Below are 72,089 nucleotides of genomic sequence, written 5' to 3'. Positions count from 1 at the left end.
GCAACATTCGGGAATTTAAATAAATGTGTTGTGCTTCACTGAATATCCGCCTGATGGCGCATGGAAGGACTTTATTTAAACGCCGGACCAAGTACTGTAAAACGAAGAACTGTGTATAATTACTTAGTCTAAAGCAATATTGTTCCCAATGCTGAAGCAAACATGAATTTTATTTTGCTTTACAACAGATCTTTCATGATGAATGTGTGTATATGTGCTTCATATTATTTTCATAATGATGAAATGAGATGGCCAAATTCGTGCTTTAAAATTCTTAATAAGTTTCTTATATATTTTTTGTAATGTTTTAACAGGGACAAAACAGTAAAAGACATGGCAATGTCTCGGTTTACATGGTGTTGAAATTAATTTAATTTCCTGATAGTAGGCTATCTGATAGTCTTAACTATGCGAATGTCCTGATTCGTGAATATGCCAACATATCTTATTTAAAACGTAAACAATGTGTCGACATCATCAGAAGACATGAATGAACTATATATATTATATTATTAAGTAAATATTATCTTATGACCACAAACTTCTTCGGGATTTTTATAATAATCATCATATTTGCTGTTTGTGTCCAGCATTTAATAATTATTTCATACATTATTTAACCACGGCTGGAAATAATAGCTGGAATGTGATGTGATTGTGAATTCATGACTGAAATAAAGCAGTTTGTCTTTTGTAAAGTACTTTCACTTTACAAAAGGCAGCGTTTTTATAAAGCGTTTTTTAAAGGCAGTGTTTTTATGTAGGTTGATAAACGTGTGTTGTACAGTATATACACCGCGACAGCGCGCGCAGTTACTCACTTTTCACCTTTCATGTAGGTCTGCTCGGACTAATTCGTTTTAAACCCCTCAAAAATGTGTGTGTATACAGCCCCAAACCTCCATCAGTTATTAACAATAGCATCTATTTAGAAAAAATGCCCCAGTGATTTTAGAGCTTCAGGAAATCTCCCGGCGCTCTGCGCATAACACCGGGCCAACTCATGTCGAAAAGAATTTATAAACGGTTTCTAAACGTGGGCTATTGTTTTTTTACTTATAATATTTGTTAATTTAATTTAAATGAGGTTTGGGCTCAGGACTTTAATTCGGCATCGTGATTCTCCTCTTTAATTTACTCCATAGTTTTAATCAGCGCTCAGCCGCATGCATGGAGTTTTCCAGAGCGCACCGACAGAAGTAGACTAATGATTATGAACGCGTCGGGAAAACAGCAAGCAGACTGACTCTGACCATTTAAAAAAACGTTTGCGTTCATTTTCTGACGCGCTCAAGTTCACCAAAAACAATACAGAACAGCGCAGCTTATTTGCTTTCAAACATTTATAAAATCACGTTTTTTCGTTATTGTGAGTGCGCTTAAATAAAAGTTGAGTCTTATAAAGGCATGTAGTCTTATATAGTTTTATTATATAGTTTTTGCACATTAATCAGAGTCCTCATCTGTTACTTTTTTGAGGACAATAGTTTTTTTTTCGGTCTGTCACGGCGTGCGCCCAAATCAATATCGCTCCTCGCTCACTAGTTAGGCGGCCTCTCCTTCAGATATGCGAAGAAGCGGGGCTGCGGAATTAAGCACGAATAGTGAAGAAGAGCTCTCCTTGCTAATGATCCCGGGTTCATCCGCGCTATAAAATACTCAGGGTTTGCTGGTTTACAGTGGATTTTACTACGCGGTGTGAATGAGACGCGCGCACACAACGCGGAAGTGCGGCATGCAAACGGGGCAATTGGAACGCGCCCCAGAGACTTCAAAGAAGAGCAAGCGCAAGCGGACGGAGGCAGGAGCTGCTGTCCACGGATGTCATGTGGGCATTATGAGCTGCTGTCCGCATGTCATGTGGGCATTATAAGACTAAAAATAGACGCAGGTTAATTTTTTTATAGTCTAAATTAAAATCCTCCTCTTTAGTGCCTCCTATTCCTATTAATCCTATTGTTCTTTTAGTGTCACTGCGTGTGCTTACAATGCCAGACAACATTCAAATGCAAATTATTCACTCTCCCCAAGTGTGAATCAGCTGTTCTCACCTATACATATTAACCTATACGTTCTCACCCAAAGTGTTTAGGTAAAATTCGACCTATACAAGTGTGACAAATATGCAAAAAAAAAAAATAGGAAGGGGCAAATACTTTTTCATGGTACTTTACATTTAGTCAGATTGTTCCACTGGGCTGAAACTGTGGCAGGTGAAGTTATAGCACTTTTCAAATCACACTTACTATACACTGATATGAATAACTTTGAATGATGAATTCTACGTTAATATGATCTCGGGCTTGCTCCACATTATAAAAGCAAAGCGCGGAGTTTAGTCCGAGATCAGGGAAGTACGTGATGTGGTGGAAAATAGGCAGTGGCGGTTCTACACTGAATTGCTCCGCGGGCGAGACTCCTGATGCGCTGATGATGACCAACACGTCTCCCCTGATCTACCAGAGCCAAGTAAAAAGAATGGCAATCAAACAGAATAAAATTAGTAGCAGCATTAACTTGTGCTAGTTATTATGATGGTGGTCAATATCAATTGAAATAATGTTTCTCAGCATTATTTCGTGTTAATATTGACTACCATAATAATTAAAGAATAAAATAAAAAATATTGTCTTTATAGATTTATATGTTGTTTGTCTTGATGTTCTTTTTTTTGTTTGTTTCTTTGACCCAATATATGTTCAGTGATACTTCAAATAACATGTTTAAATAGTATTGATTTCTGTATTGTGTCATATTTTTATACTAGTAACTGGTGTTAAAAATGTATCTCTACATTAATAAGCCAATGTATTATGGTGTGGGCCAGGAAGTCCAGGGCCACTTTTTGGTCCCAGTCCGCCCCTGTAATAACGAATGGAGAAAGCGCAGTCAAAGCCCGGGGATTCTGTGTTCCGCGGGGGCCAGTCGTGAATAGCTGACACTCAGTGACAGCCAATGAAATTGAAGCATTTTTGTTGCTTTCCACGTGGTGTGGCGTTGCTTAAATAATATCTGTATAATATCCGTATATCCTATAAAATCGTCCAGACCCTGGTTCGAATCCCACTCTGAGTGAAAATGTAATAAATGTGAATCCTTTGTTTTACACTTTTTGCTTATGATAATCATTAAATTATAGCAACTGTGAGGTGAGTGCTAATGTGTTTCATAGCTTAAGCAAAAAAAACCTCTCAATTGCAAACATGCATTTAGTACTGAAGCATAACTTGCTAATGTAATGGCTATATCTATGCCATTTTAGCGAATAGCACCAGCATATTGAGCACTGGCTGGGAATCGAACCCAGGTCTCCCGCATGGCGGGCGAATCACCTACCACTGAGCCACCAGTACCCGTCTGTGTTTACAGCGCATAAATACTGTTATAGGCTAATTTGTATCTTTGTAGTCCTTTTGCACACGCGCGGGTGCGTTACAATAATAATAATAATAAATTCGTAGAACTACTACTACTAATAATAATAATTCTGAATGAAAATGAAGAATAAATACATATCAGTTTGAGCTTGACATGTTTATGAGCTCTGTCGCTTGCTGTCAATGGGTGCCCAAGAGACATAACATTTTTCGGCTTCAGTAGACACACAATACTTTAGACTGAAACACGACTGCCCCCTACAGGTATTGAAGGGCATTTTCACAGCTTGCCGCGCGCACGTGTCGTGGGATCCCTTTTCCGAAAACGTGCGTTTTTAAAGGCCAGATCTGTACTAGTTTTGGTACTGTGGGAAGGTGCTTAGTCCTGGTGGGATAGGAAATCATCATCTTCATAAAGCTTGTCAGCAGATGGAATCATAAAGTGCCCTAAAATCTCTAACTAGACGCTGTGCTGACTTTGGACCTGATAACACACAGTGGTAATACACCAGCATATAACATGGCTCCCCAAATCATCAAAGACTGTAAAAACCTTAAACTTGACTTCAAGCAGCTTGAACTCTGTGCCTTTAAATTTCCTCCAGACTCTGGGACCCTGAATTCTAAATCATTTTTACTTTTATCTGAAAAGAGGACTTCTAAGCATGACAACTAAGCAATGGTCCAGTTCTTTTTATCTTTAGCCCAGGTAAGACACTTCTGACCTTGTCTTTGGTTCAGGAGTGCCTTGACAATGCATCAGTTGTAGCCCATTTCTTGAAGACATCTGTGGGTGGTGGCTCTCGATGCACTGACTCCAACCTGAGTAGACTCCTTGTGAAGCTCTCCCAAGGTCTTGAATCAGTTTCACTTGATAATCTTTTTAAGGCTGCAGCCATCCCTGTTGTGTGTGCACCTTTATCTACCACACTTTTCCCTTCTAGTCAACTTCAGATTAGATTCCATTTGATATGAGTATTTCACTTAAGAATGCTGTTCATAAAGATAGATTGCAGCAAAGTAGTGATGGGTCGTTCATGAACGATTTATTCTTTTCGAACGAATCTTTACCGTGACTCAGACAAATGAGTAGTCTTGGAGAGTGATTCGTTCATTTTCTACTGGGCACGCATGCACAAATCATTGCAAAACCTCTGTAGGTTATGTGCAGTAAACATAATTGAGCGATTCTTTCTACATGACTCTTCTACTCCGAGTCTTTTGTTCTTTTGTCACGTGCCTCCATCTATGGACAATGCAGTACACAGGAAACAGAACTAAACGGTTCTTAATGAATCTTCAAACCCGAGTTGTTCGTTCATTTGTCATGTGACCCCCATAGTCACTATGCAGTGCCACTGATTCAAAGAACGAATGACTCAGACTAGAAGATATGAGGTGTAGTGATGGGAAGTTTGAATCATTTTAGCGACTCGGTTCTTTGAATCTCATTCATCAAAATGAACTAATGAGTCATTTAGTTCATTTCGTTCTTTTGATAAGAAATAAAATCAAATGTTGCATTTTTAATAAACAGACCCCCAACATGTCTACATACACACATTTTGGCTATAGTTTCAGTAATGAAAATCTTACAATGCAGCAAAGGACATATTATAATAAACAGAATAAGTAGATAAAAAACTATAAAAACAAAACAGAATGGAACTTGGAAAATGAACTAAGCAGTCAGTGTTTTCACTGCTGCTGCACCTGTATTACCCAGGTTTTTATTATTGTTGCTGCAGTACCAGCCGCAGTGTCCATGAAAATAGAATCCACCAAAATTATGTTGAAGTATTGCTAGTCAGATTATTTTAATTGGAAATATTAATACTATGTAATAATATAAACTGGTGACAATATTACACATTCCCATAAAATCCGTACAACTAAAATTCTAAAAATTTGTTTATTTATATAGCATTTGTATTATTATCAAATCTTGCATTGTGTATGTAGACGTGTTGGGGGCACATATAAAAGTGCATCACAAAAAATTAGCAAAATGGACCCCCGAGTGGCACAGCAGTTACATGCTCTTCCTAACATCTAGAGTTTGTGATTTTCAATTCCGGGTTATGCCAAATCCTCCCGCAGCTGATTGGTCGAAATGAGGGGAGGGCACTCTAGTGCTCTCCCATCAATCGCAACTCTAGCAAATCATGGGTGTCTGTGAAAAGTTTCTCTTTTTGAATGGAATTGTTTAAATATCCCTTTCCATGTTATTAAATTTTTTTTTTGTAAATGCACTAATAGATTCAAATTTATCTCAGGTGAAGAAAAACCTCCTGAGAGTAAGGCAGCTTAAGGCATGAGGAAGAAACCTTAACAGGATCCAGGATCGTCCTCATCTGGGTGACAACAGATGGTGTGATTATAAATCAGTAACCTTCTATAATTTTATAATATTGAGCATATTGGTAATTTTAACAGTATTATAGTTTAGGTCTGTAATATCTAAGTGAAATTACCTACAGTTATGAATTGGAACTTAAGAGAAATAAAAAGGAAAAAATAGTGATCTTACTCTTTCTCTTCCTCCTTCTCTCTTTCTTGTTCTTACCTACTCACACATACACAAAGTTATGAAAATAACAAATGGTTCAACAGCTGCTGTTGGCGATAACATACAAAATATACACACACGGCCGCACCAGCAAAAATAATAGTCCATAATGCTCATCTATTAGTGTTATATCGGTTAACTTATCTGTAGGGAAACCGAATGAGTTTCAATTTAAAACATCATTTAAAACATGGAGTTACTCCTGAGAATGACTCCTTTGAAAATATTAAACCCTTTTGAACATAAAATAATGCATAGCTTTAAAACATCATTAGAATTCCATAAATTACTGCTTTAGGAGTAATGTTTGGTCAGGTCTGTGCTCTAAACATTAAATTTTGTGTGTGACACATTGGTAAAAAAAAAAAAGTCCTCAGAAGTCAAATCTTTGTTAGTTTTCAAAAATAGTTATGATGTTGTAATGTAAAAGAATCATCTCGGGTTACTTGACTGTAACCCTGTTCCCTGAAAAAGCAGGAAAGAGATGCTGCTGAAAACGCTTTTAAGAATGCTCTTTGTTCGACAGGTTGTTGAAGCATGTGTGTCAAACACACCAAAGTTTGGCTTATATAACCTTGGTCAGGTGACGTCATTTGATTAGGTGCAGAAATACGTCCAGTCACGCCTACAGTGCGGCATTGGAGCGCAGCATCTCGTTCCCGCTTTTTCAAGCGACAGGATTACAGTCAAGTAACCCGAGAGGTGTTAGAGGTAAAGTCTGACTGTGAAAAGCATCCCTCACCTTCCCGGTTGCAGCCCCCATACACTGTAAAAAATGAAAAGCTGACTTAACTTAAAATTTCAAGGCAACTCGCTGCACAGCTTTTTTGAGTTTACTCAACTTTGGAGGAAGTCGTTCACTCAACTCAAGTCACTGAGTAAAGTCAACCGTTTAGCTACACGAATTAAACAGCCAACTAAAGGTTGCTTCCCCACAGAAATCCCATCAATCAGAACATGGGAAGCCAAAATCGTGGCCACATACGTTTTAAGAGTGCTAGGACATATGCCCGAGGACAGTTTTTCCTGCAAAAACTCCAGCACTGAAACAATCTGACAGTGGACTGGGTCTACATCGTTTGCCATACGCCAACTTTCAAAACCATTCCACCTGAGGGCATAAGATCTTCTAGTAGAGGGAGCCCTAGCACTTAGAATTGTTTCTATTACATTGGCTGGAAGACCAGCATCTCTTAGTTGGTCCCCCTCAGGGGCCAGACATGAGGGTTCTAAAGCTCAGGCCTGGGATGAAATATTGCCCCCTGCGCCTGAGACAGAAGATTCTTCCTGACTGGAATCACCTATGGTGGGCCATTGAGGTAAGATATAAGATCTGAAAACTACACTCTGGTTGGCCAACGGGGCGCTATCAATAAGAGGTGAAAGTCAGACAGCAAATCTGCTCCCACATTCATTTGCCCGAAATGTAAATCGCCCTGAGGAACAGGAACTTGTCCTGTGCCCAAAGCAGAATCTGCTGTGCTAACTTGTTCAAGCGGCGCGAATTCGTCCTGGCGATTTATGTAAGAGACTACCGTAGTGTTGTCCGCCCGCACTAGGACATAGTAGCCTATTAAGTGCTGGAGGAAGTATTTCAGTGCCTTAAATAAAGCCATCATTTTAAGGCAACTGATGTGCCATGCAAGAAGATGACCTCTCCAGATCCCTTGGGATGGACGGCCATCTAAGACTGCGCCCCAACGCATGAGGGAAGTGTCTGTCATTAGCATCTTGCAACGACAACATGGACCTAGAATGGGACCCAAAGTCAGAAACCGGGGTCTGGACCACATAGAAAGGGTATGAAGCACCTGGCGCGTAACCCCTATTTGCCTCAGGGCTCTGGCTCTCAGCCACAACTGGAAGGGTCTCATGTGCAGAAGGCCCAAGGGTATCACTGTGGATGCAGCTGCCATGAGACCTAGGACTCTCTGAAAGTAACGAAAAGTCACTTTCTGGCCTAGCTTGATCTTCTTTAGGGTACCTAAAATGAATTTGAGATGGGAAGAATGTGCAGCAGGTTAGAGTGATTAAAGATATAGATGGAAATGTCCTGACAGATACCAGGAGAGTAATGGGAAGATGAAAGGAGTATTTTAAAGAGTTGATGAATGAGGAAAACAAAAGAGAACAAAGAGTAGAAGAGGTGACTGTTGTGGAGCATGAAGTAGCAAATATTGGTAAAAATGAGTGAGAAGGGCGTTGAAGAGGATGAAGAGTGGAAAGGCTGTTGGTCCTGATTACATACCTGTGGAGGTATGGAAGTGCTTAGAAGAGGTGGCAGTAGAGTTTCTAACTAGTTTGTTTAACAAGATCTTGGAGAGTGAGAGGATTCCAGAAGAATGGAGGAGAAGTGTATTGGTGCCAATTTTTAAGAACAAGGGAGATGTGCAGAGCTGTGGCAATTACAGAGGCATTAAGCTAATGAGCCATACAATGAAGCTGTGAGAAAGAGTAGTGGAAGCTAGGTAAAGGGCAGGGGTGAGCATTTGTGAGCAGCAATATGGTTTCATGCCTAGAAAGAGTACATCAGATGCAGTATTTGCTTTGAGGATGCTGGTGGAGAAGTACAGAGAAGGTAATAAAGAGTTGCATTGTGTCTTTGTAGATTTAGAGAAGGCATATGACAGGGTGCTGAGAGAGGTGGAGGTATGCTCTGGAAAGCAGAAGAATAAAGGTTAGCCACAGTAAGGGTTACATACAGGGAGCAGAGGTAAAAAGGTGCAGACTTTAAGACTTGAAGTACTTAGGGTCAATGGTCCAGAGCAACGGAGAGTGTGGAAAGGAGGTGAAGAGGCGGGTACAGGCAGGTTGGAATGAGTGGAGAAAAGTTTCAGGTGTGTTGTGCGATAAAAGAGTATCAGCGAGAATAAAAGGAAAGGTGTACAGGACAGTGGTGAGACCAGCGATGCTCTACGGCTTAGAGACAGTGGCACTGAAGAAAAGACAGGAGGCAGAGTTAAAGGAAGCAGAGCTGAAGATGTTGAGGTTTTCCTTGGGAGTGACAAGGATGGATAGGAAATAGAATGAGTTCATCAGAGGGACAACCCATGTTAGATGTTTTGGAGATAAAGTCAGAGAGGCCAGATTGAGGTGGTTTGGACATGTTCAGAGGAGAAATGGTGAATGAAATGGTGAACATGAGGTGATGGTCGTGGATGAATGGCACAGCAATGGGCCTCAGGATCTCATCACGATGTCTCTGTGCATTCACAATGGCATCAATAAAATGCACAATGTGTTCGTTGTTGCTGTACTGTATCTCTGCCCAGAGAACCCCACCGCCACCATGGGCCACACGATCCACAACATTGACATCAGCAAACCGCTCACCCACACGACGCCACACACGCTGTCTGCCATCTGCCCTAAACTGAAAAACGGGACTCAACCGTGTTTAGGTTAAATTTTTTATAATTTTTTTTGTTCCATTAGATACTAAGCAACTCCAGGAGCTGAAGACTTTGAACAAACTTGGAGCCCTTTACATACAGCAAGCAATCAATTTTCCCTTTAAATTTTTTCATCACCTTTTTGACCGATTCTTTTCACTGGAAGATTGTCACAATGTTGTGGACTTTGTTTAACTCCTGTATAAAGCATACTTTGAGTTGAGCAGTGTGACACTTAATATCTTTGTCAGGTTGTGTGACACGTTATGTGTATCATTTAGTGTCTTAATTTGCCAGATTTTGCTTGTGTCTGTTATATTGTGTGAATTGTGAATTTATTACACAATAATCAAATAATAATCAAATAATAATTGTATATTGTAGTTTACACATTTAAGTTTATTCCACTTGTGTATTTATTTTTCACATATGGGCTTGATTTACAAATAAGTGGTACTAGTAAACTGTAAAATTTTTAATATTGTTACCCTGCTGGTTTTAATGTTGTGGTGGACAGAGGTCAGTATGGACACTGACTGGTCTCAGGTGGTGTTTGTTGTGGCTCATGACTGTATGATGTTAGTTGAATATTTTTGACATGTTTAATAAAACTATAATATTTCTTATTAGTGTTTCATGCATCTAATTTATATTATTTATATTTATATCTGGCTTTAATCTCATTATGGTCTTGTATATGGCCTTCAAATGCAGTTCTGTTTCTCATTTACATCTCAGATTTCTCAAATGTTTTTTATGCAAGTCTCGGGCTGTATCTCAGTTGTGTCTCTTTGTTAAAGACAGCTTTAGAAGACATGAAAAAGACAAAGTAAAGCTTGTAATGAGAAAGTTCAATTCAGTCTCATGAGACTAGAAAAAGATCATTCTGAGCAACAAGATTTTGCTATGGGCATGTCAGCATATTTTAAAGAAATATATATATTCAATCAAATTCAATATATTATAAAATATATTGTTAAATATAAAATTGCATACATTAGAATATACATTTAAATATTTTTCTCAATATATGAAAAGCGGCAATGCCTTATGTATTTTTCACTATATTGTAATATATTAATACATAGTATATTGTGAATATATTTTTAAATATGAATATCTTTATTTTTTTGTATTATTTATTAGTTAGTATCAGTTAGTGTAGCAACAAGGAATATTAACATTAAAAGAATTTTATAAGATCAGAACACTAAATCATTTAATATATTGACAGGTAATATATAGAGAAATATAAGAGATGTGGAAGGCAATGAGAACATTAAAGATTGTTATTGCTAGTTTTGAATATTCATATTTTAGGCAAATATATTTGCCAATAAAAGGAACCTAACCATGCATTTACCTAACACTTTTAGGCACACCTATACTCCCACTTATTCATGCTATAATCTAATTTTATATTGATTTATATAAAATAATATTATATTGATAAATTGATTTTAAAGAGCAGTAAAACATATCAGAATGCACTACATGTCAAAAAAGCCTTAGCTATTTGTTCTTGGAAGTTTAACAAAATTCTTGGGCTACAACAGCTGAAGATCACACCAGGTTATACTTTTGTCTTCCAAGAACAAAAAGCTAAGCCTGCAATGAGCACAGGCTGAACAAAATTAGTTGAAGACTGAAATTAATGTAGCCTGGTCTGATGAATCTTCTGATTTATGCTCAGGTGTACAGGTAGTACGGTCATAAGTTGGAACCAACCGGATGAACCCATGGACCAACTGGCCTTTTGTCAATAGTCCACAGTGGTCAAGGTGGTGTGATTATGTGGGAAATGTTTCCTTGGTACCACCTGGGCCTCTTTATACAATTTAATCATGGCTTGAAAGCCACAGCCTATTTGTGTATTGTTGCAAACCATCTAAAGTTAAATTCCAGCATAATAATGGACCATGACAATGAATTTAGCGTTCTTCAGTGGACACCATTGAGATGTGGTAGAACAAGAGGTTTGCAGCATGAAAACCGACCTGGGTCAATCACCAGCACCACCAAGCTGCCACTGTTATATATACTGTTATACATATAATAATTCCACTGCACTGTAAGATAAATGTAATAAATTAATTAAACTAAAATTAAATCTCATACAAAATAGTCCATTTACTACTAGACTCTGTGCCGGTGGCAGGACTCTGAGCTTCTGGTGGTTTTCTGATCCAGAAAAGACAACATTCTGCACATGGTGTACACAAAACCCCCTAGGTGATCACCTGGGAGAAAAGAACACCTAAGAAAATGTCAAAGATTGCTTTTACTGGCTAGGCATTGGAGGGAAATAAATAACTTCTGCCAGCATTCTGCCATGTAGCAGAACACCCTGCCCTGTAAGTCCATACATGCCATAATCTGCAGTTCATTCCATCATTATCCTGAGCACATAGACTTAGTACTTAAACTTAGCACTTACTGAATTACTTTTTTTACAATTCTTTTTTTTTACTTTTATGAGTTTTTTTGTTATTTTTTTATGTTGCAAATCAAGGTCAGTGAAATTGCCATATATGGTTCCTCAAACATCATGATTAATCATGTACTTCACATGAGTTACCAAATATAGTTCTTTGCCCGATTAAGGATTAGGCGGTTTCTTTATCGAAAGCAACATCCAAGAGCATGTCTGTGAGCTGGTCCTGTTGTGCAGTCTTGTGGTGACACCGAAGGACATCTTGACAGATCAGGTCACCCCTTTTGTGATCCCTGCTATAGTTGCTGCAGGTGAATAACCTTCAGATCTCTGAGTATCACCCAGACTGATGGGTCAGTGAAGGAGGTGCATATAATTTATCATTTACTGCATATCAAATATTTTTTGTAAATAATTTAATGTATTTTATCGACATTAATGTATTAAACATTGAGCAATTTCATTGTACAGATCATGAAAATCTCCAGTGATTATTTTCATATTTTCCAAAGTTCCCAATAGAATACTGTAGCTGACCAGAGGATTAGATGGACAGAAATCAGCAGACTAGGAGCCAGACAGAGGTTTACCAAAAAAAAAGAAGAAGAAGAAGAAGAAGGCAAAACAAGCAACATGGTGCACTCTAACTCTAACTAAATAATGAAAGTAAAGATAAGTAAAAAACAATGTGTTACAGTTAAATAGTAAAAATGTTCACAATGTAATAACATACATCAGGCCGAGTTTCCTCTTGCTGCAATCTGTCTTAACTCATGAAATGCAACTGCACCACTACGCTACCATGCTTGCTACACAATTGCTATCGTTGTTGGACTATTTCTTTTTTAATTGTGAATAACCACAGTGAATTCATTGAGCTATTCTGTGAAAGTATCATTTTATCACACTAGCTGGGAGCTAAAAGAGATAGAAGTTACATTGCTAAGCATTCAGATGTTACTGTTAAGAAACTATTAAAAATACTTTTATACTAATTGATGAATACAAACCTAAATCAAATGATTAAAACCCAACCAAATTTATCCAAGACTTGGACATCAGCATGGTCCCATGTATTTTATAATAAAGACAGCAAAACAATATTTAAATTCTCAACATCAAATATACAAGTGTCAGGGTGGACATTTTTAAGCGTTTTGGGCAGACAATCTAAGCATATCATTTTATAAAAGGACTTTAATTACAACTTTACACAAAATATTATTTTATCACACACTTGTTACAATAGTTTATGTCCTCTGTCCTGCATTGTGGCTTTTTAGTTCATACTGCACAGAGGTGTTAAATATGTTCATGTATTTTGTAAAGGGGGGGTAACAAGAAAAACGGACGAGGTCTTACGGAAAAGGGGTGATTTTACTTCGGGAAGGTAAAGGTTAAAAGAGGGAGGAAGGGAAAAAGGGAAGAAAAGGTGTGCACGTGCAGGTCTGGTAAATTTCTGTCAACCACAGCTGCCAGTTTTTACCGTAAAATTTACGGTTTATTTATAAACCGTAAAAAACTATTAAAATCCGTAAAATATACAGTATAATGAGCGCAATTTCGTACAATCAATAATGTTGCTACTGTATATTTTATGGTAAATTTCTGGCAATTTACGGTTTGTTTATTTTTTTTACAAAGCAGATATTTTTCTGATTTTTAAACTCTATCAACAAAGGTTTAGTAAAATATAAACTGATGCTTCATGATATTAGTAACAAATACCTTCCTTTTTATAAATAGATTATATTGAATTTTACTGCAATAAAGCAGATTATCATATGTTTTTAACTGTTAAATTAAAGTTCTTACTCTGTTAAACTAATTAAAAATTTTTTTTTTACTGTAAATTCTACAGTTATGCCAAGTTTTGTAAAAGACGGTTTGATTCTGTAGCATTTATACGGTATTTTACTGTTAAAATTAAGAAAATTTTTTACAGTGCACAATTATGAAAAAAACAACTTTTTTACTTATAAGAATACATCCAGTCTACCCAGGGCCCTCAGGTTGAGTCTTTTCTTCTTGGCATGATGCAGGCACACACCGTATCCTCCACAACAACAAACTGACAAAAGTGCTGCTTTTACAGATGTCTAAAAATGTAATAATATGTTAATCTTGTGCAATTATTTCACACCTGGCACAAACTTGTGTTTAGTTGTACTAGTGGTGGCGGTGAGGACTACACAATGGTTCTTTGGCCCCTGATAAATAAAAAGATAGAGATGAAGGAGGGGGAACTTGTTTTTCCCCATGGCTGTACAGTATATCGTGCCAGAACTCAGGGTTAATCCATTAATACAGTCACAAGTGGGCGTTGTGGGATGACAATCTGTCAGGTCACAGAAACAATTAGACAGTACAGAAAGCAGGTGAATGTACATTGGCAAAAAAATGTATAACTGGCCCACTGTAATGGGAAAAATATATTTTTAACGTATGTAACTGTATATAGCTGAGCATAACATAATAACAAGTAAGCTATTTACTGTTATTGTGTATCCTGTTTAAAATGTTTTAAACAATAAATGTTTAAACTTTGTGGGGTTCTATAAATAATAAATATAGAATAAAATAATGAGGGATTAAGCTTACCTGCTACGAAGCTGTGGGCTAAGCTACAGGAGTAAAATTTTCCAGTTCAGTTTGTGGCTGTGAGACCTGTGTTTAAGGCAAGAACATTATTTTTAGGAACTGTTCTGTGTATTAAATGTACAATGTAAAAACCTAAAAACTGTTAATGTCATTTAATAAAAAGTATGATATTTTGACCAAATTCTTCATTTTACTATTAAACTAACACAGTGAAATACTGTACTCACCCCCTGTTGCTGTTTACACCCACAAATCTGTCGCAGCCTGTTTATGTCTTGTATTAATCTGTAATGCAAAAATAATCATGTCAGAATTACTAATCAAACATTCTACATCTTAATACATCTTATTAACATTACACACTTACATGTTCCGATTCTTCTTCCCTGTGTGATGGAGAAGATGTAAGAGGCTTTTAGAACAGAACCCAGTCATATTTACAGTAATGCATGCACAATGCTAATCAGATCCGGCTATAAAGTGAGCATAATGTTTGAGAAGGGACATGTTCAGACTTAAGCCCAAAGAAAATAAAATGTTACTTATAAATGATGACTAAAGAGTTTTTTTTTAGACATTTATTTATTTTCCATCAGTTAAAAATGTGATGTTAATTAATACATTTTATATTGTAGTCACTAGTATATCCCTGAGGTCAAGCAAAATAACACATTCTCTCTGTGCTAGTACTTAGTGTCCCACAGTATTATTCATGCACATGGCATGATCATGGTGATGAAGTAGTAAGTTTAAACCCATACACAGGTCAAATAAAATCAGATCAATTTGGACAATCCATATTTTTCACTTCAAGTACAACATCTAGTGATAAATGATGTATAATACTGCAATAGAAAGTACAATATTTTAATAATGTAGGGGAGTTTAAGTAAAATCTAAAAATATAAAATACTTTAGTACAGTAACTAACTACATTTACTTCATTAATGCGTACCCCAACCATAAAAATATTTGCCCCACCCCCCTTTTTTATATTTGACATACTGAAAATTATTTATTCAATCGAAATGATTAAGATCATCAAACAAATTTTAAGTTTACACAAAAACTACACAAGTAAATACAAAATGCAGGTTATAAAAGATAATATAATGTATTAAGAGACAAAAGCTGTCAAGACCTGCCTGGTCCTCTGTGAAAAAATAGCCACCATGTGTGATGTTCTTTTATGAAACGCTGTGTTAGTTTTACATCAGACGTAATGGGACACACACCTTCCAAAAAGTTCCGCAGAATATTTACCCAAAAGTGTAAGGCAAGTGTAAGATGAGCCTTTGTGTTCTTTTGGTCAGCAGTGGCTTTCGCCTTGGAACTCTCCCATGGATGCCATTTTTGCCCCCTATCTCTTTCTTATTGTTAAAACATGAACAATGACCTTAACTAAGTCCTGCAGGTCTTTAGATGTTGTTCTGGGTTCTTGTATGAGCTCCTGGATGAGTCATCGTTGCACTCTTGAAGTCCAAAAAAGCCTTACAAATGTCTTAGTGACCCTTTCCAGACTGATACATGTCAATTACTTTGTTTATCGTCTGTTCTTAAATTTCTTTAGATTGTGGCCTGGCGTGTTGCTTTGTGAGGTCTTTTAGCATGCTTTACTTTGTTAGACAGGATCTATTTAAATGACTTCTTGATTTAACAGGTCTGGCAGTAATCAGGCCTGGGTGTGGCAAGTGACATTTAACTCAGATTTCTAAAAAATATTGTTAATCACAGTTTAATCATGATTTAGCAAGGACCAGGGCCTGGTAGGGTTGGGCAGATTTTTTTCTCTTAATAAATTTATTTAATCACTGCATTTTGTATTTATTTGTGTTATCTTTGTGTAATATTAAAATTTGTTTGATAATGAATGGATCATTTAAGTGTAAAAAATATGGGAACTATATGTTTATGAGAGATACCAACAAAAATTAGTCAGACGGTACTTCTGCTTTTTCAATTGTTCTCAGAAGTCAAAGGGGCAAAAAAGTATTCAAGCATTTTATGAATAATTTCATAGCAATTATAATTAGGTAGTAATGTAACATGTTTTCATGGCTCCCTGTATCAAATGTCATGACTCTTTATGAGGGATTTTGGATAGTAAAGCAAGGTGTAAAAAGGATCTCACTGAAAAGCTACTGTTGTACTTTTTTTTTAGTTTGCTAATTGTGCAGTGGGTTTACCACTTAGTTTTTTATGACCTATATGTATTTTTTTCTATTTAATAATTGACAAGGAACTTGTTATCTTGTAATCTCTGTTACTTATACAACAACTGAATGACAAAACATAGACAGAGCAGCTACACATCAGATCATACACTGAGTCGTGTTTGTAGATCGTACTTACAGAAAGCAGATATTTGTAAAGCGAGGCAGCACATGGCGAAGACACACTCAGTAGGAAGGAGAATAACTCTCAGATCCACGGTACGCTGGCCAGTTCCTATTTATAATTATTATCGTAGGATAAAAGGAAATTGTAGTTTCATATATGAAAAGAATAACATAAAATAACATAAAAAATATTTTTGATGATGTTTTTTACATCATTATTAATAAACCACAGACTATAGAGCTCACTCACTTGCTGTAAGGATCAGCTCTACTAATAAAGCAACAGCGTTCACAAACACAACCACCACTGCACCCAACATGAACACAACCATATGGGATGTAGCTGTAACACACACACACACACACACACTTTAATTATTAGAGAAATGATTCACCTGTTTTTGTGCAAATATGGACTAAAAGTCTTTTATGGCCTGATGTTAATTCAGATGTTCCTATATCTTTATTGAGACATGCCAGTGTATTTTATATTGCACTTACATCTCTTAGTCCCAGTGTTTCTGGAGTGAGATTCTGGAAAAGTGATAATTAAACCAAAATAAGTGATTTCACATCAGCAGTAAGTGAAAGCAAAAACAAAACCTGTTCCTTTCTGTGCAATCCAGTCTCCACATGCTTTTCAATTTCTATTCTGCTGCCTGTCATTTCCTTGGCTTAACAGTAGCAAAATTTTTATTTGAAGAGTTAATGTATCACTGCATACTGTACTTGGGCATAAAAGAAAAGCAAACTGCAGTAGAACCGTGGATTGCGAGCATAATTCGTCCGGGAAGCGTGCTAGTATTACAAAACACTCAAACAAATCAAAGCAAATTTCCCCGTAAGAAATAATAAAAACTTTAATTACTCATTCCACAACCTAAGAATATTCATATAAAATCATTAATACAAAATATAAAGTGAAAATAAAACAAATTAACATGCACTTTAGCTTTGAAAAAAGTAAAAACAAATCCTGACCAATAAGTTTTTCCATTAGTGTTTGTACGCGCAGGCGCTGTGTATGTGTAATTGTGTGTGTGTGTGTGTGTGTGTGTGTGTGTGTGTAAAGCTAAAGTAAGAGGAGAGGAGGAATGACTCCCTTCTTCCCTCCTCTCTTATTTTAGGGGGCTACTGTCTAGGGCGATTTTCACTCACACACACACACACAAATGGAAACACTGGTTTATCAGAAAAATTAACAAGGAACATATCCAATGACACTCGAGTAAGCGACACACAAACTGGTGGTATCACTGCTGTAAAGTAAACTATATACTAGTTATATAAATAAGTATGTGTGAAAGAGAGAGAAAGAGGGAGGAGGCACATACTCTCTAATGAGACTCATGAGTGCATGCACACATTAACGGAATCAGTGCAGTCTGACAGAGAGGGAGAGGAATCACATGCGTGTTATAATAAACAGTACACACGCATTAAAGGAAGTGTGTGAAAGGATGACACACAAACAAGCACGAAATAAAAGATGTTTTACGCGCACCCACGTGGTCACAGGGTTATAATAAACGGTAAAAGTGTAGGACTGTAGGAGTGATGCACACGCACTAAGACCCAGCAGGGGAGGCGATTACCCACAATTCTGCAGGGCACAAGAGAGAAAAACCGTTGGCTCAGTTATGATTACGTGACGCTCGGGGTCAAAACAAAAAGTGCATGCGTGATACTTGGTGCTCGTAAATCAAGACTCGTTCATTTAACAAGGCAAAATTGACTTAAAAATTGTGCTCGTCTTCCAGAACGCTCGCAAACCGGGTCACTTGCCATAACTTGCATGTAATAACAAATTATTCTTATTATTTTGATTGATGTTGTTGTACAAATGGTATTAAAACACTAAACCTTTGTATTAATACTTTTGGCTACCACTTATTTTAGCACTACTTTCTCCTTGATTTATTCTGGCACTGCCTTTTGACAATGGATTGGGAAACATATGAACATATTCTTATAATTCCTCTGCTTTTCTCTTTGTTTTATTGAGCTATCATAATAAACATCCATATGAAGCTCTCCACTGAGTGTCAAAACAGTGAAGTATTGTCTTCTCCAGCTACTGCAGATGAAAACAGCAGAGAAGGTGATACCACAAAAACTGTAGAAAATGAAGAAAATCTTCAAAGCTAACTATCTAGCAATGCCACTGACTAATAAAGTCTTATGTTGATAATAATATCCTAAATTATTGATAAAACACAAATTCTGTCTAAAAGTTCACAGCTGTAGGTCGTTTATGTATTTGACAATGTAGTGGTGCATCCTGGTGCCCACTTCAGGATGGGTTGAATTAAAGAGGCTGTAAAGGAACCATCACAGTATACACACTACAAAAAAAAAGACTAGTATAGACTGGAAAAAGTAGACTTTGAATTTTGTACTTACGTTGAAGTGTTCTAGAGTTTCTGGAGGCAAATTCTGGAAAAGTGATAAACCAGAATTTGTGAATTTTTATCAACAGTTTATAACACAATTATTTGGTCTCCTTCTGTGTAATTTACAAAACCAGGCACTCTGTAGCACCATGTTCTTTCATATTAAACTGTACTACGGGGAAACAATACTATTTGTCAGTTACAGAGAGCAGAAGCCCTGTGGGGATTTACTATTACATGTAATTGCAAAGATCTAGATTATATTCTTCTGCGCTTGTTGATAAAGAGCACTGCTAAAAGAAAGGAATCAGCAATTATAGTTTTCTTATTAACTAACAGCAGGCATGTATTAAGAAACACTTTATGTTGTTGGCAGAGTCAGTGGCATAAACAGACCAGAACAATCCTGTGTAAGAACGTGTTTACAGAAATGTCTTGAAGGCATCTGTGAAAATCAAGTAATCCTTTTATTTGATCATGTTGTAAAACTCATTTTAATTAAACTTTAACGCTATCCATTTTATTGGAGTGTAATATTTTTTTATTCACACTAATAAAATCAATATTTAAAAAATATATAAGAAAAGAAATGAATACTTGATAAAAGCCGTTGACTTGTAAACAGCATCATCATGGTCAAGATGTGGAGAAATGCAGTCATGCAGGTCAACATGTCACGTTCTACAAAATAAAAGAAACACACAAACATACATAAAAATAAAAATATGAACACAACACGTTTATTAGACAGCATGAATATTGCACAGGTGTACCTTAGCTTGACGGGGGGGGGGGGGGGGGGGGCGGGTCTATGCAGATGAGCTTCCATGAGATGTTTTTTTTTTATATATATATATATTTTTGGGATTGTTTTTTCCCGATTTAGTCGTGTCCAATTCCTCCCCGTCACTAGGGGGCTCCCACATTAAGGCTACTACTACTAGGGCCGAAGACTATCCCGTGTTAAAAAACTATAAAGTGTATAGTCACAGGACTGCGACTTACCTTCAATATTTTTTAAATCATGATGAACGTATATCGACGTTGATGCACTTAAAACCTCCAGGATTATTACAAATATCCAAAGTAAAACTGCAAAAACAATAAAAATAAGCTACTTTTACACACTTCCATTGACACTTTTTCCACTGAGCTTATTAACTAAATAATATGATTATAAATAAATATTACCTCAAATGTAACATAATGTTTGTAGTGTTTTCATATAAAGTATGCAAATGAAGTAGAAGAATGTACTTACATAAAGAGATACATGGACAGTAAAAAAAGATTACTGCTAAAAATGGAAATACTTCCACAGTCAAGAATTCTGTAACACAGAGAATGTAAATTATATTCATATAGCACTTTTGCTTGAAAAGGTTTAGTTTTAAGTTTAAATTATTATATGTGCTTCAGACTCTTAAGAACTCATTAGAACACAACTAATCTTGAATAATTAAACAGATTTTAGGGAATGTAAATTAGTAGATCTGGACCAGGGGTCTGCAACCTTAAACACTCAAAGAGCCATGTGGATCCGTTTCCCACAGAAAAGAAAACACGGCAGCCACTAAACCCTTTCGACATCTAAAATGATAACGCTGCATATATTGTTTTTTACCTTTATGCTATGAGTAAAACCAAATACAGTGTGTTTATGTAATCAATGAACTGCTACAGAGAAAAATAAATTCCAAAAAAAATTACTTCTGCATGCAACAAAAAACATTTTTGAACTCCAATAAAAAGATGCTGGGTTGCAGGCTATTTTCAAATTAAAAAACTCAATGTCTATTTGTCCTCCTTGGTTATTAATCTGTGCACATAATTTATTAATATGCATATAATATATGTTTTTTTTACTCGTTTTATTGATGAAATAAAAAGCCGAACTTAAGCTTCTGTGTGACGTCATTTTTTATTGTGTGTAGTGGAGTGTGGAGTCAGCGGTCAACCAAAAAAAATGGAGCACGAAAAAAGATTAATATATTTATCATCATTATTATTAATGACGACATCATATGAATATGACACAATAATTTTAACTTGAATTAAGTCAAGAAATCATTAATATATATATATTATAATATAATAATAATATATATATATAGGATAGTAATCTGTAAAAAAGTAAAAATAAATCTTAGTACGTCTTTAATCAAATACTATTGCTATCAATAATACAGAGGAAGTGATGTCAGCGCTGTTGATTCTTAGAGTGTTCCGAATGGTGGAATTTTGTCTAAGGAGTAGGGAGCACCCTGTGAAGTACACTTCGGAATGGAACGAGGCTCGGGGCTCAAAATGTTCACCTAATTGAGTGCTGGTGGGTGTCACACATCAGTGGTTGTGATAAATATTTTGAGTGACTCAAATTCATGCACATTTTATTTTAATGTTATATGATCACCATAATCTTAATTTAGAATTACATTTGAGAATGCTAACGAATTAAAACAAAAAATACATTTCAATTAAATGCTCAAAGCCACAGGGAGCCACAGCAGGGGGATAAAAGAGCCACAGGCGGCTCCAGAGCCAATACTTAAAAGATAAACCTGCATTCTACATTTTTTATATACTCACTGTACAGTAAATAGTCTTAAGGATAATAAGGGCATGATCTGCGAAAAGTGGTACTTACTTAGATTAAGTCCATAGAATATTATAACATTTATTCGCAGAGCGTTGCTGATTGTTGCAGCAAAATAAAAAACGTCTATTTGTTTTTGTGGAATCCACCTACTGCATGCTGTAATGGAAAATAAAATGTAATTAAAAGATTTTTAGAGACCTACAATGCTTTAAAAAATACCATAAATTAAAACATAGAATAATATTTATAATCCAGGTCTTATGACAGTCACCCTGTATGAGTTGTCTCCTAGGAAAAACAACACACAGCTGTGGCTGCTCTGGCTGTTATAAGACTTTTTATTTGATACATCCTTTATTTCCCAGCATGCACTTCACTATAGTCGCATGGTCTTTATTGCTTCACATGCACCTTGTTCTGTATGAGTACTCCGTTTATTTATATCCAGTGACTGGTTTTTGATCTTCCACTCGTAGTTCCCTATGAAGGGGATTCAGCCACCTTTAGTAAGATTACAAACTGTAGGATGTGAGACCTCAAAGGGTTCAAAGAGAACTGTGAATGGTGAAGGGGACACGTGAGCTCACACGAGGCCTGGCATCAATTCATTTCACTATTCATTGTTATCAGGAGTGATGTAATATTACTAATACAGCATGTTGAAAAGATTATATCAGCCGCAAGAATGGAACAATGTTAGAAAGAATAAAGAGAGAAACCAGATTAATATCTTCTAAGACAGCTGACACAAAGGAGTCTCTGTGATCTTAGAGACCTGTCCTGTAAGGAATATTTAGGTGGCTGGTAAACAAGAGCAATAAACATAGTCCTAGAGTCATTAATAACAGAAACTAACAGCTCAAAGCTCACATATTTATCAAAATATATAGTTCTGCAGTTAGAAGTATTTATATGAATTATAGCCAGACCTCCACTACATCCTGTAGTTTGTAGAGCAGTGATAACCAAGTAGTCTGGAGGCAGAAGCTTAGAGAAGGCACTGTTTCCATTTCCATTAACTCTCTGTATGAGAGATAATGGAAAATACAGTAGGTCCCCTACATACTAACATTCGAGTTACGAATTTTCATTCGTGCATGCTGGACCACATGTCCAGTGTACATTGTCACGTGCATGCAGCATGCATCCCAAGATGTCCGGAAGCTAATAATAATAATAAGAAGAAGAAGAAGAAGAAAAATAATAATGCTAGATATTTTCTTTATTTTACAAATATTATTTTTTATTATAAATATAATTTAGTTTACATGAAAAAAAGTAGACCCTTTACAGATTTAAATTATTTGCTATACTTATGTGTATGATCAAACATGACAGAGCGTTTTTTTCACGATTATAAGAAAAAAATGCAAGTGTACCCGTCTGCGGGAACGCCGACTCCTAGGGTTTAGGACAGTTTTTTCTTTCCAAAAAGTTTATTGCAAAATAAATGTTTGTTATTAAAGTAATTAAAAATAACAATATTATTTAAATATTTTAAATTATCATCTCCACACACGTTGGAAAACCACCCCTGCACTTTTCAACCGCCTTTAAAAAGCGTAGTGACCCCACATCTAGCTGTTAACGATTAAATCAAAATTGTAATGACACAAAAATTACTTTACAGCGCATTTTGACAGAATTTAATAAGTGTTATTGACATGTTAAGCAATTTAATGATGCCCTAAGTAGTTAATAATAAAACTGTACCATCACATGAAGCGAAGTGAAAACAATGCTAGAGACTATTATGAACTATTACGGAGTTATACGGAGTATGTTATCTATATGATAATGACCTCATATTATCCCATTAACAGATAGATGCTGACCTACTGACATTATGGGAATAAACACTGTGTCCCATCTGTATATATTTTTAATCAACCCACAGGTATTTTAGATTAAACCATTTTTATTGTGCATTAGACTTTAACATGTAATATATCTTTCATTTGTGTTTAATCCTGACTGTTTTCCTTAAAATATTACTGAATATACTTGAAAACATACATAAAATATACTTTGGCATATATGGCATCATTGTATCATCCACTGAACCATTTCAGCAGTACGCCAATTTAAGCGGGTTGATGGTGTCTGGAGCACAAAGCTAATGTGTGACAATACCATTTTTCATGGTACTTCATGGCAACTGAAGTGCCACTGGCCTAAAATCATTTGAAGTAGATATGTCTGTTTTTTATTATTATTATTGGCACTGAAATGATGTCTGCAGGGTTGCAGGGAATTTTAAAGAGGTATCTGGGTCTGTTAAATCTGGCATAAAGTTTGAGGCTGCCTGGTAAGGTGATGTTTTGGGTTCTGATCCTGTTTCTGTTTCTCTTGTAGTTAGAGACAAATACAAACCCTGCCACATGCCACGTGTATTGTTTTAAGGTAGAGGCTTTCCACCTTTTCCCAATATTGTGTATATCCACATTAAACAAGGGCTTTTAATTTATGAAAACCCAAACAGTTTTAGAGAGAACACAAATGGAGGTGCACCAGTTAATGTACTCACTGAACGTCTCTATGTATTCATGGAAATTTTCTGTAGATTCCTCGAAGATATAATGTCTGTAATCTCTAGACAATGCTGCAGGTTTGCCAGTGCACTGTCAGTCCATGTGTTTACTGTTCTGGCTGTGACTGGGTTTGCATTCACCTGGTTAATATATGTTGGCTTTAGCAGGATTGCCAAGTGGTTAGAAAGTGAGGTTTGGGTTAAACCGAGTATAAATTTCTGATATCGCTGTAGCAGCACTGAACTAGTGGAACTTTGGATGTTTTTTCCTGAGACTACAATGATAATGAAAGCAGCATAGGGATATGTGTCATGCTGTGCAGCATTTCTGGTGCAGTCTCCTTTTTGGAAGAAGGGGATGTCTACAACACTCACTCCAGGTAAATGAAATTGTCTGCTTTTTAAGGTAATTACTTCACATTCTCTGAGCAGAACTGAGAAATAACTTTACTATCAGTGCACCAGGACTGTTTCACATAAATGGCGCCCGTGGAGTTTTACTGCACTCCACATTATTAGAAGACAGTGTAGCTTTCCAGTGTTACGAGCCCATTGGGAGGTTTCTCTCCCAGCCATGTTCTGCAAAGACGCTGCATGGAGCGATCTTCAATGAACCACTGTGTAGATATTCTAGTGTGCAGTTCATCCATTTTCTTTTCTTTTTCTCTTTCTTGTGATCACACATACACACAGGCATGCACACACATAATAAAAAATTGTCATATTTAAAACAAGAAATAGCTGAAAACTTACCTACATACATAACATTCAAAAGAATCAGAAGTGGCCCCATCATTGAAATCATTAGAAGGGCTTTTTGTAAAATTTGTCCCCACTTTTTCAGTATTGTCTTTTCATTCCAGACATCCACAATTAGAGCTAAATGATATGAATATAAAAAAAAATTAGTAAATATTACAAATATACATACAATGCTCTGAAAGCTTTGCTAACAGATATCCAGAAGTAAAAAGATCTAAAGGAAGTTAACAATATATTAAAATAAAATTTTGCTCCCGTTCCACCACATCCCAAAGATGCTCTATTGCGTTGAGATCTGGTGACTGTGGGGGCCATTTGAGTACAGTGAACTCATTGTCATGTTCAAGAAACCAATTTGAAATGATTCGAGCTTTGTGACATGGTGCATTATCGTGCTGGACGTAGCCATCAGAGGATGGGTACATGGTGGTCATAAAGGGATGAACATGGTCAGAAACAATGCTCAGGTAGCCCAAAATAACTTGAGTGGTACCCGGTGGGGTGCCCATCCGCCTCAAGGTTGTGCGTGTTGTGGCTTCACAAATGGTTTGCTGCATACCTCGGTTTTAACGAGTGGTTATTTCAGTCAAAGTTGCTCTTCTATCAGCTTGAATCAGTCGGCCCATTCTCCTCTGACCTCTAGCATCAACAAGGCATTTTCGCCCACAGGACTGCCGCATACTGGATGTTTTTCCCTTTTCATGCCATTCTTTGTAAACCTTAGCAATGGTTGTGCGTGAAAATCCCAGTAACTGAGCAGATTGTGAAATACTCAGACCGGTCTGGCACCAACAACCATGCCACGCTTAAAATTGCTTAAATCATCTTTCTTTCAGATTCTGACATTCAGTTTAAAGTTCAGGAGATTGTCTTGACCAGGACCACACCCCTAAATGCATTGAAGCAACTGCCATGTGATTGGTTGATTAGATAATTGCATTTATTAGAAATTGAACAGGTATTCCTAATAATCCTTTGGGTGAGTGTACCTTTAGTTTATTTTATAGCATGCCAAGATGTGCTTTTATGATGTTAGCCATAGTAGCAGGAAAGTTGAGCAAGGAAAACTACCTTATCCTCACAAAAAACCCTTCTGCTTTTATTTACCAGAACTGCTAATGAACTAACACATAACAAATGTGCTGTTAGAAGCAATCTCTACCTTCCATAAAGCCCCAAACCACCAGCCACCATCACACACAATAACAATAACATCACGGACTTTGGACATTCATACATGCCTACATACACTCACACATTGTTTATATTTGTATAGATTTTGTATATGTTGATTTTTTTTGGTGCACCTTGTTTTGTTTATTTGTTGGTTTGTTGTCACTTAATACACGTTGGGTTTTGTTTTGAATAATTGTGTTGTGTCTTTGCTTGTTTCGCGAAGCTCTTACAACACTGGAAGTTATTTGTATTTACCCCTATTTAGATTCTCGACCCTGTAGCATTGTAACCAGCTTTTTTTTTATAGCCGAGCGATACAAACTGAAGCAACACTTTGCCAACCCACAACCCAGATTTTGGTAAATAAAACAATAAATTACAGAAGTTTGTATGAAATGTGAGTGTGTGTGAATCATAATGATCAGATTGTCCCGGCGCTTCTTGTGAAGGGGGGAAAAAACTTTCTCTCTCGCTTCCGCAGAGATGGAAACAATCACTTCAGAGCACTCCTCTAGTGATGAGCCAGTGTGTTAGTTGTTGTTAGAGGTGGTAACTCACGGTCTAACGCGTACACCTCGATTTGCCGTAAAAATAAATAAATGAAATAAATCCCCCAAACCATCAAGGTCAGACATGTGTCTTTTGGGTGGCCGGAGGAGGGGCCTCAATGATGGCCCCTTCTGCGGCCAGTGGGAGAGTGGGAGTGGGAGAAGATTTGGCTTTGCAGGCATACCAGACTGACCTACTGAGAGCTAAGAACTGCAGGAGGCTGTGGTTCAATCTCCGCCACCACTGGTGTTTCGGGGAGCAGCGGTCTCCAGCGAAATGTTAGGTGTTCGGTCCCTTTCTCCCATGTTCAGGATGCCAAACATCTAACACACCCACCTAGCAGAAGTGTCAAAATTTGTGCACCTTTTACAGAGGCCGGCAGCGGGAAACCTACTGCCAGGTATGTCTCTTTAGGTACGAAGCACTGTGGAAGACCAGCACACTCAGGAGACCGGTGTTTAATTCCCGCTGCCACTGGTGTTTCAGGAGACAGCGGTGTCCGACAAAGTGTTAGGTGCTCAGGTACACCTAACAGCCACCACCATTACTCCTCCACCAAGCTAAGCGACAAAGCTACCGCCCCTTCGGAGAAGCTGGCAGGGTGTAGGCTACTGCCAAGCATGTCTCCCTGGCTACAGGATTCAATCATTGTGTTTCAAAGGCGTTTGTTTTCCACTTTCGTGAAACCACAGTGAGCACCTGTGTTAATTCAAAATCACAGGCTTGCTGGTAAAAGGGGCCATGTTCCCCTCCGAGACAGAGCCATTCGGTGTCAACACGTCGCCCTAGCTCACCTTGTTTTCTTTGGGATGGAGTCTCAACACTACGGAAAGCATTCTCTTTCCTACACAAAGTATGACATTGAGTGTCATGTGGGATCCGACCGCAATGTGGGCACAGCTGTCTCCTGCACGCGCCGGATCCATTATAGAACCCTAAAGGAGTCCAACCGCTCCTAGAGTAATTTCAGTGGTGGCTAAGTGCCGGGGGATTTCATCCAAGGGCCAATTCCCAGAGGCAATAAGGGTTACGCGCCAAGATCTTCGTACTATGTAGTTTATGTGGTTCAGACCCTCGTCCTTGACTCTGGGTCCCACTCTAGGTCCGTGCTGTCATCGCAAGTTGCTAACGGCAGATGTTTTTTCCTTACGGGCCAGAGTGCAGCCTTAAATGGCCGTCCAGTCCAAGGGATCTGGAAAGGTCATCTTCTCGCGTGGCATATCAGCCAACTCAAATTGGTGACTTTATTTCTGGGCCTGAATTACCCCCTCCAGCAATCAAGAGGCTAGCACGTCCTAACATGGATGGACAAGATTATGGCTTGTAAATATCGCCTGGGCAGACTAGATTTGCACCACTAAGGAAACTAGCGCACTAGTTTCTGCATAAGACCAGGACAAATTATGTCTCTCAGGATAATTTACATTCCAGGACATAAAACATGTAGATCCAGTCCCCTGCCGAATTATTTCAGTGCTGGAGGTTTCTGCAGAAACACTAACCTCGGGCTTGTGCCCTAGTACACACGGAACGTATGCAGCCACTATTTTGGCCTACGTCCTGACTGATGGGGTTTGTGGGAAAACACCCTTAGTTGCCGGCTTATTCGCAGGCCTCATCAGCCTCCCCAGCGTGCTTAGGCTTTGCCAATTGGCTAGAAAAAGCTGTTTTGCATTCTTACCCAACTATCTTCCACAGTCGAAGCCTTCCGTCCTCCGCCGTTATAGCTCCGGACCAGTAAGACTTCATTCGCTGTGTCTAGCTCATGCTCTTCATGCTCTTCCTCTACATTAGCTGGTGCCGTAAATTCTAGCAGGGTTTCATACGTCGTGGGGCCTCGGCCGTAGGTCAGCCGCCATGAGACGAGTTGGGTAAGAGATGCTAGTGCCCTAGCCTATGAGGCGCGTGGGAAGCTTCCCCCATCAATTGCTCTGGCAAGAGGGGTTTCCAAGTATGTCATGGCAGGCTGCCTTTTTCCGCAAGACATATGTCAGTCTTCATAGTTGGATGCCAGGCTTGCGGGTCCTCAAGTCAGCATCCCAGAATTATGTCTAAGACTCCTTGGGGGGACTGTGCGCACAGTACACAACCTTGAGGGTCCAGACACTTGCAGTGCGGCAGAGTGGGTATTCTCGTTTCCATAGCGCTTTCGCGCAGCATCAAGTTTAGCTTTTGAAAGGGAACGTCTCGGGTTTTTTTGCTGACCCTGTTCCCTGAAAAAGCGGGAACGAGATGCTGCGCTCCAATGCCGCACTGCATGCGTGACTGGACATCCTTCAGACAAAATTGACTTAAGGATGTTTCCGGTTCATGCCTATTTATCACCTCCAGGTGCACCTAATTGAATGACGTCATCTGACCGAGGTTATATATGCAAAACGTTTTGAGGTGTTTGACACACACGTGCTTCACAACCGGTCACGACAAAACGTTTAATGTTTCCCATAGCGCTTTTGCGCAGCATCTCGTTCTCGTTACAGCACAGTAACCCGAGCCATTTCTAGTAACAGAACAGAGAGTAGTGCTGGGGTTCCCCTGGCTACAACATCACAAACCCCACGCATTGACTGGCTGACCTGTTTTGTCCTAGTGCCTCCTGTCCCTTCCAACTGCCCGACAGGGCTAATGGAATGGAAAGGAAGTGATTTTCTAGTGAATAAAAAACTCTGCAAAGATCCGCAGGCTGCTACGTGTCCTGATACCTGCGCACTTTGTGTGATCATCAGGGCCAAAGACAAAGCACGTGTTTAAGTCCAAGATCAGAGACAAAGGCATTGCTCTGAGTTTAAGTTTATAAAATAAATATAAAAATGAAACTCAAACCCTTTATTTAAATTTTCCAGAGCCTTGTTAGGTCTCGAGGAGACAGCAGAGCTCTGAAGCATTCACATTCCATACAAACTTAAATAATTCTTTTGATTGTGTAAAGTTGCTATGCGACAATTACAATTGTTAAAAGCTCTATATAAATAAAATTGAATTAAATTTAATTGTTTATTTGGTTGTTTTTTTAGTTCTCAATTAATAATCCCATGCTATCTCCAAACAGAAAGGTCTTCCCGTGCATGTGATAAGCTCTCTAACAGCCTCCTATTTTGTTGACCCCCTCAGAAGCCCTGCGTAAGCACTCTTATAAATACTATTACATCATAACAAAGTATAAACCTATACAAGAAAAAGTTAAATTATAATAATCAAATGAACACTCACTGAATCATCATCTATACAGCTTTATCCTGTATTGAAGCTCGCGGGATCTAGAGCCTATCGCAGGAGTCTTAGAGCATGATACTCACACTCACACACACTCCCTTACACGCTACTGCCAATTTGGGAACGCCAATTAGCCTAATGTGCATGACTTTTGGACTGTTGGAGGAAACCGGAGTACGCAGAGGAAACCCACCAAGCACAGGGAGAACATGCAAACTCCATGCACACAGAGACGGGAATCAAGCCTGGTCGGGCATCAAGGAGGTGCAAGGCAACAGTGCTAACCCCTACACCACATGCCGCCTGCATCAAAAAAACAGTTTGTAAAAATTATATTAGTTGGATTTTTTTTTTTAATGATTTTGCAAAATGCTATAACTCCACTTTCCACTGTTTTGTCACAATGGATAAATCAGCCTGCAGTTGTGTTTGTGGCTATTTAAGTCACAAATGCTTTAATTGTGCTTATTACTGTGAGCAAATTAGATCAAGGAAAAATGTGTTGAGATTTGTTGCACTCGCAAAACCAGTGACTCACAACGACTGTTGAAGATCATGAGAAACATTATAAATGATACAAAAACTTGAGTTTATAGCATAATTAGCTTTGTCCTCTACCAGTTTCAGTTTTACAGTGGAGGTTGACTGTAGCATCTGCAGTACAGGTATGCATCGTATAACATCCATTTGCGCATTGACTGACTGCGCATACGCCTGTGATCCCATAAGGTTATGACAAAAATCCCAATTCAAAATAAGTGTAACGAACAAAAGCAGACACAGCAAACCCAACAGCTTTCCATACACAGACCATGCATCTTATGTCTCCTGTAAGCAAAGTTTGTACATGTTTAAAGTGTGGTAATATTATATCCCTGTTTACTTTTCTTTTAAAAATATTACTGTAAATATCAAATTTCACAGAACATATAGACATTAATGACGCATTCCTGTCATCCATTAATCTTGGGGTGACTGTAATGGGAGAAACAAAATGATAACAGCCTTTTTTTTGGCTTTAACATTCTCAAAAATCCACTCAGCTTACTCACGGCAGCCACTGCTTTTTACAGCTCAATGTTTTATTTCACTGAACACATGACAAGAGAAAATTTTGCAATTGGCTTATTAGAATGTGTCGGCTTTTAATTGAAAATGTGGCCATTATGTGTCATGTTTTTTTTTTAATGTGTGAAAGTTCAAACCTTCTAAAATAAGACTATATTGCGGTTTCAAATTTAGTCTTTTGTTACAGACAACCTTGTGTGCCAGAGAATAATTTCCCAAAATAATTAATAGTCCAAAATGGTGTGTATTTTGCATTTTAAGTGTTTAAATAAACTTTTAATAAATCCTTCATAAACATTCTATATAGTGTATTTTCCAACAAAGACAAAATGTAAGTTTCTTTGCTTTTTTCCTTCTGGTATGTTTGCACAAGAAATTCAGAAGTTTGAAGAAGTTAAATCATTGTCATTTATTTTGTTCTTAATTACCTTATCTGGCTTTGTAGTAATCAATAATAAATCACAATATTTAGTAACACAATCACCAAGTATGGATTCCACATTTTGCTTTGTAAGGACAGAAAAAACTAACTACAGTTAAACCTTCGATTGTAAGCATAATTTATTATGAAAGATGCTTGTATATCAAAGCACTCTTATATCAAAGAATAATGTCCCCATAAGAAATAATGGAAACTGAAACAAATAGTTCCCCAACTCAAAAATATTCATACAAAAATAATTAACGCAAAATATACAGTAAAAATAAAACTTTACCTTTAAAAAGATTCCAAACAGAGCAGAGTTTTCGTTAGTCTATTTGTTTGTGTGCACACGTGCATGTGGGTCTGTGTGTGTGAAAGTCGTCCTACACAGTTGTCTTACTTCAACTTCACACACACACACACACACACACACACACACACACACAAGGTCACAACGTTATAATAATCAGTACACCTGTGCACGGATGTTGAGTATATGAGTATATGAGTGACGGACGCACACTGAGACTGAGCATGGGAGACCATTGGCTAAGTTGTGATCATGTGACATTTGGCAGACAAAGCGCAAGCGTACCATTCAAATATTAAGACCTTGCTTGTTTAATAAAAATTCATTAAAAAAATTAGCTTGTCCTGCAAACCCTTGCAGACCAGGTTACTCACAATCCAAGGTTCTACTGTATATAAATCTGTTACAGGGACAAGAACACAGTAAAGTGACTCTAAGTATATGGTCAGGTTGGTTTGGCCAGCTTTTTTCCCATTATAAATGAAATCATCATATAAACACTTACTCACTCGCGCATCATCTATCTCGCTTCATCATGTATTCAGGGTTGCGGGGGGCCTGGAGCCTATCACAGAAGACTTAAGGCACGAGGCAGTGTACACCATGGACAGGGTGCCAATCCATCGCAAGGCACACATACACACTCGTTCACACACAACAGGTAATTTGGGAACGCCAAGTAGCCTAAATCTGCATGTCTTTGGACTGCGGGAGTACCTGGAGGAAACCCACCAAGCACGGGGAGACACACAGACCCCAAGGCGAGTGCAAGTCTTAACCACTAAGCCATCGTGCCGCCCTTCATTTAAAAACTGCATTTTGTATTTACTTGGGTTATGTTTGTGTAATACTCTAATTTGTTTGATGATATCAATCAGTTAATTGTGATAAAAAAACAAAAAAAACAAGGATAAATAACTTTTTCACTGTAAATAGGAGTGAAAAAGTGAAAAACTTTATCACTTTAGGCATATTTTCTAAAGTTTTCGCTTTATACAACAGGAAACAACACCTTACAGATAGTAATGCTGTAATGGTTTGATGAATACTCACGTGAATAAGCAACAACATAGATCACAGTATACTGTACTGGAATGGCCAAGCGGTTAATTAATCTCCTGGGATTATCTGCAACATAATAAGAAACATGTGCTGATTAGAGCTGTGTTTCATAAACCTCACATACAATTTTTACTCAACCTCAGAAAGCCTGAATAAACTAATCAGAAACACTGATGACCCGGTGTAGGTGTTCTAAAGCTGTAGTAGAAAGCTAAAGGTGGACCAGAGGCTGGTATTCAAACTGTGGAATAGTTTCTAGGGACAAAAAAAGAAATATCTAAAATACTTTAACAGACATGTAAGCTTTTTATGTACACATACAGCTGAACCTATCAGCATACCATACTATGCAAGCCTCTGCCACCAAGTGGTGTAGTGTGTCTTAGACTATTTTACAGTGCTATATCAGTCTGGAATGATTAATACTGTGTATAGTGCTGTGTATAATACAAGAGGTATCTCATTTTAAAAATCCTTCAGAATATGTGCATCATTAATTTTAAATAAAAAACAAAAATAAAAAATAAGAAAATCACTTGCTTTTAAAATATTTGTTTCCAAAACCAAAAATTATCTTTTTTTTTTCAAATTTTGTGCTAAAATAAATAATGCAAAAAACAGATAATGAAAGCTCAGTTTTCTTTTTTTTCTTCAGAATTTTTACTTGTTTTTTATGTGTTGTGTTTAGTTTTTTAAATGTATTATTATTATTATTATTATTACCATTATTATTATTATTATTAGTAGTAGTAGTAGTAGTAGTAGTAGTAGTAGTATTCCTAATGAGCAAGACAATTTACATGCCATTTAAGGGAGCCAAAAGCGTAATCTTTAATTTTTAAATGAAAAAAAAAGCCCCATTAATTAGGCTTTCACCTACCTGCCTTTAACTTCCATCCCGCTAATAGAACACACACACACACACACACACAGGTTGGGGGTCTCCATTATTCCTGCATGAGTTTGGTACCATAAATAGTTATTTGCATTGTTTTTTATTTAATGCTAAATTAAATAGATTATTATTCATTATTTTAGCTATGTTTTTGCCACAGTTCATGTTTGGATAAGCTGTTGGCATGGCATAATCGCATGTAGACTTTTAGGAAAAAGAATATTGTAGCGTTTTTCACCGCTAAGCAGGCACTTGGAGAGACGGGTGGGCTTCCTTGCTGCCCAATGCAAATGGCTGGGAGTAATTTATTAAGCACACAGCATGTAAGGCATGAGCAGCACCTTCACTCAGGAGCCTACATCCAATTCAGCACTAGCTTGAACTGGAGCACATTTCACACGTCACACCCCCACACACACAAACAGGGCCGAAGCCACCAACCCAAACACCTTTCCCCATCATGGTGAACACACCGACATTCCCGCAAGGCATGCTGGTCGTCAGCCACCGCCCGGCCCACGCCACACTGCCCCCACCCGAGCTGTGACCGTCCCTGGTCACCATGACGAACTTTGCCTTGGAGGCGTGGAGGCGGTCGGCGCTGGCGGTGGGAACGCCGGCGTCCTTTGGCAGGTGAGGGATGAACGCGAATGTAGTCCTGAGGCGGTCCGGCCTCCACATAGTTCGATGTTTCCCCGGCGTGCGGCTGGTAAGGCGCAAGACGGTCCCGGTGGAGCAAAACTCGTGCCCGCCCTGCCAACCGCACCCGGTAGATGACATCGGAGAGCCGAGCTGGCTGTGAGTGTCCACGCCCATTCGCCCCATAGGTGCCCCCACCCAAAAGTCTTGCAGCGGTGCCCGCGAGCGCTGGGTGGGGCCCTTCTGCCTGGCGATGAGCGGTTCACAGTTCCACAACACGTTGGAAACAGTGGAGCCAGTGTCCACGAGCGCCCGCAGTAAGACGCCGTCCGGCACACAGTCGATGTAAAGCCCCGCGGGGCTCCCCAACCGTCCACCCGGCGCTAGTTTAGCGGCTGCTGGTGTACGCTGTCCCTCAGGCCTGAGAAGGTTGCAGTGGTAGTCCGGCGGTCCCTGGCCTCGGCGTCGTCGCGGAATCTCAGAAGCGGTGTCGAGGCCTAGCCGCGACGGGTAGCCCTGTCCCCGGCTAGGTTCACCTACCAAGCGCCACTGAGCTGCGGGCGGTCGCTCGGCTCTTTCGCCGTGATGTGCCGCCATTATGGGCTCAGCGCGCTCGACCTCGCGCAGCGCCTCCTTACGGTCACCCGCGCCATCGCCTCGCCGCGAAACGTCGGAGAGCTGCTCGTTGCCTAGCCGCGACGGGTAGCCCTGTCCCCGACTAGGTTCACGAACCGAGCGCCACTGAGCTGCGGGCGGTCGCTCGGCTCTTCGCTCAGCCTCCGCCCCGAGATCCAGCGCCGGGATTTTCTGCTTCCCACTCCCCGTTGGTTGACGTGGTGTGCTCGCGCTAGCTCCGCCAGGAAAACGCTTCTTCTGCGCGAGTAGTCGCTCCGCTACTCGGCGGCCCGCTTGGATTTTTAGAAGGTCCTCCTTTGTGCGCTCAAACCCGTTATTCTCCATCCCACTTCTGACACCAATGTAGCGTTTTTACGCCGGGAAGAATGCTGGAGAGACGAGTGAGCTTATTTGCTACCCAATGCAATGGCTGGGAGTACTTTATTAAGCACACAGCATGTAAGGCATGAGCAGCACCTTCCACTCAGGAGCCTACATCCAATTCAGCACTAGCTTGAACTGGAGCACATTTCACACGTCACACCCCCCCTCACCCACAAGAGGGCCGAAGCCACTAACCAGAACACCTTTCCCCAACATGGTGAACACACACCGACATCCCCGCAAGGCATGCTGGTCGTCAGCCGCCGCCCCGCCCACGCCACAATATAAAACATAAACTACAGTAATAACCCAATCAGGAACAGAACAGGGACACACCAAACTAAACTGAACAAGAAATAAACAGATGCAAGACAAGTCTAGTATTAGTACTGGATTAGTAATTAGAAAGTCCCAAAAGCACATTTTAATTATAAAACTGTACCTGAAAATGCTTTCAGATGGCCAGCTATCCAAACTAAAAGAAGGATCCTGCCAACATTAAGTGCTGAACAAGTTGCTGCTTCAGTAAAAGACCCTGGAGGAAAAATCAAACCATTATTCATTAATGTTTTTGCAGACAGTATAGTAATTGTTAGACCCACTAAGTTAAAAAAAAAAAAAAAACACAACACAACACAGTTTCTTTACTCAAGTACGGCACCAAATAACCTAGAATTAATAATACTCTTAATATTATTATCAAAATTTAGTTTAGCCCCAGTGAAAAAAAAATACACTTTAGTGTATTACAAATATATTGAAATCCTCGATAGTACATTTCAAATATACTAACAAAAAATTGTACCATCAGTTAATATATAAAAAGTATACTAACATTATGCTTTTACCAAATTTTGGAATTAAATTTTTAATATACTTAAAAATAATTGTATTATAGTACACTTTTTAAAAATATATTATTGGAAAATATACTTTAAGTGAAAGGTTGGTCTAATTTCCAAAGTATACTTATTTAAACTTGTTTTTCAATGTATTTTTGGTATACAGTGGAACCTCGGATTACGAGTAACGTGGTTTACGAGTGTTTTGCAAGACGAGCAACAATTTTTAATAATTTTTTACTTGAAAAACGAGCATTGTTTTAGTTAACGAGCACCAAGTATCATGTTTCACGCATGCGCTTCTTGTTTTAACAACGAGCGTTACGTCATCACAAGTGAGCCAACGGTTTTTCTCTCTCTTGCAGCAGAATTGTAGGTAATCGTCTCTCCTGCTGGGTGAATACACACACGCTGTGTGTGTGTGTGTGTGTGAGATGTGCGTGTGCGCGCGCGCACACACACACACATTAACGGAGAGACCGTTTTTAAAACCGTTTAAAAATTAGCAAGGAACATCGCTAGTCACACTCGCGTGAGTGCATACTAACGGGATTACTACTGTAAAGTAAAACAACAACAACAAAAATTAAACAGCTCCTCACCTTTGAAAACAGTCGCGACAGAGAAGAGTTTGTGTGTTTATTTGGCAACCTGAGAGAAGGGGAGCTGTAAAGCCGAGACCTATCGTCTCCCTTGCTGGGTCTTAGTGCCTGCAGTGTTTTTGCGTGCGCGTGTTTGTGTCTGTGTAAGACAGAGAGTTTGTGTGTTTATTTGGCAACCTGAGAGAAGGGGGCTGTAAACGCGAACGAGCCCCCCTTTATCCCCCCTCCTCTCAGGATGCCAAATAAACACACAAACTTCTCTCTGTCGCGATTGTTTTCAAAGGTGAGGAGCTGTTTAATTTGTTTTTTGTTGTTGTTTTACTTACAGCAGTGATCCTGTTAGTATGCGCTCACGTGAGTGTGACTAGGAATGTTTCTTGCTAATTTTAAAATGGTTTTAAAAACGGTCTATCCGTTAATGTGTGTGTGTGTGCGCGCGCGCACATTTTACACACATACACTCTGCATGCACAAACGAAAACCCTTATCTGTCGGGGTTTCATTTTACATTTTTTTAAGGTAAAGTACAGGTTAATTTGTTTTATTTTTACTTTATATTTTGTATTAATTATATTTATGTATTTATTTTTTTGGGCTGTAGAACGAATAATTTAAGTTTCCATTATTTCCTATGGGAAAATTAAATTTGGTTTAAGAGTGTTTTGGAATACGAGCCCACTTCCGGAACGAATTAAGCTCGTAATCCGAGGTTCAACTGTACTTTTTAAAAAATATGCTCGAAATAATCATTGTACAAACGTACAGAAAGTATACATTAGAAAACAATTTTTAATATTTGGTAGCCTCAGTATATTATCAGTTAAATCTAAATGTACTTATATTTAGTGCACTACTCTTTCGTGCTTTTAGACTCGTTTCTGCACGCTGAATCTTCCTCTCGCGCGCGCGCGATGTTAAACTCGTTTTTGTGCGCTAAATTTTTTTTTTTTCCGGGTCAAGATAATTGATTTTTGCACTTTCTCACACTCAAAAAAATGAACATGGCTACCTGTTACATGTACTAAAATGTAATATGTGTTTTGTACATAATAATTTCATGTTTCCAAGATGAACATGAATAAATTATGTTGTATTTACGTGAAATTCAACAACTTAACATGTATTAGATTCAATCATGTTGAGATAAACCAAAGAGATCTTGTCACTATGAAAACCGGAAATAGCAAAACCGGAAACATCGCGAAAAGAGAACACAGCGTGTTAAGAAGACAAACGTTTGGCGCGCGTGTGGAAAAGGTAAGCAGGAATTAATTCCTATCTTTCTAAATAGAAACGAAATACTGAACATAAATGCTACCTGCTGTTTAGCGATGTTTAGTCACGTTCTTTTGGTTTAAGCTATTTCTTGTATTTTTAATCACACTTAAAATACCGAGGGTTATATGCGCGTGCTTAATCTGCGGTTCGGTTCTGGTTTCGGTCTGTTCTCATGAGTTGTGAAGCGAGAGGAAGAAAGTATAAATATTGTTCATGAATTTTAATTGAATCTATCTTTGTATTTTTTCACAGGAGTTTGTGAGTGAAAGTGTCCTGTCTGCATCTGACTTCAGGAGTTTCCTGACCAACCGTCTCTAACGGTCATATTTAAAAGTCATAACGGACAGTTATAAAGTACAAAACGGTTCTGTTGGTGTTTAATTGTTTTTCCATGATTAATACTTATTTGTGGTGTTTTACGTTTTGTACATCTTTTCAAATTGAGACCTCATTTGTAAGTTGCTGCTGGTGTAAAATAAAAATCTCCGTTTTATCCCGTTTGTCTTATGCTTTCTTCCTTCACAGAATTCTGTTGACCAGGTCTTGAAATTTAAATTTACTTGAGTTGGATCAACTTAATTTACAACTGAAAAATCTGTTGTACCAACGCTATTCATTTATGTTAACAGTATTAAATTATGTTGGATGCAGCTGTAGTAAATAAGTTTAATGAACCTAATAAAATTAATTTGACTGAACCTAAAAACATTAAGTTGGGCCAACAAAATTGCTTAACGCTGAAAGAAAGCCATTAAATCAGGTGGAAATTATTTCCATAATTTAATTACGTTCATTCAACAAGTTATTTTTTTGAGTGCACTCTTCTGTGCGCTCACAGAATAAAGTGACACTGCAGCAGTGTGATATCTTTGTATCTATTCCAGCAACCCATAGACTAGTTATCGGCGCCCCACCAGCCAATTAGAGATTGTAGACGGGCAGATTCGCAAAGCCGCTCTCTGATTGGCTCCCCAGTCCTCCACTTCTAGTTTGAATTAACGGCTGGAAGCTGCAACATCGCGTGCGTTAGTTCGTATAGTTATTATTTTATTTTCATCGGCATAAGGTAAATTTAACGGTTTTTGTTAGGTAGTTTGTAATTAAGTACATACTTTAAACTATAGAATGTATTGTTTAATGTGTTGTTGCTAAATCTCGTGTACTTTGCTTGTGGTATAATGGCTCCGTAGCTCTCGGCCTGTTTTCAGTCTCTGTGTAACAGAATCAACACACCAGGTTTAAACTAATACTGTACCTGTATACTCTAATACTGATGTCTGTCTGTGTCCACACACCAGGTTTAAACTAATACTGTACCTGTATACTCTAATACTGATGTCTGTCTGTGTCCACACACCAGGTTTAAACTAATACTGTACCTGTATACTCTAATACTGATGTCTGTCTGTGTCCACACACCAGGTTTAAACTAATACTGTACCTGTATACTCTAATACTGATGTCTGTCTGTGTCCACACACCAGGTTTAAACTAATACTGTACCTGTATACTCTAATACTGATGTCTGTCTGTGTCCACACACCAGGTTTAAACTAATACTGTACCTGTATACTCTAATACTAATGTCTGTCTGTGTCCACGCACCAGGTTTAAACTAATACTGTACCTGTATACTCTAATACTGACGTCTGTCTGTGTCCACACACCAGGTTTAAACTAATACTGTACCTGTATACTCTAATACTAATGTTTGTCTGTGTTCAGACTACAGTTTAAATTTTAGTTTGTGTGTTTGTTAAATACAAATAAACTATAGGACAGTTTTTTTGTAACCTTGTGCAAATTAAATCTGTTGAACTCATGAATAAAATCTCCCTCATAATTACTGTACTAATGTAATGTGTTTCAAAAACATGTTATAGTGTAGAAAATACATTCAGCATTTGTAAATTATCCTAAACACCTTTAGTGTACTGGTAATACATTTGCAATACTGTAATCTAGAAGGTTTTATGTACTGTATGATACAATAAAGTATATTTGTATTAACCTCACAGTGTACTTTTTTAGTATTTGTAATTGACAAGAAGTATAACAGCTACTGCTGTAATAAAAATATATACTCATAGTGTATTAATCATGTATTTGTAACACAGTAAAAATAGCTGTAATGTACTTATAATATATTAAATATATACTTAAATTGTATTAATTACTGTCAGGTATGTACGTTAGTACACACACAGGCATATACTTTAAGTGTACTAAGTATACTTAAAGTTGTTCCACTTTAGCACACAAAAGTATACTTAATACACTTCAAATTGTACTTTTGTACAATTTAATTACAACTTAAATACACTTAGTACAAAATTAGTTGTTCCAAAATAGCAAACTTCAAGTATACTAGTCATTAGTCTGGCTGCAAGTACATTTAAGTATGCTTTGGCATGCTAGGATTTAATATACTTAGTATACTTTTTTTTACTAGGGAGGACACACAGTTGAGGGAAATCTTTGTATTGTCCCACAGAAGCATTATTTCATTACACCAGCAAGGACTAGATGTGATGTGTGCATACCAGTGGCTGAATTTACTCATGCCATATAATCTTTGGATAGTGTCACCCAGGTAATCACCAGACAAAGCTTCTGCTCACACAACCTGTAGGGCTGCACGATTCTTGACAAAATGTGAATCCTGATATTTCTCCATGGGAATGGAGATCACGATTCTCTCACACGATTCTCTCTTTATTTTTTTTTTTCAACAAAAAACATTGATTGCACTTAAGAAAAAGAAAAGTGTTGTGTGCACAGGACTTTTAACTCTTATTTAAATAAAAGTCACATTTCCCTATTTTAATGTAAATGAAGTGAAAAGTTGTTAAACATAAATATAATATTAACAATAATACATAAAAAAAAATAAGTAGCACTTTTGCATTTTGGACACTAAGACAACTACAGAACTTCCTCAGTGTGTTATTTATTATTATTATTATTATTATTATTATTATTATTATCAGCCAAGGTAAATGTAACAGTGTTGGGTAGTTTGTTAATCAATATATAGTTTACAGTGTAAAATTTATTGTTGTCAGAGGGTTTATTGCTCAATCTTAACACACTTCCAGTAAACTCCTCTGGTCTCGTGTTCTCAGAGTCTCTGTGTAACGACTCGAATCAACACAGCAGTTTAAATGATCTAATACTTTAAGTTACAGACCAATTAGAACTGCACGTGTGTGTGTGGGAGACATTTACTATATGCTGATAAAAATAACACAGATGCACCATAAACTTCTGCCATGATAAACGCAACAGCCAAAGGAAATATACACCCCTATCTTACTAACAAAAAAAATCAGGGTGAAAAACATTTTTGCATGAAAGTAACAGCGTATTACACCAACTACTGATTACTGCTTAGCTTGTTTAGCCCCGCCTCCTTGTGATGCGTCATGTGAGTGACAGCGGAACGCCATAAATAAGTAAGAGAGATGAGAAGTGATTAAGTTGTACAGTATAACTAAATCAACTGCTAATCTCTGGCCTGACACTGTTTGACTGAAACCAGTGACTGATACAGCGATCCAGGATTGTCGTCCAGTAAACCAGTGAATGCAGTGTGATCTGAATGCAGGGAAACACACAAGTGAATCCCTGTCATTCAGAAATGAGATCACGTATGTATGAATCGAGATCGTGATTTTTTTTTATTATTATTAATTATGCTGCACTACTTGGATGAAAGTGTTTTTCCCAATTTGCCCAGTTCTATCTGGATGACCTCACAAATCACCAAAATCCACAGTACTGTGCAAAGGCAGCCGGTGTTTTCAGTGCAAACTTTGTTATCCCTGTTTATTTTATGACTTCATTATTAAGTCAGTTTAAAAAAGTTGATTTTCAAACATTAGTGTTACAGTAAAAAAAAAAAAAAAAAAAAAAAAAGGAAAATATCTGTAGGGTAGAAAAGAAAGCAGGATATTATGTAAAAGACAATGTCCTCAGAAGGACTGTCACTGCTTCTGCAGGATGTTCAGTAAAAAGTTCCTGAGACTGTATTTTAAGCAAAGGCTCATCACACTAATTATTGGCTTTGTTGTAGTAATTACTGTTAACTGCTTTTTATAGTATTCTTTCGAATAAAGAAACATTTTTAAAGATATCCTTGCTCTACATCAGATATTTGTATTTTTGTTTAGTCTTTAGCACTGTGTATGTTTTAAACATACAGTTGTATATATTGTAACTGTATAAAGTGATTCTTACCTTCAGTAACACCCCAAAGGATGTAGACAACGGCCATAGTAATATTAGGACAAAGGACATGTGCACACTGTATAGCTACAGCTTTTCTGTTGTTATCTACAAACAAACAAAAATCTTAAATAATTAAAAGAATTAAATATGATGTTTTCTCTAAAAGTTCAAATTATACATTATTTTTATGATTGTGTAAAGCTGCTTTGTGATAACGACTATTGTTAAAAGTGCTATACATATAAAACTGAATTGAATTGAAATGTAACTTTACAAATAATTAAAGTGATAAAATGACTTACCGTTATTTATAAAAGATGTATAAGCTAAGCAGCCTAGAATAAGTGATCCCATTACAAATCCAAGGATGCATAAAACAACAATTCCATAATGCATAGAGGAAAAACCTGCATGGCAGAAACAGCAGAGTTATTAAAACACTTTAATATTTGTTATGTAATAAAAATGATATTCCAAAATAGTTCACACCAACAAACCATGAAAATATTATTGTCCCATAGCATCACGTCACCAGTTTACTGTTATATAACTGATAATCAGTGTTATTTGATTCACCTGGCGGTGGTGTTAACATTATGGCTGATGGATGTAAGCATTGACACTCGCTGTGAGTCGAGGGAGTGTGTAAGTGAAGGTGTGGCCTGGCCCTGCTGCAGCACCTCCCCCAGCCCCGCCCCCAGCCCCCTCCCCCCATGAACAGCAAACTCACAGACAAAATGAATATAACCTGGCGTCTTTAACATCAACAGTAATCCCTTGGTTCTGATATATCTCACGATCCATATGTGCTAGAGCTATGGTTTAAATATTGTTTAAGAGAGAAGGGTTTAACCTTGACAGTTTGGGTGTGGATTTTAAAAACTGGGACAGAATGGCACAGTCGTGTTTTAGTAGGTGATTTATTTTTTAAAAAAAGCAGGCAAAATGCAAAAAATGAAAGGTTATATAGCATATCTCTGTTTGTATTTGTTTATTGTTTATTGTTATTTTTAAAAAATACATTTAAAGACATCAAACTTTAACTAAAGAAATAACTGGAAAAAAAAGACTTTACGAATAAAACATTAGAAGAACAAAAAAAACTCTTTAAAAAATGCTGGGTTGGTTCTGTAAGCACATTGTTGGGTTGTTTATGTTGGGTCAAATGAGATGTAGTGGGTCAGTAGAACGTCCTGACAATGTTTTCATTTTATTGTCATTTATTTCTGTTAATAAATCTACTACTAATTTAAAGAAAATATCACACAAAACCCTACAAGTGTAGCTTTTCTAATTACACATAATAAAATCTAAAGGCTTAATGTGTTAATGTTTATTTCGCTTAAATTTAATGATCCTAAAAAGATCTAATTTGATTTGAGTTCTAAATTTGTACTGTAATTTTAGTACTGTTATTATGAATTTGTTTAACTACAATGTTTCACTTAATTTTATCCGTTGATACGTGCAGCTCTAAAGCAGCGTGGCTCATTAATCCTTGAGAGAATAAACTAAGGCCCAAGGTGTCAGTCTATAGCTATATAGCGCCACTCAGCGATAAAAGCCAGCAAATGCACAAACCCAAATGCTGCCACCGTGCGGCGCGGCGGTAAAACCAACATTCCGATTAAGTACCTACTGTAAGCGTTGTGGGTTTGTGTGCAAAAATGAGTGAGCATCAGCCTGAGAGAGACAGATGTATTTTTTGCTGATTCACTGCCTCGCCGCTGTAATATCCAGTTAATTTTCTATAAAACAAGTTTGGAAGAAGTTCATATTTGACAGGGTTCAGTGTTTTCCACAGGTCTGGAATATAATTGCGGTTGGTAGCCCTCAGAATGGATCGGCACTACCTGCCAGCACAAAAGTGGGCTACTAGAATATTTTTATAGGTATACCAGGCTCAGGATTGTGCAATATAGAGTGATGTATCCTTTTTTGTATGCACAACTTAGGCAATAGGATAATACACACATATACAGCATGTGCGCGCACAAACACTAACGGAAACACTTATCTGTCTGGATTAATTTTAACTTTTTTCAAAGGTAAATTGCAGGTTAATTTGTTTTATTTTTCGTTTATTTTTTGTATTAATTATTTTTATATATTTATTTTTTTGGGTTGTGGAACGAATAAATTTGAGTTATTATTTCTTATGGGAAAATTCACTTTGATATTCGAGTGTTTTTATATACAAACATGCTTCTGGAATGAATTATACTCACAATCCAAGGTTCCACTATACTCCATGTGTGGGGAAACACTGGGATTAACTATTAGAGATATTTATTCTTGTTTTCCAAGGGGACCAAAAACAAGTGAGTTAGGAGTCAGGGAAGCGAAGGGATTTGCCATGGGTCCTAAATGAATTTTCTTAACTTGCTGTAACCCACAATTCTGAATCGGAAAAACAAGAATTTGGGGAAAAATTTCTGTCCAATTCCTTGTAATAGCAGCCATCTCTGGGGGAGCAGCGATTGGGGAACTTCACAGAGAGATCGGGCACCCTGAGGGTACCCCTACTAGAAAAATTAAGTACTTATTGTGAAAGAAAGCATCTCAGCCTTCATCTTCATTACTTATATTGGGACTAGCAGCAATGCCAGCCCAGTGTTTCTCATCAGTTTCACTGTGCAGTGGATTAATGGAAATCAGTTTGACTGTGCAGTAAACTATTTAAATTCTTTACATCTTTAATATAAGTAATAAAGATGTGAAGAATTTGAATAGTCCAAGTAGCACCAGAAGATGTATTCAAATTCTTCACATCTTCATTACTTCTATTGGGATTAGCAGCAATTCCAGCCAAGTGTTTCTCATCAGTTTGACTGTGCAGTGTACCACTATATTTTTATTGTTTACACATAAGCAGATTAATAGCAGGTTTATTGAATATATTTTTGTTGGTGTGCTCTGGGACAATACCAGGTACTCCTAAATATACAGGGGATTATATAGTACGATATCAGCAATAACCCAAATAGAACTACTTGTACACACATTCTGTCTGAGTAAAAGTGGTAACGGTGAATTTATATGCATGACCTCACAGATGCCTACAGTTGATGTCTCTGTGATTAACAGGGAAGAGAATGAGATGGAAATTCCCAGAGCATGGGCATTTCTGCGTGCAAGGTTAGTGCACGCCAAGTAATGTTACTTATTTCTGACTTGTGGCTAACAGGGTCGGACAGCCGTAGTCCCTTAGTAAAGATTTTGTGTTGTTTTAGGACTTTTAGGATAACATTTATATCTTTTTTGATTCCCTGCTTCACAACGTTTCAACACAATGTGTTTTTATGCTAGTTTCTATCACGAGTTATATTTAAGCATAATTCTCACTGTAACTCTAATTTTGCTTTCATGTTCTCTGGTTTGTGTTCATGCTCCATTTGTGTGTAATTAAAGTTCTCAAGGTGCTCTGGTTTTGGTTTATTGTTTTTTTTTTTTTTTTATTGTATAAGGTTCTTCAGTAAAGGTGACACTCAGTTCTGCTACACCTGTAAATAAAACAGTGACTTACCCAGCTGCTGCACTTCCACTGATGTGTTATCTGATAATGTCCCAGAGAATGCTAAACATAAATACAGCCCTTTGTCTTCAGTTCGGACTTCCTTCAGTTTCATTGAGAAGTTTCCCTTGTTTCTTTCTTCAGTGCTGAAGAACTCCACTCTGTCTCTGTATCTGTTATGGGATGAGTCTGTCAGGACCTTACCCTCCTGATAGAGCAGAACTAAGATATCTTCATCCATTTTCCTCCATGAGATCTCTTCTATATTTTTTGGTATTATATGTGAGTCTACAGAGCAATTCAGAGTGATATCTTCACCCGCTTTTGCAGATATAACGTGGGCTCCAGATACAATCAAGTGTTCTGAAATGAGAATTGTTGAAAACCGAACTCAATTATTCTTTTTAATTACATATTTTTACAAAACATTTAAATTAGGTAAAAAATTACCCACCAATCTCCTTTATTACAATCAAAGTTTCATCAGATTCCTGGTTTGTGTAAACGACACACTTATAGACTCCTGTATCATCTTGAGTGACATTTGTAAGAAGCAGAGAGAAGTTTCCATGTTTAATCTCCTCTGTGAAGAAATTAGCTCTTTTATGATAATGGTGGTCCTGAGACTCTGGTCGACTCTCTCCCTCCTGCCACAAGTGCACTAGAGATCCAGAGTCGTTTCTTTTCCACTCCACTTCCAGTTCTTTAATTGGTAGAGGAGTTTCTACAAAGCAGGGCAGCATCACTGAGCCTCCCAGCTGGACAGTGAGAGGACCAGACGGACCGAGGATATGTAACCCTAAAGTTCATGAAACAAAAACACAGATAAAAGACGTTGGCCTAATGTCAAGCAATGTTCACGTCAACACGTCCTGATTTAGTTTGGGTTTCCTTTGGTAGGTAAAAGACACTGGTGTAGGTATAGGCAACAAAACAAATCCAAGGGCAGTACCTCTCCCTATAGGTCCAAAAGCTCAGAGGCTGGAGACAGATCTGACCCTACTAATTTTACCTGAGTCAAATAAAAGGTCCAGGAGTAGAAGACAACTAACTGTATTTCAAGTTGGATAAATGTGTTTGCCGTTCTGTGCTGTGCAGCATTTGATGATTTTATACTAGAGTTAAGAGTTAGGTTTATAGGAGAAGTTAGATTAGATCCAGCTCGACTCTCTGAACTTCCTGTCTACCTCTATATAAGTAAGAGATACTATAAGCGCTATAGTGCAGACATGGACAAAAATGAGTCATAAAGGTAAAAATATTGTCATAATTTAGTCATTATTTTTCTTTTAAAATATTGTGGAGACAGAAAGCCTAGCACTCGCTCTGGTGCAGTGATCACACATCAGATTCAGCCAGGGACTGAGACAGGGAGAAGGAAAAAAAGAAAAACATTTGTCATACAGTAACATATTGTTTAGACAGGCGATCAAGTTCACTAGCTAACAATTTTATTTGTATAAAAAATAAAATGTTATATAGCATATCCCTGTATCTGTTTATTATTATTTAAGTTTTGGGTTATTTCAGGTACTTTGAACACATTGTTGGGTTACTCATGTTGGGTCATATGAGATGAAGTGGGTCATTTACAAATGAACACCAGGTTGGGTCATTTTGACCCAACAACTGATTTATTCATTATTCTTTCATTTGCCAAATGGCAGCCTGCAAAATGTTCAAAATATTACTGTTATTGTGTCACAGGTGTAGTTTTAGGAGTTGTTTAGGCAAGAATACGTGTGTATACAGCTTAAAACCTCCATTGGTTATTAAAGATAAGTTTTCCAGAGTGCACCGGCAGAAGTAGACTAATGATTATGAATGCATCGGGAAAAACAGCAACCAGACTGATTCTGACCATTGTAAAAATTTATTGCTAAATTAGTGATGTCTTTGGTTTCGGCTGTGGTGTTGAAGGTAATCATGTCATCTCGTTGTCTCCACAGCAGTGGAAGCGCCAAAAATTCACTTTTTATACGAATATCATCGTCTAAAATTTCTTAGATTTTTTTATTAGTTTATATAAAAGCAGATATTTCACTTTCTATAAGTATCTTTTCTTTCACATCTGTGTGGCAAGTATACAAGGAGTTTCGGTTCATTTTCTGACACGCAAGTTCACCAAAAACAATACAGAACAGAGCACCCTGTTTGCTTTCAAACATTGAAACGTTCGGCGCGGTGGTAAAACCATTATTCCGGTTGAGTACCTACTGTAGGTTATGTACAGGAAACAGATAATAATCATTTTATTTGAGTCTTTTAGTCTGAATCGTTTGTTCCTTTTTCATGTGACTCCCATAGACACTATGCAGTGCAGTAGATTTAAAAGAACACACGACTCGGACTAAAAGACTCATGAGAAGAACCATCCGTTCTGTTTCCTGTGCACTAAATAGTGTTTATGAGGGTCACGTGACGAATTAATGATTCAGATCAGAAAATATGATGGTGTCTTTAGCTGCATTGTAATATTTTCATTACTGAAACTATATCCAAAATTTCTGTATGTAGACGTGTTGGGAGTCTGTTTATTAAAAATGTAACATTTGATTTTATTACTGATCAAAAGAACGATTTTTTAAAAATCACTGTTTTAAATCAATTGGCTGTTATTTTAAATTTAAAGGTGAAAACTGATATTATACAGTAGTTTATACATATATTAATACATTATACAGTAGTTTATCTAATTGTTTTAAAACATTTTTTTATTAAAAAAATGTTTCCTTTATTTAACTGTAATAGATTGTTTAACGGTTTAGCCTGTATAGTCTGTGACCTCTTGCTTTCTGCTTTCAGTGTTATTGACACAAAGTGTCTAAAACTCACAATGGTAAAATGTATGTGCTGATAGAATAACTGCAGTAATGTTTTTTTTATTATTGACCTTCACATATCCAACATTACCTATTCACTCACTCATCTTCTACTGTATACTGGTTGATCCTGTGTTCAGGGTCACAGGGACCTGGAGCCTCTTCCACACATACACTACTGACAATTTGGAAACACTAATTAGCCTAACCTACATATCTTTGGACTGTAGGAGGAAACCTACCAAGTACAGGGAGGACATGCAAACTCCATGCACACGGAGACAAGAATCGAGCCTAGACCCAGGAGGTGCAAGGCGACAGTGCTGTCCACTACACCACCGCATTACATTTCCAACCTGCAATTTTTATTTCCAGATTAAATATCTTTGATGCCAAACTTATCTACAAAGGGAAGTAGAAGCCTTTATATTTTCTTTGTTCTGTTTGTGAAACTACAATTTGTATCCACAGAGGAAGTGCAGGTACAGTTCCTAAATTTGAACCACACCCATATCTTTTATTTTGTTTTTTAACCAGTGCACCAATACAAACTTGTGTTGGCTTTAGTAATTTAGCAATGATAATGTATTTAGCATCATAATTCTGATTAATTGGCTGTTTTACAGGTGAAATATAATTCCTTGAAGTTGAAGCACAGGTTGAGGAAAGAAAAAAAATCCATCCTAACCTACGTAGATAAAATCCTAAACCACCCTTCAGCTCCATAAACGTAAGGTAAACTCACAGAGCACTAACAAGCAGAATAACACTTTACATTACCATCACAGGTGAACACCAACAGCAAGAGAAACGAGCAACTTGTTCGAGCAGTCTCCATGTCCACGAAGAGAAAAACTGCTTTCGCTTTCACTTTTTAGATCACATCAGTAACAAGTCAAGTCATGTCATGTGTCTTAATTATCATTTCAGCTATACACACTTGGTACAATGCACAGTAAAACAAAACAACATTTCTCCAGGACCAAGGTGCTACACAGAGCAACACAGAAGTAACACAAAGAACCAAATAACACAACACAGACCTACACAGAACTACTCAAAGTGCATGAGTGCAAACAGCAAAGACAGTACAATATTTACTAAAGCATGACGATAGACACAGCTGACTAGTTCCTTGTTATAGTGTTATAAGTCTCAGATATAATAGAAATAAATAAAAAAATAATATAATAATAGAAATGTATCACATACTGTTCTATAACATCATATTTAAAAAATCACATGCTATAACATCACATTCACCAGATAAGCTTAAACCATATACTTGTGTTAAACTATTAATAAAATTAAATAATAGAATTAAAATAGTCAACTCTTATTAACTGTTTTAGCAGCATTTTAGAAAGAAAGAAATATGCAAAAATCTTATATAGGCATGGATTGCTTTTCTCTGTTCCGTCCTTCACCGTGCTGGTGGCATTGTGCATGCACCATGTAATTTAAATGTCTGTGGTAGAGGGAAGTCAAACTATTAAGGACTTCTCAAACAACCAACCTCTTCTACTAACACCTATAAGTAGTGTTTATAAGCTTTCATATTTTTTAATGAAAAAATTCATTTTAAATAATCCTTAAATCATTATTTATCTTCATGCAGTGAGACTTTTCTCTATGTGCTCCTGTTAGCATGTGGTAGTGTAACTCAGAGTTGTTCATAAGTAATAAAATGCAAGTCTAAGTCAAGTCATAAATCTTGTCCATGTCAAGTTTGGAGTTTTAAAACTTGAATCTTTAAGTCAGACACTAAGTCAAACCATTGTGAATTTATGAGAAATTTACCTGTATAGCAATGAAAAAACAGGCAATACAGGTATTCGCCTAGGGCCCCACCTTACAACAAGGACCCTGCAAACATTATTAAAAGCATTTCCTTCTCATCACAATAGAACAGTATAAATATAAGAATAAAATATTTAAAACATACACAGAAGTTCCACATACTAATTTGCACAACACTGCCTATGATATACTGGGAGAACTGGAATGCTGTAATGATTATAGTATTTGTATACAAATGATTTCCCTATATCTTTAAATTGCTTGAGTTTGATTAAAAATGTCCCAATTTAGATATGTCCTTACCATTTATTAATGTTTGATTGCTTATAAGGCAGTTGCATGACAAAAAAGGTGCTGTCAAAAGAGAGTGATCTCCAACCCAGTACACTCTAAAAAGTGATTCTGTGGCCTTGTAAATTTCATAGTAATAAAAAGGTTATATTACCTTAATAAACTTTTTAAAAATCACATACATAGTTGTTTGAGTTAAACAAATAAAAATAAATGCCTGAAAAAACAACTATTAATTTTGACTTAAATTTACACTATAATTCAAGTTTATTTCACAAATAGAAATTAGGATTTGACTAACTAAATTATATTTTCATGCACTTAATATTTTTTATACATTTCAGTCAAAATATCTGGTGATGGAGTAATTATACTGATTAGTTTCAAGAACTACAATTATCACTCATTTCAACTCAATATTCTTTATGTTTAACAACAAAAACTTAAATAATTGAGTAAATTGCCCTGTGCAAGTGCTCATGGGAAGTCTGGTGTAACATCAGAGACAAGAAGGCTGTGAGGATGTGAGAATGGACATGAAGCACCTGGGACATTCTGGAACATTCCTTACAAATCCTGGTGAGTAAACAGCTAACACAAGTTACTGTAATAATGACTCAGTCTGCCTGCACACACAACTTTATAGTGTGTGAGTTACTGTTCTGAATCCTGTCACAGCCGAGCTCCAGAGCTAACCATAGCTAGCAACAGGCCAGTCCTGGTGTTCATTGTGATTACAACCACCAAACTGCTCAGCTAAAGCGCGGTTAATACAGACACTTAAAATCTGGTGTAAAAGGAGAGATTTAACACCGAGCAGCGTGCGCATCCATCTCCGGGTTTCCTCCGGGTTTCTCGGTGTAACCGAATTTTTCCCGCCAAATGCGGTGATTTTGCACAGCATACCGCCACTGTGGTGAGGATATAAAATGAGCATGTTCAATTAATAAACGCATTTGTAACGGTCCACCTCACACATGAAACCGCGTATTCACTCCAGAGGAAAAGCAGACCAAAGCAGGTTTAAACAGCAGAAATGAGGTGTAGTGTCCGGGATGTCCGGGCCACTCAGGATGCTCTCGATAGTTCCTCTATAGAAGGTGGTCAGGATCGGTGGTGGAAGCTGGGCCTTCCTCAGTCTTCTCAGAAAGAAGAGACGCTGTTGGGCTTTCTTGTGTAGGGAGCAGGTGTTGAGGCACCAGCTGAGGTCCTTCTCCAGGTGGACGCCCAGGAATTAGGTGCTGTCGACGATCTCCACAGAGGAGCCGTCGATGCTCAGCGGAGAATGGTCGCCTCGTGTCCTTCTAAAGTCAACCACCATCTTCTTTGTCTTGTCAACATTCAGAGACAGGTTGTTGTCTTTACACCAGTCCGTTAGCCTCTGCACTTCCTCTCTGTGTTGCTACACAGTTGTGAGTCAGCAGTGTGAACAGCAGGGGACTGAGCACACAGCCTTGTGGGGCCCCAGTGCTCAGTGTGGTGGTGCTGGAGGTGCAGTTACCGATCCGTACTGACTGAGGCCTTCCGGTCGGAAAGTCCAGGATCCAGTTGCAGAGGGAGGTGTTCAGGCCCAACAGGCTCAGCTTCCCGATCAGTTGTTGGGGGATGATAGTGTTGAATGCTGAGCTGAAATCTATGTACAGCATTCGAACGTATGTGTTCTTTTTGTCCAAGTGTGTGAGGGTAAGATGGAGTGTAGTGGAGATGGCGTCGTTCATTGAGCAGTTAGGATGGTACGCAAATTGCAGTGGGTCCAGTGAGGGGGGCAGCAGGGTCTTGATGTGTCTCATGACAAGCCGCTCGAAGCACTTCATGATGGTGGGAGTAAGTGCAATGGGACGGTAGTCATTGAGACGGGACACAGTAGACTTCTTGGGCACGGGGACGATGGTGGTGAATGGTCTTGATGTGTCTTATGACGAGCCGCTCAAAGCACTTCATGATGGTGGGAGTAAGTGCAACGGGACGGTAGTCATTGAGACAGGACACATTAGACTTCTTAGGCACTGGGACGATGGTGGTGGCCGTGAAGCATGTGGGAACGACGGCGCTGCTCAAAGAGATGTTGAAGAGGTCGGTAAGAATATCTGCCAGCTGTTCCGCACATTCTCTGAGCCTGGGATGTTGTCTGGTCCAGCAGCTTTACGTGGGTTGACTCTGCGTAGAGTTTTCCTCACCTCAGCTGTAGTGAGACACAGCACCTGGTTGTTCAGAGGAGGGGTGGACTTCCTCACCGCCACGTCGTTTTGCCTGTTGAACCGAGCGTAGAAGTTGTTCAGCCCATCGGGAGGGAACCATCACCGTCACAGGCAGGTGATGTAGTCCTGTAGTGAGTGATAGCTTGTAAGCCTTGCCACATGCGCCGTGTGTCGCCGCTGTCCCTGAAGTGATTGTGGATTCTCTGGGCGTGTGTGCGCTTCGCCTCTCTGATGGCCCGAGAAAGTTCGGCCCTTGCTCTTCTAAGCGTCACCTTGTCTCCCGCTTTGAAGGCAGAGTCTCGGTTCTCAGAAGTGCACGCACTTCCGCAGTAATCCACGGTTTCTGATTGGGTCGTGAGATGATGTTCTTGGAGACAGTGACGTCATCGGTGCACTTGTTGATGTAGCTGGTCACTGATGACGTGTACTCCCCCAAGTCAGTAAAGTTGCCATAAGTTGCAGCCTCCCTAAACATGTTCCAGTCAGTGCTCTCGAAACAGTCCTGAAGAGCAGAGATGGCTCCTGCTGGCCAGGTTTTCACCTGCTTCAGAACCGGTTTTGAACGCCTGACGAGTGGTCTGTATGTTGGAATTAGAATAACAGAGATGTGGTCTGAGTAGCCGAGGTGGGGGCGGGGCTCTGCCCGATATGCGCCGGGGATGTTTGTGTAAACAAGATCCAGCGTGTTTTCCCCTCTCGTTGCAAAGTCCACATACTGATGGAATCTAGGAAGCACTGACTTGAGATTTGCATGGTTGAAATCTCCAGCAACAATAAACAGTCCATCCAGGTGTGTATTTTGCAGTTCACTGATCTTTGTATACAGTTCCCATAGCGCTTCCTTAGCATTAGCGCTAGGTGGAATGTACACTCCGATAATGAAAACAGTGGTGAATTCCCGTGGTAAATAAAAAGGTCTGCATCTAACAGTCACAAACTCCACCAGCGATGAGCAATAACTAGAAACTAGCACAGAGTTCCTGCACCATTTCGTGTTGATGTAAACACACAAGTCGCCACTGCGAGTCTTACCGTACAGAGCTGCATTTCTGACGGCGCGAAACGAGGCTAGCCTGTCTAGCTGAATAGCGGCGTCCGGTACTCTGTCGCTGAGCCATGTCTCTGTGAAAACAAAGACACAGCAGTCTCTAACTTCACGCTGTGTAGCCTGCTGGAGTCGGATATAGTCTAGTTTATTGTCCAGGGAGCAGACGTTGGATAGGATGATGGACGGGAGAGCCGGCCGGCTAGGGTTTGTTTTTAGCCTAGCACAGACTCCCGCCCGTTTGCCGCGCTTCTGCTTCCTCGCTCACCGCTTCCGATGTCCCTTCCTCCGGCCGCCGGCATCAGGCAACGCCAAGGCTTTGTCGCAGCTCATCGTGGATGTCGTTACCGGGTTATTCAGGTGGAAAAGTGTCTGGCGGGTGTATATGCGGACACCAGTCGCGACGATATCCATACACAGGGTAAAATAAACACGCTACACACAAAACGTAAACAAATGTAGCACTATTTTGGCTCCGGAGCGGCCGCTGCGTGCTACTGCCGCGCCACCATCTTGGATCATCCGCTAGTTTCCCGATAAATCCCATAACTGCTTCCGTAAACACGCTGACATCATCGGAGCTGTTTTAGAACATGTCTCAGTCTGCGTCATCAGGTTCGTCCTGTAACGCGGCCACCGATTGGTCTTTTCAGCGCGGAACTGGAACTTCCTGTTTTAGCATTTGTTTGTATTTTGGCATGAGAAAGATGGTGGCGTGATCGGATTTACCAAACGGTGGACGAGATTGTGCCTTGTAGCCGTCCTTGACTGTAGTGTAACAATGGTCCAGTGTTCTTTCACCCCTGGTGGTTCAGATGATGTGTTGAAAAACAGTTTGGCGCTGCGCGTTTGAGGTTGGCACTATTAAAGTCCCCCGCCGCAATAAGCGCAGCGTCCCGGTGCTGTGTTTGGTGCTGTGTGAGTGCCTCATGCAGCTCGCATAAGGCAGTGTCCATGTCTGCTTGTGGTGAAATATAAACGGCGCTGACTATGACCGATGTGAACTCTCGGGATAGATAAAAATGACGACACATGATGTACAGTAGTTCCAGGTTTGGTGTGCAGGAGCGTGTAACCCTTGACTTTCCCGAGTCCCGTGTCCTGGAAGAACTCGGCCGGCTGGATTACGTGTTCCGGCACCGCTGGGGGTTCAGCCATGTCTCAGTGAAGCAGAGGAGATTGCAGTCCCGAGTGTCTCTCTGGAACTTTACCCTGGCCCTGAGGTCATCGAGTTTGTTCTCCAGTGACTGGATGTTGGCGAGCAGGATGCTAGGCAGAGGTGTGCAGTGTGCATGGGCTCTCACCCTGTTCCTGACGCCAGCACGTTTGCCTCAGGGCCGCCGCTTCGTGTCGTGACCATTGTTCTCCCTCAGGATCTCACTCGGCCAGCTCGGATCCAGAGTTAAAAACGTTGAATTGTGAGTACATTTTATACCAATAAAAAACAAGAGTGTTTCTATCGTACCTAATGTACTCAATGGTGATGAATTAGCCGGTTTACAGTTACTGAAAGATAACTTAAAAGACGAAAACAAAGTAGAATAGGTCGGAGCAGTCGTGACGGCAGCCGACCTCACCGGCACCATCTTGGCTCATAAATAATCTCGAAATGATGCCAGTCTGGTTAGCATTGAAATACTTCCTTCCAGATGTCAGGGGCCAGCATGTGTTGGTTCGCACCGACAACACAACGGTGGTCGTCTACATCAATCACCAGGGGGGTCTACATTTCCGCATTCTGCTCTCCTGTGGGTGGAAGATCTCTGGGCCGTGACCCACTAGTGTACTGTTTTCTCCGTGGCGCGTGGAGGTTAAGGGCTTCAGTTCACTCCAAGGTACCCTTGTGGGACCTCACCATCATGTTGCAGGGTCTGTCTCGGGCTCCGTTTGAACCACTCACGGACAGTAACGAGAAGTGCGCGACACTTAAGACCCACCTCCTCCTGGCCATCTTGTCTCTCCAGAGGGTAGGTGATCTGGAGGCGCTCTTAGTAGCGCTGTCCTGCCTTGACTTTGCCCCTGGGCTAGTCAGGGCATTTCTACATCCCAGGATTGAATATATTCCCAAGTCAAGTCAAAGTCAAGTCCAATTTATTGGTTAAGCACAGCTTTAACACAACCATAGTTGATCCAAAGTGCTTTACAATAAAAATAAACAGCAAAAATAAAACAAATATAAGAGGAATTAAAAAGAAAATTCACAACACAACAATTTAACAAAATTACTTATGCAAAATACATGCACAACATCACCCAAATGCTAATAAGTAAAAATATGTCTTTAAGCTCGATTTAAAAACATCCAATGATGTAGAAGCTCTGATGTGCAAGGGTAAACTGTTCCTGAGTTTTGGGGCAACTACTGAAAAAGCCCAATCACTCTTCGTTTTACAACGTGAACGGGGGATGGATAATAGTAACTGATCATTAGATCTTAAAGACCTAGAAGCTGCATAGGGTGTGATAAGATTGCAGATAAAGTCTGGAGCTGAATTATGCGATGCCTTATATGCAAAAAGAAGAATCTTAAAGTCAACTCTAAATTTTATAGGGAGCCAATGCAGTGAAGCAAGAACTGGGGTGATGTGATCCCTTTTCTTACTTCCTGTTAAGAATCTGGCTGCTGCATTTTGAACCACCTGAAACCGAGAGAGTGTGGATTGAGGTAGGCCAACGTACAGAGAGTTACAGTAATCCAGACGAGAAGAAGTTTAAACATGTATTACTATTTCAAGGTCTTTACTGGATAAAAAGTGTTTCACCTTAGCCAATGATCTGAGATGAAAAAAACTACTCTTTACAACTGTATTTATATGCTTGTCAATGGTCTCTACTAGAGTGACCAGGCCAGTGGTGCTCAAGGCCTTTAATCCTCCACCTTTTCTGATGCCGGAAAAGGATAGACTGAACCTTATCTGCCCGGTCATAGCTCTCCGTCACCATGTCCACGCCTTCTCGGAGTGGAGACGGTCTGACCAGCTCGCTGACTATTCGTGTGCTTCGGTCCTCCAAAAAGGGGCCAGCGACAAAGTTCGGGCGCACTCCACCAGGGGTATGGCGGCCTCCAAGGCTCTGGCTGCGGAGGCGACACCTCAAGAGGTTTGCGACGCCGCCGGGTGGTCCACCCTGCACATATTGTTAAGTTCTACGCCGTCGACCTCGACCCGACTCTGTCCTCTTAGGTGCTCTCGGCTCAAGCCAGGCACCTATAAGCATGGCGGAGTGGGCATCTTGTCCCCAAAGCTGTCACTTCATGACGCGGCTCAAAGTTCCCATGAAAGGGAACGTCTCTAGGGTTAGGTCTGTAACCCCAGTTCCGGGAACGAGACGCCACGTCACATTGCCATACTTATATGCGCCTGGATGCTTGTGAGCTTCGAGAGCTGTAGAAGGCTTGTCCGAAACCTATTTATACTCTTCTGTGTGCCGACATCAGACGCGGCTGCATCGCTGATGCGATGACATTGCAACTGTGGAGTTAATTAGATATGTCTTCAGGACACGATTTCTGGAAGCTTACCCAAAGCTGTCACTTCGTGATGCAGCGTCTCGTTCCCCTTCAGGGAACTGGGGTTACAGACGTTACCCTAGAGACGGTCTGTTTATACAGTACAGTTTATCTTTAATATGTCTCTCTGTGTTTTGCTCCATGCATTTCATTATTATTTATGTTTACCTACATGCATTCTCCACTAGAGAGACTGCATGTGAGAGAGTGCATGTAGGAGGGTGCTCTCACACCTTAAGCAACTTAACAATTGCCTTTTTACAGGAAACTCACATTTGCAGTTCTGATAATTCTCATCTTATGTCATGTTGGGGAGGGGCACTACCATTCTACCTTTCAGGCCAAAGTTAGGGGAGTCTCAATTATTATTAACCCATGCATCTTTTTTGAGCACCATAATGTTATTCCGGATATACAGTATATAGTTGTTATATCATTGTCTTGGGGAAATTATTCAATACCAATGTATTGTTGACTTATTTATATATTATAGATGTCTCCTTCTTTGAACATTTTTTTCTGTTTTACCATATCTGAGCGCATGCTCTCTTGTACTAGAGGGAGACTTTAATTGTCAAGATTTATCACTTGACAAGTCATCTCCCAATCCTATACCATCGAGTAAATCAGCCATGCTACTTCAGTCTTATCTTTGTAGTTTCAGTATCTCTGACATATGGAGCTTTCTTCATCCAAAAAAGAGAGAATACTCCTTTTTCCTCACATGTTGATCATACTTTTTTAAACTTGATTATTTCCTTATAGACAATTAATTGATCCCAATGCTTTACTCATGTGATTATCAGAGTATTGTAATATCTGATCATGCTCCAGTTGTTATGTTTATAAACCTCCCTGATCTCACTTCAATTAAAAAACCTTGGCAATTCAATTAATCCTTATTGGCGGATGATGATTCCATGAAAATTCTGGAGGACCAGATAGTTTTTTTTTTTTTTTAACACAAATGAAACACCTAAAGTGTCAAGTTTAACAGTTTGGGAAAGCCTACCTTAGAGGACAAATAATCTCATATACTGCAAATATGAAAAGAAGAGCATGTAGAGAGCGAAAAGATTTGGCTGACCAAATTAAAGAAATAGATCAACAAATATGCTCTATTTAAATCCTGATTTGTATAAAAATTGTGTAGAATTGCACACTAAATTTGAACTCATCTTAACACATGTAATTGAATGCCAATTATTAAAGAGTAGGAGCCAATTTTACATTCATGGTGACAAACCTGGGAAATTGTTAGCTGATCAGTTGAGAGGATTTAGAGCACAGCAACACATAACAAAAAATGTAATGAAGGATTGTACCATCTTTACTGATTACTCTAATATTAATAATGCATTTTTAATCTCGATTATTTACCTTTGAATCACCAGGGGACCAAACTGGTTTGGAAAACTTCCTGACTCTTTTAAGCAAGGTAAATTCATCACTGAATTTTATGACCTAATAGCAAAGAGGGATAAAGACCCAACATAATGCTCTTCATATGGATCAATTTCTCTTTTTAATGTGGATGTTATAATCCTTGCTAAAGTTTTAGCTCATAGATTTGAGAATGTTCTTCCCTCAATTATATTTGAGGACCAAACTGGTTTTATTAAATACCGTCATTCTTACTTTAATATTTAAGACCTTATAAATATTATGTACACACCATCAGAGGGCATTCCTGAGTTTGTCCTTTATTTGGATGCTGAAAAAGCTTTTGACCGTGTGGAATGGGAGTATTTATTTAAGGTGTTAGACAAAAATAAAAAGTTTATCCAAGTTCTATCACGAATGTCATTAAACATTAAAATGTCAGCATTCTTCCTAAATTTTTATTTTTAAATCCTCGATTAAATTTACTTCAAAGACCTAAAAAGGCGATGGCATGGCTCTACGCAATTCTTGTTTTTACTACTGGGCAGCAAACATTTAATGTGTCACCTTTTGGGCACATTTCCATAACCAACCTTATCGGCCTGCCTGGACGGAAATGGAGAAAAACCTCTATGTCTCTGCACTTTTTGGATCTTCAGTCCCCATCCCCTCAATTAAATCAATCAATAATTCAGTTATTAGGCATACCTTGAGAGTATTTTTTTGGTGTTTCCCTCTCCAGCCCTATAATTTCTAACCATCTCTTCCAACCTTCTTTACATGATTGTGTGTTTCAGGAATAGTAAAGTAAGGGCATCAAGCTTTACAAAGATCTTTTTGTTGATTATAAGTTTGCATTATTTGAACAGCTGTCTGAAAGATTTAACTTATTTAATTCTCACTTTTTCAGATATTTGCAAGTAAGTGGCACGGATAACCCATCGGACAGGTGATGGGAGCGCGTTTACCTGAACCGAGGCAGTTAGTTCCATTCTAAATAGCCATGTATTCCGTTGTTCAGGGTCTTGCATCTGTTTTGTTAAATTGCTGTTAGTTTATCTCCTGGTCTGTTTATGTCTTGGTTTGTTTGTCTCCTGTCATGTTTAGCTCCTGTCCTGTTGTGTCCGTCCTGTTCAGTTTAGTCTTGGTGTTGTGTATCTTCTGAGTTCTCTATATCATGATGCATAGGGCCAGGGGTAGCTCAGTGGTTAAGGCATTGGACTACGGTTTGGAAGATCCCAGGTTCAAACCCCACAACCACCAAGTTGCCACTGTTGGGCCCTTGAGCGCGGCCCTTAACCCTCAACTGCTCAGATGTGTAATGAGATAAAAAATGTAAGTCGCTCTGGATAAGAGCGTCAGCCAAATGCCTAAATGTAAATGATGTTCAAGTTAGCTCCTGTTTGATGAAAGTGCTGCTCTATTCTGTTAGATTATGTTACATTTTAGTTTTGTTCTGTTTTGTTTATGATATCATGTTGGTTTCCTAAGTTCCATCTTGTTAGTCAGTCGTGCTGCTGCCTTTTTGGTTTTTCCTAGTTTCACAGTGTTATCCTTTTTTCAATAGTGAGAGATTGTTTTGTTCATGTTCTGGTTTCTTTATTAAAAGACTTACAACTAATTCACCTCTACCATTATGCCTCATCTTTAACCCACGCACAGCACCCATGACACTAAGACACTACATTAGCTCTTCAATACCAAATTTCCCTGAGGCTCCTGATGTAAATATTACAGATAATCTCCTCTGTTTGTCCCCGCTGCGTAAAGGCCTACTGTATGATACTTGAAACTAAATTCACAGTGCATCACTTTTTCCACATTTTGTTATGTCACAGCCTTATTCTAAAATGGATTAAATTCATTTTTTTCCTCAGTATTCTACACACAACACCTCATAATGACAACATGAAAAAAAGTTTATTTGAAACTTTTGCAAATTTATTACGAATAAAAAAATTGAGAAAGCACATGTACACAAGTATTCACAGCCTTTGCAGAAATTGACCTCAGGCGCATCCTGTTTCCCCTGATTATCCTTGAGATGTTTCTGCAGCTTAATTGGAGTCCACTTGTGGTAAATTAAGTTGATTGGACAGGATTTGGAAAGGCACACACCTGTCTATTTAAGGTCCCACAGTTGACAGTTCATGTCAAACCAAGCATGAAGTCAAAGGAATTGTCTGTAGACCTCCGAGAGAGGATAGTCCAAGGTACAAATCTGGGGAAGGTTAGAGAAAAAAATCTGCTGCTTTGAAGGTCCCAATGAGGGGTCGCCTCCATCATCCGTAAGTGGAAGAAGTTCAAAACCTTACTAAATCTTACTCTTCCTAGAGCTGGCCGTTTATCTAAACTGAGCGATCAGGGGAGAAGGGCCTTAGTCAGGGAGGTGACCAATAACCTGATGGTCACTCTGACAGAGCTCCAGAGGTCCTCTGTGGAGAGAGGAGAACCTTTCAGAAGGACAACCATCTCTGCAGCAATCTACAGATGTCGCTATTAAAAACGCTAGTTTCGGGAAAAGGGATCCCGCGACTTGCTGCGACTGCGCGCAGCAAGCTGTAAAAATGTCCTTCATTACCTGTAGGTGACAGTCGTGTTTCAGTCTGAAGTATTGTGTGTCTACTGATGCCGAAAAATGTGTTATCTCTCTTAGGCACCCATTAACAGCAAGCAACAGAGCTCATAAACGTGTGGAGCTCAAACTGTAAATACTGATATGTATTTATTCTTTATTTTCTTCTCCTTCAATGATGATACTTATTTAACTGCACTTTCTAGTAGTAGTGCCCAGAATTTATTATTGTTATTAGTCTTATTTTTATTGTAACGCACCCGCGTGTGTCTGCAAAAAGACAAAGTAATAATACAAACATGTATGATATTTTAGCGTAAAACAATATTGTTTTATTGTGTTTATGCGCTTTAAATATACACTAAACAATAAACACTGCCTTGTGCAAAGTGAAAGCGAGTTGTGCGTTCGGTAATGATAAACGCGTGCGATTTATCGATAAAAATGCAGACATAACCCCCCACCCCCAGAAAAACAACAAACACAAATATATAGGCTACTCGCTAGATAAACGCTGGCTTTTCCAAATACGCCAGCGCGCTCCGATGTGAGCCGATTTATTCAAGTCATAATTAAAGAATATATAGAGTATAATTCCCTTAATGCACGTCCAGGCACAAGTGGTTTTCTTCTAACAGATGACTTTAATGAATAGACACCATGAAAACTAAAATAAATTAAAGACAAACAACAATTAACCTTCGTGTAAAATAAAAGACAAATCTTGATACAAAAATGCAAACAGAAACATGACATACCTTGTTGGCTGTGTGCAAAACAAAAAGGAATTAGAGTTTTAGCTTCCTTTGACTCTTCATTATTAGCTTACAGCATGCGTTGTGTTTTCTTCTCCTTCTTCTAATCATAACATCTATGTCATAACAGCGCCCTCCGATGGTGTTGTACAAAATTACATGTAATAAAATAAACTTTACAAGCCAAACAAAGCACATAAAACAAAAATACATAAAAACTTTAAATCAAAATGTGGCAGTTACATAGAGAGATGTTATGATAACAAAGTATAATACGACTATTCATACAGTAAATAAAAAGAAAAGTATCAAATCCAACTATTAAGTCTGATTTAATTGCTTACATTAACCATTTTTATTTATTTATTTTTTATCTATTTTAGGCAGAGATGTCCGCTCTCTTCTTAATTCATCTAAACCCCCCTGTATTTGCCAACAGCGCACACTGTTTAATAAATTCACGCCTATCATGAATGAAAGGTGAGAAGAGATTCCGCAGAATCCTGACACAGTGCTTGCTCTAAAGGTCTATACTCGACAAGAATATAGAGGATAAGAATCATATTTATAATGAGATAATTAATTAAATAATACAATAATATCAAATAAGAACTCTATTTAAAAGCCAGACCGACCAAATTTCTCATTCACTGCTGAAGTAGTTAAATATGCTTACACTGTAGATACGTAGGTTACATTTTAAAAGTACAATTGCAAGTAAATTACAAACTGCATGTAATGTTGTAAAATATAAATAAAACAGTAATAGATGCAAATATATGATATGGTAGTATATAAAATGTAAAAGCTCAATAAGTGCTTAAATGTAAAGAAAACGCAATTATTAATTTATTGTGTATATTTAACTTTATTCAGCCGTTTAAGTTATATGAAAAATAACTTTAAAAAAATACAAAAGTAAATAATCTTTAATAAAGTTAGCCTAATACAATATTGTTTCCAATGCTGAAGTTGAACGCGACAGCGCGCTCCGAGGGGAACCCACACAGACCCCAGTTACTGTAATCCCTTTTGTCACCTTTCATTCACAATAGGTGTAAAGTTATCAAACCGGTTTCGCTAATGGGGGATACACAGAATTGGGGGTTTTAAAACAAATTAACAAGACCAAGTAGACGTCTCCGCCTAAAATGTATTTCGCCAGCAAAACATAAACATAAATAGAAAAATAAACATAGGTAGATATAAAATGTTTAATGGTAACAATTAAATCAGACTTCATAGTTGGATTTGATACTTTGAGTGTAATTCATGAATTTACTAAATATATTCAGATTGTGTAAAATAACGAAACCTGTTTCCTTCCTAGACATTTTGTACCACACTGTAAACCCTATTGCTCAAAGTCATTAAACATATGAAGTACTGTTAACTTAAATAATTAGACCTTGGTGAGTATTTTATAATTTTTTTGAGTTTTGCCAACTTATTCGGGTTTACAGTGCATTAAACATTTTCTAAAATTCATTTAAAACCGGCGTGCTTAAACCCGTGACTTGCACTTTCACTTTACAGTTAAGTTGAATCAAATAAACACAACATACTGTATGGCAAATATATCATCTCAAAGCTTTTATTTTTTGGGTCATGAATGCAGTGTTCAGTTACATTCCAGTGTGTCCATAATGGAAGGACTTTAAACAATCTATTTATGTATTTATTAACCTGCCTCTTCTGTAAGTATCTCAAACCAGAATTTATTAATGGCAGTAATTAAATTGGATTTTGTATTCGGTTTTGCTTGTTTTCGAATATAGTCTTTCATAGCATGCCACACCATTTCAATGGGATTCATGTCAGGAGATTCGGCGGGCGTCTTCACCCAGTTAATTCCCTCTTCAAAATCACTTTTCTTGCAGCAGTGTGCTTCGGGTCATTGTCCTGGAAAAAACGGTGATGAATACCGAAGTTCTCCTTAATGTATACGATATACATAATACGGTATTAGATTTCCCTCATGTCCCTCCGCTGCGTGTATTCATTCATAGGCTGCAGCACACGCACTGGGAAATAGGACACTGTTGTTTAGGAGTGGATTGGAGAGAAGAGAGCTGTTCATTTACTATAAAAAAACACAAAAATCTAAAAAATATATAAAAACATAATATGATCTGTTCTATAGCCCATCTGCTTTAACCTAGTTTTTTTTATTATTATTATTCATAAGACCATCCTTTCACTTTTGTAAACATTCTAGTTATAGTGTGTTAAGTCTTACTTTAGGTTAAACGTTTTTTGAGAATTAGACCATCCAGCTAAGATAAATGTTATGTCGTTGATTGATAAAATCTGGATTAAGGATATTTTATTTTATTTTGTTTTATTTATTTATTTATTTTTTTTTTTCACTTTCCCCCCTGAGGGATTGCCACCTTATTGTGGTCAGGGGGTTTGGATGCCTCAGTGACCTTAAGAGCTATACCAGCCGGAGCTTAGTCTTCAAGTGGGACACCCAAGTTGGACAGGTCTGAAGGTAGAGGCCTGACAAAGTGCAATCCACTTCTCCAGGCTTCTGATGCAGCTAACAACACAATTCAGCAAGGATAATACTGTAGCGTTTTTACGCCGGAAAGGATGGTGGAGAGACGAGTGAGCTTATTTGCTGCCCAATGCAAATGGCTGGGAGTAGTTTATTATGTAGCACAATCTCACAACACGAACACATGAGACGGCTCAAAAGAGAATCACACATATCACACATACCCTGGCTGAAGCCACTAAACCAAACACCTCTCCTCAACACGGTGAACACATAACAGTCCCTCCCGCAAAGCATGATGGTTATTACCCGAAACCCCGCCCACGCCACATTGCCCCACCCGAGCTGTGACCGTCCCCGGTCACCATGGCGAACTCAGTCTAGCAGGTGGTCGGCGCTGGCGTTGTGAACGCCGGAGTCTTTTTGCGGGGGAAGGCGGGGCACAGCCCTCTTCCTGAGGCGGACCGGCCTCCACAGAGCTCGATGTTTTGCTGACGTGGGGCTGGTAGGGAGCGAGCCGGTCCCGGTGGAGCACGACCAATCGCGACCGCCCCGTCAACCGCACCCGGTAGACCACATCAGAGAGCTGTGCGACGACCGTGCAGGGGCCCACCCAGTGCGACATAAGCTTAGGTGAGAGCCCCCTTTTCCTTCCGGGGGAATACACCCAAACCTGCTCCCCAGTAGCAAAGTCGCGCCCCCGGCTGTGAGTATCGTACACGCGGCGCTGCTTAACCCTGGCGTCCGCCAAGTGTCTACGCGCCAATTCGTGGACACGAAACAGTTTGTCTTTCAATGAACAAAAATAATCCAAACCTGGTTTCGTGGGTAAATCCACTTGGGGAGGGGGCCCGAACACCAGATCCACAGGCGTGCGCAACTCGCGACCGAACATTAACGCAGCTGGCGTCAGTTGCGAGGACTCCTGCACCGCTGTACGATACACCCAAAGCACGAGAGGCAAATGCTCGTCCCAATCTTTTTGCCGGTCGCTGGTAAGCACGGCGAGTTGGGTGGTGAGTGTTCGGTTGAACCGTTCCACGAGGCCGTCACTTTGTGGATGCAGGGGCGTGGTGCGGGTCTTTTTCACCCTGAGGCGCTCGCACACCGCTGCAAACACCTCCGCCTCGAAGTTACGCCCCTGATCGCTGTGCAACTGCTCCGGGGCGCCGAATCGGCTGAACACCTCATCCACCAGCACTCGAGCCGTGGTGGAAGCGCTCTGATCCGGAACAGCGAACGCCTCCGGCCACTTGGTGAAATAATCCATGGCCACCAACACATAACGATTCCCGCAATCAGAGATGGGAAACGGCCCCAGAATGTCCACGCCCATACGTTCCATGGGCGCCCCCACCCAAATGTCTTGCAAGGGTGCTCGCGAGCGCTGGGTAGGGCCCTTCTTTGCCGTGCAGACGTCGCATCTGTGAACAAAAAGTTCACTATCAGTATGACAGCCCGGCCAGTAGAACCGAGCACGCAACCGCCGCAGTGTCTCAGTTACCCCAAAGTGTCCCGAATCTGCGTGCCCATGAACTATCCCCAGCACACATGCCCGCAAAGTCCGCGGCACCAGCAGCTGAAAAGATTCGCCAGCGCCACACGGCCGTTCCCACTGGCGGTAGAGTAAACCCCCCCGCAACGCTAGTCGGTGAAACTGCGAGTGGAGAGATTTTTCTTCTGGTCCCAGGTGGGCAATGGCGGCATAATCCGGTCTCTGGCCCGCGTTAACCCAACCTAATACCCGCTGCAGCGCCGGGTCCTTCTCCTGCTCGACCATTAGCTGATCGCAGTCCATCTGTGGCACAGGCGAAACGACCACCGGCGATGGTTTAGGTGCCGCAGTGACTCGGCTGCATGCCGGCTCGGACGGCCGATTACCGACGGGGGCTTCGGAAGACTGCGCAGGGAGAATGTTCTGATTCACGGGGGTCGGGGTGTGTTCGATGTCGTGACCACCCACACGCTCTTCAACCCGCTCGCAGTGTCGACAACGCTCTTTGCTGCACGGCCGGCGGGATAACGCATCGGCGTTAGCATGCAATTTTTCCGCTCGGTGCTGAACGGTAAAGTGATAGTCCTGCAACCGCTCGAGCCAACGCGCTAACTGCCCCTCGGGCTCTTTAAAACTGAGCAGCCACACCAGCGAAGCGTGATCAGTCCGCAGCAGGAAGGATTGCCCGTATAAATACGGCCTAAAATGCTTAAGGGCCGCGACGACCGCAAGCAGCTCGCGCCGCGTGACGCAGTAATTCTTCTCCGGCCCAGACAACGCGCTGCTGAAGTAAGCGACAACACGCTCTTTGCCCCCGGCAACCTGAGACAGGACGGCCCCCAGCCCTACATCGCTAGCGTCCGTGTCGAGAATAAACGTACGAGCTATATCAGGATATTCGAGAACGGGCGACGTAACCAGAGCTTCCTGTAACCGAGTGAACGAACGCGCGTGCTCCCTGTCCCAGCGAAACGGCTGGTTCTTCCTCGTGAGCGCGTGCAGCGGGCTGGCGATCGTAGCAAAATCCCTCACGAACCGGCGATAATACGACGCTAACCCGAGAAAGGTGCGTAGCTGCGACACATTTGACGGCTCAGGCCAATTCTGCACCGGGCAATTTTGGCTGGATCGGTGGCAATCCCCTGAGCGCTAATCACGTGTCCCAGAAAGACAGTTTCTTGCCGCAACAACTGGCACTTTTTGGGATTGAGCCGCAAATTCGCCCGCCGGATAGCTAGAAACACCTCCCGTAGGTTAGCTAACGCAACCGCAAAATCCTTGCCGTGCACCAATAAATCGTCTAAGTAGACGACACAACGATTGCGAGGGATCTCTGCCAATACTCTCTCCATCAACCGTTCGAACGTAGCGGGAGCGTTGCAGAGGCCGAACGGCATGCGCCGAAATTGCCATAGCCCTTGTCCGATCGAAAACGCGGTTTTGGGTCGTGCTTCCGGGGCGAGCTCTACTTGCCAGTACCCGCTACGCAGATCCAACGAGCTAAACCACGCCGAGCCCGCAAAGTGTTCCAGCGCATCATCTATTCGCGGTAACGGATAAGAATCTTTGCGCGTCACCTCGTTTAACCGCCGGTAGTCCACACAAAACCGCCACGATTCGTCCTTTTTACGCACAAGTACAACGGGTGAAGACCACGGTCCGGATGCTGGCTCTATGACGCCCGAGTCGGCCATCTCACGCAGCTGCTGCTCGGCTATAGCTCGTTTAGCTAACAGGAGGCGTCTCGGATGTAACCGAACAGGAGCGGCGTTACCTGTATCGATATTGTGCTGCACCAAATCGGTATGAGTGCACTCGCGCTCATCTACTGCGAAAATATCTGCGAACTCGTGCAAAAGGGACTTCACGGCGTCGGTCTGCGTCTGATTTAGCCCCACACTGCTACGCCGCATCAGCTCGGCCATTATTCTCGCTCGGACAGCTACCGGATGTTTACATGGCGCGTCCACCGGAAGTTCCGCCCCCCTGGTGCGTGCTACTAACCCGTCCGGCTGCGCTTTGGGCACTAGCAACCTAGCTAAACCGAAACTACCACGCAGAGTCCCGTCCGCGAGATTCAGTACCGCACCCCACCTTTCCAAAATGTCCAACCCCAAGATACAATCATCCTCGATATCCGCCACAAAGAATGGGTGAAAAAGAATGATTGCACCTACTTGTATTCGCACTGTGCGACAGGCCCGTATCCTTAAATAACTCCCCGACACGGTGCGAATGTTCACGGCCGGGTCCGGCAGCACACGACCGCGCTCTCCCCGCTCCAACAATCCCCCGCGCAGCAGCGAAACTGTAGAGCCGGTGTCCACGAGCGACCGCAGCGAAACGTTGTCCAGGCCACAGTCCACGTAGACCCCCGCGCGATTTCCGACACGTCCCGACCGGAAGTTAAATCCGGCAGTTGGGGAAACAAAGATGGCTGCGGGAGGCGGGTTCCCCTCGGCGCCCCCCGAAGCTAGTTTAACGGCTGCTGGGGTACGCTGTCCTCCGGCCAGAGAACGTTGCAGCGGTCGTCTGGCGGTCCCTGGCCTCGGCGTCGTCGCGGAAACTCGGAGGCTGGGTCGAGGCCTAGCCGCGACGGGTAGCCCTGTCCCCGGCTAGGTTCACCTACCCAGCAGCCGCGAGCCACCGAAGATCGCTCGGCTCTCTCGCCGCGGTGTTCACCCAAGATGGGCTCGGCGCGCTCGGCCTCGCGCAGCGCCTCGGACAGGGACGCCGGCGCCGCTAACCGGAGGTGCTCGCGAAGCCGGTGCGGCCGGATTCCCCGAAGGAACGCGCGATGAGCTAGCTCTTCCTGCTGGCCGTGTCCGAAATCCGGGTAGCCCTGGCGCGCGAGAGACCAATGAGAGGGCCACCTGGACGGCTGTTTCTGCCGGGGACCAGCCCGCGAATTTGGCGGCTAGCTCTACTTGAGCGATGAACGCGTGGGGATCGCCGGCGCCGTTGTAGGCCGGCAGGCGCAGCTGTAGGTCGCTTCGCTGGCGGACGGGGCACGGAGCTGTAGCTTGCTCCGGTGCCGCGTCACTGGAGGAATCCTCACCGAGGTCCAATGCCGGAACCTGGAACGCGCCGCTCCGCTCCGGTCGCCGCTCTTTGCCCGCGCTGGCCCCATCAGGGAGGGTCTTCTTCCTCCTCAGCTGCTCCGCTACTTGGCGGCCTATTTTGATCCTCCGGATTTCCTCCGGGGTGCGCTCTAACTCGCGACTCTCCATCCCACTTCTGACACCAATGTAGCGTTTTTACGCCAGAAAGGATGGTGGAGAGACGAGTGAGCTTATTTGCTGCCCAATGCAAATGGCTGGGAGTAGTTTATTATGTAGCACAATCTCACAACACGAACACATGAGACGGCTCAAAAGAGTCACACATATCACACATACCTTGGCTGAAGCCACTAAACCAAACACCTCTCCTCAACACGGTGAACACATAACAGTCCCTCCCGCAAAGCATGATGGTTATTACCCGAAACCCCGCCCACGCCACAATACAGTTACTATAAGCACAGGGAAAAAAAAACAGTGCTCGAACATGATGAGTACATGCCTCCTTCACATTTCTGACATTTTCTTTTTTCCCTCAACTTATTTTTTTTACGTAATCCCTGACAATCTTTTTAAATGGACACAAACAACAAGCAATTATCTTGTTCATTTTACTCTGTTTAAATAAAACTGCCTCCCCATGGAAAAAGCATGGGAAACCCCGTATCAAATTAAAAGTGTACCAAAGCCTCATTGCGGTAGGAAAGAACTCTTTGGAGCATTCTGTTCACCTCGTGTGCTAAAAGTTTTAACAAGCAGAAGACGACCTGTGGATTCAGCGGCTGTCAGTCAGAGCTTCGTGTCTCTCTTGAGCTCCCACACCGCTGATGACGGTTCATCCTCCTCGGGCATTTAAGGGAAAATGACGTTAAATACAAGGTCTGTATACACATGTTCACTCACCTAAGTCACATATGACTGAAAAATTATTACTATATATAACATTTATTACTGTTACCGTGTTAAGGTTACACTTAAACTTTCAGGCTGGTCTGAGGTAAGATAATTTAGCTGACAATAGCTGCTATAGTTAGCCAAAGAACCCCACCTGTGTGTGAAGGAAACGGATAAGATGTCTGAGCTTTTTATCTTTCTCTGTAGAATGTTTGCAGAGTGACGAAGATAGTGAAGTGATGAATGAACGTTAAATTGTAACTGTAGTATTAGCATGACGCAGGCATTTAGTTAGGTTGCTAGCGTTAGCAACCACATTAACATTAGAACTTTATTAATCTCACTGCTTAAGAGAATAAAATGCTGGGGTGTTACAAAACACTGATCTTCTCACAAACATACACACCTGCTAACCTCCCGTTTTTCACTAGATAGTAATTTACTTCGCGGTCAAAATTCTCCCGCGTTTCTCCCGAGTTATAACAATATTTTACACCTTTCCCCATTTGGCAAGTATGCAAATGTATCACCAGTAATTGCATGTAAGCTAACCAGGTAGCCCTCTTTAACCAAAGTTGCCAACTACAGGAAAAAGTACCACAGCTGAACAGATAACTACTAAATGGAAGTATTAATATTTGGGTGATTGTAATGTGCCAGTATGACCCCAGCTATGACAATTTTCCGGTAATTAGCTTAAAATCAACACAGACCACAAGATCAACTAGTCTGACATAAAGAGCTTTATCCTAAAAGCCATGCTTATTTTGCTGTTTTATTGTTGGTAGTAGCTGTCTCCATGTTTTTGTTACAAGTTACCTATACCCTATCATAATGGACAGCTTTGTCATTTTTTTATTTAGTATTAATCCTATTACACACTAAATTAATAGTTTTATTCAGTTTCATCTTTGCTATTCAACAAAATGTTTACTTTCTTTAATTTTTTTCTTTCTAAGGTTGGAACCAACACGGCTGAAGTGTCAAGGCCGTACCCCTACTGTACATCCTGACGTTGGGAGATGATGACCAGCGCTGCTCTCAGGCATTCGTCATTCTGGTGGGACAGGCTCTGGAGCAATGCACACTACTTGGGGCGGTTGATGTGTGCTTCAAGGCATTTTATATTTTTGACATTAACTATCCAAAGCAGTGTGCTCCTGTATAGGACTTTTTGTAATGTTGCTATGAAATAGCGAGGCCTACTTGAAAAGTCATAGAAAGTGTTTCTATGTCAAAATGAGACCAGGGCTGGATAGTTTTGTTCTGCAGAAAAGATATCTAATGTCACAGTGAGATCCTGCTCTGTAGAAGCTGCCTCAGCCTATTTGTGCAATTGCTCTATTCTGCCCTTGTGAGTAATAGTATAGTAATGATGTCGCTGTTGATTATCTGTTCTTGTGCTTTTGAAAAATAAATATTTTTTTCTAAGAACATTTAATAGGATGTTGTTTATTGCAAAACTTGGAAGTTTTTTTTTGTAATAGACCAGTATATCAAAGTTATTTAACTGTTTAATAGATATGGGTAATTTATTATTATTTTTTTTTACAGATTCACTATAAACAAATAACCCATTTTGCTGGGTAAAATTAACCCAGCATTATAGTTAAATATGACCTAGCATTTGGGTTGAATATTTAACCTATCTTGCTGGGTTAAACAAATAACCCATTTTGCTGGGTTAAATTAACCCACCAATATTAACCCAGTATTTTTTAGGGTGGTTCTTAGTTCAAGTTTTGTGCTGGATGAAGTTTCATTTCAAAGTAAAAAATTACACAACTGGTATTTTAACTATAGTATATAAGAAATGCCTAACTAGATAATGTGAGTATATGTAACTTTAAAATGAGACTAGGACATTTAATAAAACAAAGTAGGCCCCACTCCAAGTAATATAGAAACTTAAAAAAAGAAATAGTTAAATTTTAATTAAAAATACATATTTGAAACTCTTAAAG

General features: G+C 39.7%; 1 protein-coding gene and 2 long non-coding RNA genes across 3 annotated transcripts; all 3 read right to left on the bottom strand.

The window, feature by feature from the left end:
* Nucleotides 1-14,598: 14,598 nt before the first annotated feature.
* LOC128540996 (uncharacterized) lies at nucleotides 14,599-17,042 on the bottom strand. Its single transcript, XR_008365613.1, has 4 exons — nucleotides 16,963-17,042; nucleotides 16,726-16,821; nucleotides 14,741-14,759; nucleotides 14,599-14,658 (listed from the first exon to the last, which is right to left on the bottom strand). It is a non-coding gene; the product is annotated as an uncharacterized LOC128540996 (long non-coding RNA).
* Nucleotides 17,043-20,381: 3,339 nt separating this feature from the next.
* On the bottom strand, nucleotides 20,382-32,870 carry LOC128540993 (uncharacterized). The gene is made up of 4 exons (XR_008365612.1): nucleotides 32,790-32,870; nucleotides 24,988-25,113; nucleotides 21,753-21,860; nucleotides 20,382-20,435 (listed from the first exon to the last, which is right to left on the bottom strand). It is a non-coding gene; the product is annotated as an uncharacterized LOC128540993 (long non-coding RNA).
* An 8,688-nt stretch (nucleotides 32,871-41,558) lies between these two features.
* On the bottom strand, nucleotides 41,559-49,457 carry LOC128541235 (butyrophilin-like protein 2). Its single transcript, XM_053511577.1, has 5 exons — nucleotides 49,400-49,457; nucleotides 46,252-46,596; nucleotides 45,810-46,160; nucleotides 42,586-42,690; nucleotides 41,559-41,650 (listed from the first exon to the last, which is right to left on the bottom strand). The coding sequence occupies exons 1-5, from the start codon at nucleotides 49,455-49,457 to the stop codon at nucleotides 41,559-41,561; spliced, it is 951 nt and encodes a 316-aa protein (XP_053367552.1).
* Between the last annotated feature and the right edge of the window lie 22,632 nt (nucleotides 49,458-72,089).

The sequence above is a fragment of the Clarias gariepinus genome, chromosome 14 (assembly GCF_024256425.1).
Source record: "Clarias gariepinus isolate MV-2021 ecotype Netherlands chromosome 14, CGAR_prim_01v2, whole genome shotgun sequence".
In the NCBI taxonomy this organism is placed as follows: domain Eukaryota; kingdom Metazoa; phylum Chordata; class Actinopteri; order Siluriformes; family Clariidae; genus Clarias; species Clarias gariepinus.
Note: the sequence above shows the minus strand (reverse complement) of the source record. Positions and strands in the feature narration are given on the sequence as shown.

What these genes read in the sequence shown, in the direction of transcription:
- LOC128541235 (XM_053511577.1), bottom strand. Translation starts at nt 49,457, where the DNA reads ATGGAGACTGCTCGAACAAGTTGCTCGTTTCTCTTGCTGTTGGTGTTC. An exon ending in GTTGGTGTTCACCTGTGATG is followed by an intron (nt 46,597 to 49,399) that starts GTAATGTAAAGT and finishes CATGAACTTTAG; the next exon opens with GGTTACATATCCTCGGTCCG. An exon ending in TACATCTTTTATAAATAACG is followed by an intron (nt 41,651 to 42,585) that starts GTAAGTCATTTT and finishes CCCTGCATTCAG; the next exon opens with ATCACACTGCATTCACTGGT.